Below are 72,089 nucleotides of genomic sequence, written 5' to 3' on the forward strand. Positions count from 1 at the left end.
AACAAAATCCCGGTTGCACCGTTTTTAGAGAGACTGTACATCGACTGGTAAGTGCAATAGCTGCCATGTGAACATAATTATATTTGGCAATTTACGTACTCATCTACACATGGTACTATATAGCTACACATGTAACGTATTTAAGTTACCAAAAATGGCTTTATCATGTTTATTGAGATTATGGACAATTTGTTCCTTTCCCCTTTTCGTTTCCTTTGCCTTCCCGATTTTCTATTTCATTTTTTGACAGGTGATCGTTTTTCTAGGCCCTCACACGGACATGAGAATGGCCAGAAGAACGATGCATTATGCATGAATCTGTACCTGCAAGAAGATTGTACATGCACTTGATAGATTTTATTGCCATATCAATATCATCTTGCATTATCTTCAAATCCACGTCCCTTTCTTTAACTCTTCAAATGACACGGACGATCACCTTAAACCCATCAAAGATATACCGACCAATAACTTTGGAATAAAGGCTTCAAATAAACTCGGAAGTTAACTTGAATGGGATAAAATAAACATCTTTTCACAAAATATTGGATTTTCATTGATGTTGTTCCTGGTTCAAGAGTTATATTGGGTGTCTTTATGGTGACCTCTTATAGGAAGGCTACTCTGGACAGTTAGCGGCAACTTAAAAGCAAAAAAAGATAACAGTACTTATGATTTTTGTTTGTAACATCATCATTATTGAAAATGAAATGAGTTTTTAAGGTGGTGCCAAATAGAAACAAAATGGGTTTAGTCCGTCGTTATAAAATTGTATTAAAATATGAACGACCTACCTTTCTCACCAGGCTCTTCTTCTTAAAGCGTTTTTGAGCATAATAAACATGCTATGCGTAGTATATGCTCATCTGCATGCCCATGAAAAACGCAGTAACTGCATATAAAATATTATGCAGATCACGGCCTTTTGACTTTCGATATTTTTGACCAGTCTGTTTCCAACGCAATATCTGTATACAGGTAAGCATCATGGTAATAGCGTAGCCAGGATTTTTTTCAGAGGGTGGGCAAGAGGTGGGGATGGGGGAGGGGCAAGGCAAATTTCAAGGGGGACTTTGACGAAAATTGTCAAAAATGGGCTAGGGCTTAGGTTAGGGTTACGTTTAGGGCAGTTAAGTTTAAACTTTATAGCATGAGCGGGGAATAGCATTGTAAAAAATGATCGTAAATTAACGGACGCCCGTATTTCGAAATTTCCCGTAATTTTACGGGAATAGAAAGCAAAACACCTTTTTGTGATTAGAACCACCTACCTACCTCCACCACCCATACACACATTTACATGTAATACTACAAAACATGTGTATCACTAACTCCCATTTAATCCTGCTTAAACACACTGAAAGTAAAATTTAAATTCCGTAATTTTACTTTCAGTGTGTTTAAGCAGCTATAGGATTAAAAAAGGTGTTTTGATTACGGCTGGTTCCCGTACAAATACGGGAAATTTCGAAATACGCGTGTCCATTAATTTACGGGCATTTTTTATAGTGAGGAATATACAAGTATCCACTATGTCCACCCGAAGGCTTCAAAAATAAGATCAGGATTTCAGGATTATTTTCTTTTCCTTAGGTTTAGGACTATGATTAGAATTAGGTTCAGGAAGACAAGGGTAATAATTAAGAAATGTTGATGATAAGATTAACAGAGGCTAGGTTTCACAATAACAACTTGACACACTGGCAAGTAAGTTCAGTGTTTGCCCGCTATGTTCACAACTTTCAATCGCCAACGAGCAAACGCATTTATGCAAAAAATATACATAAGTTTTATCATGAAAGTTACAAAATTGATGTGAAATCTCTAGGAGTTGAGGGTCACCTTAAGCCGGTGTCAAAAGTCGATTGCTCATTTCACTGCCTCCTGATCTGACCGCTTAAACCCACATTGAAAGAGAACCACTTGTTAGCGGCACCGTTTTAAAACACATCTCTATTCATTTCTTTATTGGAAATATCCAACAAGTGAAAAGAACGATTTAACCTAGCAAATAAAGATTGGAGAATATCTTCTTAAAGATAAGCGATTATCTTCTTATGAATGGAGGATGCTTCTTGTTGGAGAGAAATTGATAGGCGCTTTGCCTTTGAGCAACCACGCGTGTACATGTGGTTAACACTCCATATATTGCCAATAATAATACGCAATATTGTATGGATTTTTTCCTTCAAAATAATGATCTATACGGACCATCCATGTTAACTAGCAATCTGAATATTATGATGCTTCTTATTACGATTTAATGTTTGATTTACGATTTGTTTTGTTACATCATCAAAATATTTGAAAAGAATATTTTATTCGCTTTTAATTTGTCACAAAAACTGACAGCAGCAAACATTTTGCTGTGACGTAATTTATCTGATTGACTAAGGTAGCAACAAAAACTCACTCACTTGATGAATAGCTAATCAGTCTGTATTGCAAACTTTAAAACAAGAGAATAAAATTGATCAAGTAGTTTTTGGATTTAAACCAAAATGACATCTTGTGAACCTGGTATATTAGTCTCGTTCCCCGCCGGTTTGTGCTCCTTCGACAAGTCGGTTGGAAACGATGCTACGCAGAATTTGAACGCCGAAATATCATCTGCAAATGCCCTGACCATGGACACCATCGATCTTTGGTTTGTACTTAGGCTAAAAATAATGCCATGTCTCATAGTCTCAATGCCCTTTGAGACACATAGCATTTGTTTTGAGCCTTATCAAAAAAGGGGAAAATTCTCAAACTAGCATGACTAATTTTATTTAGACCTCAAAAGAATATCACACAAAACAATGTTTTTCAATTAATGATACTTTTCACTTAGTTTAATAACCATAACAACATAAAGGACTGAATAAAATGCCAACGATTATTTTGTATTCTTGGAACAACAGTAACCAAATTACAAAGCAACAACATATATTGTGCATTACATTTAAATTTAAACAAGAACAAAAATAATACACACGAATTTGAAAATGCCTATAGATACCAATAATTTAATAGTGGAATATTTAGTACTGGGGCACGTCTCAACACAAGTACATGAAATGCGTGTATGAAGCTGCATTCCAAGTAGGCCTACATGTCAATGCAAAATTATGAAACATGATCTTCATTCATGGCGTTGTCTTTTTTAAAGGTAGTTCTTGTTAATGCGGATTTACTCGACGGAAACCATCCACGATGGGTTATTCTGTAAAGCTGAACTGTTACGACGAGCGATTGGTATTTGACCAATAAGGTCCCAACGCAACAAGCACCGTACCTCATTGGCTAAAATCCAATCGCTATCGCTCGGCGATGTAGTATAAATTCAGCTTAAAGGTAACATTGCATATATCATGTATACACTAATTATTACTTTTTCAAATGAAAGAAACTAACGGTAATTCCAGGCTCAGCTATTATTATCATAATTACTGTTCATGGAACAAAGCTTGAAAATTCAATTCAAACACATGATGGGATTCTAAAACATATGCATCAAATTCAAGATGTCCGAAATTTTGGACTGAAAGTATAACCAATATTTTTTACTGGTAATTTGTCCAATGAACATATGACTTTAAAAATATTGACTTTTAAGATCTAGACGTCGGAATTCGTGGCTGGGAAAAAATATGGAATTTTGTTCCCGTCCAGAGTATAGGTGTACACTTACTTTTTGGAATAGCCCGTTAAATGTTCAAAATGCTATTATATGATCTTAATTAGACCTATGATAATTTCGTGATTAAATTGTATCATGTACTAATGATGATGATAATGTGCAAAGAAGGTTAAAGGATTTAACTTCGTATCAAACAATGAAAATTATAATTTTTGGAAGGATTATTTTGTTTAAAAAAACCCATTTCTGTTAAGGTATGTATTCGGCCATGGTACGCGGATTAAGAGTCTTTGGAACGTGCAAGGGAATCCAAAATTCCAAGTTCCACTATTCATGGAAAAAGCTTGGAGACCCATCATAGATATGAAAAACACGAATTTCTTACCAATTAACAAAGATATAAATGACAGTTTTTCCCGATTTCGGACGGAGAATAACCAAATTTGACTGGTAATTTCACTGTTTTGAATATTGTGCTTATAAAATTTAGATTTCATGTGATAGGCCTTTATGATTGGGGAAAATATTGAATTGCTTACTTTTCATTGGAAGTGCGTTACTTCTGGAATAGCATCCTCTTTGGTTTTAAAACGTAATTTGTCTTAAAACAAAACTAAACAAGTTGTTTAACAACTTGTTTAAAAGTTCAAGTAACATTTGTTTTAATTTTTAAACAAGTTAATGTTTAATTTTACTTTTGAACAAGGTAATCAGCGGTTGTTTAAAATCCTGCAAGTTGTTAAAACTTGTTTAGAACATACCGTACAACCTTGTTTAAGACAACATGTTATAACAAAAAACTGAACAATGTTGTTAAAACAACACTTTAAACAACGTCTTTTTAAACAGCAAAATTTTAAACAGTGTTTAACAGTGTACATTTCAAGCACCATCTGAAATTTGACTGTACTAGTACATACATTTTATTTGTGTTTCCCCAAGTACAAAATAATGTATTCAACCATAGATTTTAAATACAATCTATGATTCGACATAGCAAATATTATGCGCATTCAAGTTTATTTCTGTGTGTTTGTGTAACTGCATTTTGTCACAAATTCGCAGTCACTACACTCTCAAAATGACACTAAACTCATCAACTTTGATAAGATTGTCTTGGGTTCTTTTCAAAAATGACCCCAAAAATGAAATTTGAATAGTTTGTCTTGTCAGATGGAGACTTAACCATTAACAGAATCTTGTCAAAATGAAATGGGTAATCTTTTCAAATAATGTTGGAGATCTTGTCAATTTGAATAATACTTATTAAAATAAACCGGAAGCTATTCATTTTGATAAGATTGTCGGTTCAAAGTGATAATATAGGCCTACCTAATCAAAATGAATAGTTATTGGATCAAAATAATTGAGTAGGGATTCTATTAAAATATTATACGAAATTATAGTGCACCAATAGACCATGATATTCGATCCAAATTTCATATTCAATATTCAACTTCAAATGCTGAATTGACACTGCAAATAGTGCAATATGTCTTTCAAAACTTTATGGCATGTACATGAACTAATTTTCAGAATCAGACACATAATCTGAAAATACATGTACGTACATACGTATACATTTTTGTAAATGCTTTTTTTGCTATATATTCAATATACGATACAGTTATCTTTGAGTTACGGGTCAACATTATATACATATAATAAACCTCATTTTGCATTAATTGTTTCACGTAATAACATCAAAATCTGTAAAATGGTTTCCTTAATTCTCCAAACCAAATGTTAACAAATTTAAATGGCATTTTGCTTTGGCATCGCTGGTACGGTATCGAGGACGCATGGAAAAAGTTTTGAAAAACTTTTTAAAACTACTCACAAGGATCCACAACATGCTCATCTATCAAGGCACAGTTCTTTAACTTTACACATTCACTGGTACTGAATGATCTTTGAAAATATGGGTACAAAAACTCAGAGAGAAACGTGAGGTCAAATTTTGCACTCTGATTGTTTAATTGAGGTTATTGAATTATGCCATAGAGATGAGGCCATTGTGGTCCATGAGTGACCTGCTGGGCTATCATTCTTTTCTTTAAAAATGATCGAATAAACTTTAAATTGACACACTTATACACACAAATTACGGTAGTTCCCTTTACCAAGGCAAGACATTAAAATTTTCATATTTTTACACAAATTCAATCATCAATTGGTTTACAAGAAATCTCAATTTGATGAGGATAAAGTGTGGATGAGGTTGAATGAGGTAGCCAATATTGCTATATCTTATACTTTAAAATCGCATTTATTGACTCGACATTATGACCTCTGTTGCAATTGTATCTCAATAACTACTTTTGCAATGTGCAAAATAATCACAATAATAGAGTCTACGTGTTACGTTGGTCTCATCAGAGTTCGAATGATGTGAAATCAAAAATATTGCACTGTACAAGTTGCTGTAGTTTTGTTTGAATGTTAAGTCATTTTATTTTCATTCTGCGTTGCAAATTAATGGAATACATTTTCATCGTACAAAGACCTCACGTGCTCAATCAGAATTTTCCCATCATGATGCAAAACAATTTTTGATTGTCCTCCATCGTGCCCGTACCAAATTCAATGCAATCTAAACTTTGAAATTAAAAACAACAACAAAAGTTTTCCTCCCACCCGTACAAGAGAAAGTATCAACTCTTTTAAAATAAACAATGCTATTATGCTAAAGAGGAAGTTCCTCTGGGTAAACCAAACCTGCCTGGTTATCAAATTAATCAGTGACAAGGTTATCTCTGAATTTGACAGCTGCTAATTGATGTTTCAATGTTATTGCATCAATTAGCAGCTGTAAAATTCAGAGATAACCTTTTCACTTATTAATTTGATAACCAGGCAGGTTTGGTTTACCCCAGAAGACTGCTGTCAGGCTTCTTCTTTAAAATGTTTTGCGTCAAGTTTAAAAATGTAGTTTGAAATTACTTAAACGTTTTATACACTTTAAATAACCCTTTGCCGACATTTTAACGTTTTCTGTCAAACGTGTTTGCTTTTTAAACATGATAAACCTTATAAGCCGCGTAGGTCTATACCGTTATTATTAAACGAAAAGCCGTTTTCAAATATCTATGCAATGTCTTCATCATATAAAAGGCGTATATAAATTGAAAAGCCCCATGCCATCAGTTGCAATAATTCTGATGCATCAACATTGCATTGTGTATTTGTTATAATATACATGATGAATTACACGTATCATTATAAAACAATCAAATGATTTCTAATAATGATTTTAAAAATCAGTAAGTTGATTATTACAGCATTTTGATGCGCAGGAGTCGCTACGGGTTGTTCATACCATGCATGGCTCTAGTGAGTTGGGGCCTTTTTTTTCAAAACACATATCTCAATGGATTACACGTCTGTATGTTTTCTCCAGCAAATAGTCCCTTTATAATTGTACATGATGTTAACACACCTCCTAATAAAGAACATAATGACCACATTGCAATCAGATTTTGGTTTAGATGTTACATCTGCATGAGCAAAATGTATAGAGATACAAATAACATGTACAGTTACTCCATGGCCACAGGTTAACACCAGGAATACAGTTGCTCCACGCGGCAACAGGTTACAGGAAGACATCACCATGCTTGTAAACTTTCCATTAATTGTTTACAACATTAAAATAACTATTGAGTTTGCATGTTTGAGACGAGTCTTTAGAAGAGCCATACATTGCTCTCCTCAAAGTCTGTATAGCCGTAGCCTATAGTGTCAGAACAATGGGCGACTGTCTCTTGGGGTCGTGCGGACCGGGGGTGCGATAGGATTCCATTACCTTCCCTCGTCGGAGTACCGACGAGCGACGTTTCGCCATCACGTCCACGCTAAGATCTACATATCGTTCATAATCTTCACAAACTAAACAAAAACAAAGTTATCATGCATCTATAAGAACTTGAGTTTGATGCTGATGATGTGTCCCAATCTGCTGCTGATGATGATGTTGATGCTGATGATCACCATTCTGCTGTTGCTGACCATTGGATGACGACGACGACGATGAGGATGATTTCTTTCTATCCCCACTCGTAGTTTTCTCTCTTTCGGTCAGTTTCTTCATCTTCATTCGTCTATTTTGAAACCATATTTTGACTTGTCGTTCGCTGAGGTTTAGTGCCGTTGATAGTTTGGCGCGTCGGTCGCGTGTCAGGTACATATTGAGTTGGAATTCTTTTTCTAGTTCATAGATTTGTAGTTTGGAGTATGGTCGACGTTTTGTACGTCTTGGTGTTGTTGTGAAAGTTGCTAGTAAACTACACGATGAAGCACCACCTGTATAATAGCAAATGAAACAGAAAAAGAGACAAAATGTGATGAGCAATTTGAATGATAACGATTTAAAAAACAGAGAATGTCAAAATGCAACAGTGTAATGGTGCAACCAAGTGCACCAAAGAGGCCACGGGCAGGACAAGATATGCGCCTCGGCGTTCAACTTCTTAAAAATGATATGCCACCTGTTTATTGATATGCCTTTTCCCTTTTCCTCAGGGAGAACCCCTTATACACCATGGCCCCTCTCTACATATCTATCCAGTGAAAGTATTACTAATATTGTAGTTTCGCCACTGCATCGGTTGCAGATTAGGCCCGTGCTCCATGTCCATGCGGCCGCGGTTTTCGGTGAAGATTTCGGCGCTTGATTGTTTATAAATAGCTCTATATAGTTATCAACAATGATGAGAAAAAATTGCAATACACTTCCATTTTTGTGCAGCAACTGGTAGTACTACAATAAAATGTTTGCATCTCCTGCAAATTCATCGAGACCACTTTATTGCTACTTATTTGCTAGTGATGCCACCGCGGTGGCATCACCGCCACCATTGGCGTCTGCAACATGCCTATACATTTGCACATTTCGCGGCCAGTCAAGTTCTTCATGGATAATGATGGATTCGTATAAACATTATAATAATCAGACGTACCATTATTAAAAACCGTAAAGTAAATTAATCTGAAATCTTACAAAAAGTCCCGTGAAGATATGCATGAACTCTTTGCGATGGTTCGTTACAATAGCGGCGATACATTTTGCATTTGCATGCCTTGCAAAAATATGGAGAATAAAAAAACGTATAAATACTGCAAATAGTACGTTCAAAATATCGAGTATAACATGTAAAAAAGGTGTGGCACTTGACGCATTTGACAAATAAAGGTGCAACACTAAACGCATTTGCGTACGTAGATGGAAAGAGGCCGGCAAATAGCAGTCTTCGTGAACGCAAGATAGCAATCACGTTAGAATTTCATCATTTTTCGCACGCTGAACTAAATAAATGTATTGTGTTTTGAGTCTTTTACGTTAAAATATATCGGGAAATCAAGGTATGAATATATAGGCATCTTCATGATTTTCAATCAAACCCAACGCAACTTTCAAATGAGATATTCGGGAACACGCCGCAGTCACAGCGCCAACTTACTTCCATGACCATGCGGGGAATACTGCGGAAGGTTCTATCGACACAATTGCATGGCGTAGCGATTGTCATTCCAATCATGTACGCGGAGCATTTAGTTTTAACTAGAAAATAATCATTATCGAGTCTGTAACAATTCACTAAATTTCAAATATATCAAATTTTAATAATAAATGAACGGAATTTCTAAACAATTTCGTTTCATCAATTTGGGATAAGCATAACTGCACTTTCAAATCTGCCGTACTTTCAAATTTCAACACTTATGTTTGTGATCGACAAAATGGCGATATGATCGATACAGTTTCACGCACTACCGGTATGTTCTTAATGTCACCACGAATCAATGATTCATGATTGAAACTTTACTATATCATAACTTGCAAACATTAAATGATCTCAACTAAAAAAAACTAACTACACACATTTAACATTTAGAGCTTAAGTGGTTTTATTCATCTTCATGAAGAAATTGAATAAGAGATATGCCATAAAAAGAAACAATTCTATTCTAGTGTTGCGCAGCATCGATATCACAAAGTCGAAACGCCGCGCTGACAAAAAAATGTGAGAGTGCAAATCGAAGGCCCAAGGGACATTAACGAAATCTTCGTATTCTTATATATTCATGAAGGAATATCGAATTTATTTTCCGAGTACATGTTATAATGATCTAATAAAACAATTCTGGTTATACCTTTATGGTCACATCAATTTATTCTCATATATGGTAATCATCGGCTGAAAAGGTTATGCCCTATAAACATGTTGTTCACATGCCGAAAATGCCCATCTCTAGCTTAGCTTTCCTGAAGAGTTGGGCCATGCAAATTCCTCATATGACGGGGGTTCGCCACACCTCCCGAGTCTATTTGCCTTTGCTAGTTCCCAACTTCCCATATACACTTGGGTAGAAGGAGACAAAGGGAGTAGAACTCCATTAAAATTCCTTGCCTTAGAGCACACGGTTTATATGGCACTGACCGCCGGGGTTCGAACCGGTTCACTGTCAAAGGAATCATTTTATCCATGATATGAAGATTGCAAAAACTCAACAAAAAGTATTGCTAAAAGCAAGGAGATGGGAGGAGAAGTTTTTATACACCGCGCACAAAAAGTAACCGAACACTTCAAACAAAAGAAATATCTTGAAGACACTTCACTTCAGGTACCATAATAAAGTAATCATTAAGATGAATAATTTTGTTCTGCATGTTTTGATACCTCGTTTGGCACGATGCGACTGTTTTTCCCCAAGTTCTAACGAACTAAATGGAAAAAGCGAGCATTTCAAAAGTGACACATTTCTTGGGCGTTTTGTGCACAATAAAGTACTAACCTGTTTTACTGTTGTAAGAATCTCATCTCAATAATGCACACAAGTGACCAAGTTACGATCTTCTTTGGTTAAATCCAAAAGTATATCACTCATGGCGCAAGCATCTGACTTTTGCAGAGCAGAAATGAACAATGGTATAAAATAAATGCTCTTGTCGCTTTTTATATACCTTTGTTACACGCGTCTTGGTTTATATATTAACAATTTAATTTCCAAATTAATGTTATAAATTGTTATTTATCTAGTTTATCTAGTATAAGAGACATTGATAAGCTGTAATAAAATGGATATCACCATATCAAATAACTTGGGGTGTTTTGTATTTTTCTGCGCTTCGACAACTTGAATGGCAGACTCCTTGTTCAGCAAGTAAATAAAACCGTAAATAAAAATCATTCCTACACTCAAATAGTTTTATGGGAATTTTGAAGGCTTAGCATCCTCCAATAGTTAGCCGACTTTTATTGACAACAATAAATGCTAGGGCACGCGTCTAAAAGGTATTATTGTACAAACTCTTCTTTAATGCAACATTGATAATACCAATAATGATATTTAAACCGATTGGTCGTATAAAGTTACCGCTGCGCTCTCTATAAATACAGTGTGGTTCGATATTTTGGAATAAGTAAAAGATATCGATATGTTTCAATAAGGTAATAAAAGTCACGGTAGTAAAATATAGTATGACTATTTAATATCATGTTTATATAAACATTTTAATATGATCTAGTATTATTAGGGAAAACAAACACGACATAAAATAAGCACTTTATAATCACTTCACTGGTGGTGAAAGAAACGTAAAATATATTAAGCACCTCATCAAATTGATTATATATTTTAGGTGTTCATGGTTGCCCATCCGTGATGCCTTCTACCAAGTAGCAATCCTACATCTTCTCTATCATGTAATAATATTTTAGTGTTCAAAATTAGAAGACAAGCGTAATTTTCTCAGGGAAAAAGGGTCATAATCATAAGAATTGCGACGCTTAATTTTTTGAAGTCAAATCAAAAACTATTTTGGATCTGTTACTGTTAGAAATTAAAACAAATAATGTGCATTAAAACCTGAAAATCAGTCGGCTTTAAAAATATCCAAATTTGATACCTGGTTACGGATAGATTTTGAGAAAGCTACAAACAAAACCACGTCTTCAATAAACAATAACGCACACCAATTACATTCAGGCCAACCAGGTATATAGCGCGTGACATTCCATAAAAACACCTGTGCGACAGCAGGGTTGGGCATGATTTAGTGGTTCATCCTCATGTATATTATACCCATGAATCCAACCAACAAGTTTATTCAGATTCAGAAAAGTGACATGAATAATAAACGTTATACAACTTCTTTTCAGTTTCCTAAAAGTGATATAATGCAACAAGCAACAAAATTATTCATGTTGGCTTCTTATACGCGTACAAAACTATAATACCAGTTTAAGCCCTGAAAAGCAAACTTGATCTACACCGAATACCCTTTTTATAGATTGAACCACCCTTATCTTTGCACTTCAAATTATTTTGACCATTTTGTGAGAGGAATATATGATATTACTTGTGATTAACCTTGTCCCAGCACATCCCTTTTTAAAGGGATTTTTATTAAGATAATGGTTTCTAAGATACAACCATGGTAAGGGCTACAGTCTTAACAAACTAAAGATGGCCATATATTGGGATAGCAGTGGAAAACCTTATATGAAATTGAGTTTTTGTCAAAGTTAGTATTTTCGGATATACAAACTTTATAACATAAATCATGGTATTTTTGCATTGATAGTATAAAACCGACTTTTATATTATTTATCTTTGACACTTTCGTGACAAAGAGAGAAGGCCACGTAATAATAGAGGAGAGGGTAGAAGGAGAGCAACAAAATAAACGGAAAGCAAGAGACAGCTAAATGCATGCCGGATGCCGAGAGAGCCCAATTTACTGCACGGCAATCACCCACTGTAGATTTCAAGCAAAGATTCTTTGTTGCAAGGTGCGCTTTCCACTGCCCGGTACTCCGATGCAAATAACATTAGTTTTTCATGATGGCGATAATCGCTATATTTTTATGATGTTGGTGTGAGGGTGTGGCGTTCCGGCGTGGAGAGGGATGCGTGATCATCGCGATGGGAGAAATGGACGAATTTAGGAAGATATCTGTTCAAGTCATAATATTAGTAATAGTAATTCGTAGTTATTGTATTAATACACATAATGCATGTACACAATGTAGAAAATGTATCTTTTTAAACCTCATTATTTTGTCTTAAAATACACAGAAATCCTTCCTGAAAGTTGTTACTAATATTTTATTTCATAATTTATAGCAAAGAAGAACGAAATAAAAATTTGACCAAAATCGTACATCATGGCGTTAATGTTTCAAATTGAAATGTTATATCAATCTTGGACATAGAAAGCGCGCCGATCGTTTTTTTTTTTTTTTTAACTCTTGCGTATTATTCATGTTATTTTACTGGCGCGGCCCATGGCATGATTTAAGTTTAGAACCTTTAGCGTAGCTGCATGTAGTCGCATTCAGTGATGTATCGTTCGAGTCTGGTCGCATTACTCAGTCGTAATTTACGCAATTCAAGGGAAGGTACGAGCGAGCGATGTCTTGACGTAACTTGTTGAACCACACCACCTGGAATGATCATGGACTAGCTCATAATTAATATTCACTTTGGTCATGATTTGCGTATCATGTTTTGCATGGACGGTGTGCACGATCGTATATTGAGAGCTGGAATCGGCCATGCGATATTCATGTCTACGTTTATTGAGAGTTTTTACAACTTTCACCTGCAAAAATCTGCAGTCATAAAATTCATCTCATTTTATTACAATCCCATATTTATCATCAAATTTTGAATTTAGTTGGAGACATGTCCAGCCTTGTTCCTTTGTTTGGTAAATCTATTTCATTTATAACAATCAGGAATTTCCACCTTAGGTACCAACTCAAAAAAATAAAACATACATAAATCATCAAAATGAGAATACAAATCATTTGAATTTTGAAGCAAGGAATTCAGAAATTAATTATAAGTGTAAGAATAGGCCTAACATTATTTTATGCACTGTAACGCGGTCATGTCGCACAAAAAGGATAGTTCTTTTTCAGTGTTCCTTTAAATAAAACTGATTAAAGATACATTTTGGGTGGTGGCTGGGGGTGGGGTGATCTGGCGCGTGTCCATGTACGCCTTCCAATGTGTACTCCAAGATGTACGGTACTTAGATGTCGGAATAAATAAACTGATTTAAAATTTGAAAAACTCATTTTGTTTTCCATACATGCCGTTTCGACAAAACAAGTTTTTCTTAGAATTTCGCTATTGAAACTTTTAAATCTGAATTCTGAATTTTGAATTCCAGATGAATCTCTTCTATAATGTCTTAATGTCTTAAAACAGTCTTAATGAAATAACAGAAATGCACACATAAAAGACCCCCTTTCTTTCATGGTCTGACTATACGTAATTTTCAAGCATTTTTAACCGAGTTTTGACCATTCGCAATTCTGACTTTACCACGTTTCAATGATAAATGGCAAACGTTCCGCCTAATTAATACCTAATTAATTTCAACTTCAATCTCAACAAGAATAAACATGTTTTGTGATCATTTCTGAACAAGATTCACAGATGTTTCGCAACTTTTGTGCAGCAGTATTCCAAATGGGCAATAAGACCAGTGCCGGGTGTTGTTTGTGCGCGTGTTGCTATCTACTGAAGATAGTAACAAATTAGCACTGTCGCCGCTCGCTTAATTAAATACTCCTCATTGCTTTTGTGGCAACTGGGATAATTGCGTTTTGAATCGACATATATATATGAAATGCAGTTAATCATTAGATTTTATATAATATCTTGCCTCACGTCGATGTTAATGACATTACATTGAACACATCGCACGCGGGATGCTTGAGTAAAATTGTACTTTCTGTGTTTTACACGAATACTATATAGCCAGTTATTAGAGCTGGTCTAGTCTGTTCATTTCTTAAACAAAGCTTTAAAACTTTTATAAGTACTATCAGTGAATGAACTTAAAAATAACATTCCTTTAAATACTGGGTCAGTGGTTCTTTTTTGGAGACAACAAATGTGTAAAACATTGTAAAAGTTTTGATATTCGAATCCAAAAAGGGACCAAAAGAAACCAATAAAATATTGCTTGGAATTAGTATGGTTTGGGTATTTCTGAAAAGGGCTCGTACAACGTCTCAGATCTCTATGCAAAATCACTGTATATGTGAACAATGTACGTCATAGATTGTTGAGATATTGTTTTGTTGACTTAAAAGAACATGACTGTACATTTACTTTTGTTAAAAAGTAGGACCCAATACATCAGATCATCAGAGTTTTTGCCGCAAAGTTTTCTGATAAAAGTAGGTTGCTTAGGCTTCAAATCATATAATTCATATTGGCATTAATTGAACCCGCAACCGTAAATGAACCATAACGATTTACACGAAAACACAAAAATAAAGGCATAATAATACCGAAAAATGATTGTTTTCACGCTAACACGCACAAAGATGTCTGCATATAGCGAGTTGACGTCGGCATGAGGGAGGCAGTTTTTACCAGTAGAAATTCTCCATAATAAACGGGTTCAGTGTCCGCGTATGTTTATGAATTGATGTAAGGGAAAGTTATATGCGACTTGTTAATACCAGTAATAAAATTTTATTTTATATCTCTCCTAATTAATTGGGTTCAACTTTAATTTTGCGTAAATTAACTAAACTAGGCCTACTTTTGAACTATTTGTATATGACGTTTTGTAAATATTCAAAATTAGAAATCTTTTGAAGCGACTACAGACTGTTCTTAACTTGAACAAATAATTTTCATATATTGCATGCACAATCATGTACACAAGCCTGTATTGTTACACGAATTCATAATTGTCCCTGTTTGCGGGCTTGATTTATCTCGTGCACATCATTTATCATATATATGTCGCATGATGACAATTGTCACACCGATTCATGATATTATTTTCACAAGTCATGCCATGCCAGGGGGGAAAACAAGCATTTTTCATCCTTTCAAATTCAAGTGGACCTAGAACTATACATTGTATTAAAGTTGAATTTGCCATCACTCAAATTGACATGATTTGTGCCGCATTTACCACTAAACAACAGCTTTAAGAAAAAATACTTATTGATCCTATAGCCTGGATCCCGCCTCCCTCTAAGATACCTTAATCCACCCCTCTGGCTATTTCATCCAGGGTTCGATCCGTGATCTCACCAAAATGCAGTCACGCAAACTTAAGACTCAAATTGAAAACAATCTTATCTCCCATGTTTAAAAAGAATACAAATTTGTTGCCAATAAAACATTATTTGCCATGACGACGTATCCACCACACTTTAAAGTCATATTTTGTTGCAAATTCTTAAATAATTACCCTCTATTTATCACATGTCATAACCTATTGTATTTATTCCAGTTCACAACAAGCTAAATTCCCTTTGTCTTTTCCGTAAACAATACATCGAGGTTAGAGTCACTGTTATTCTTTTCTATTTATTTCGCTGTTTCTTTCTTGTTATTTTTTTCCGTCGAACTTTTTGCCTTTGGCGAGCGTTGCCAAACTTACTAGACCGTCAAATTATGGAAGATATTTTTGACACTGTTTTCTGGCTTTGAATAAGTTGTATTAGTAAAGATATGGGACGACTTTGTGACCCCAAACAACTTAATCCTACCTGAAAAAGTGCGCAGTTTTCTATAGTTTTGTACTTGGTTATACACCTGCACGGTATGCATGCATGTCTAGCATTTTAGACAATCAAAAATATCTGAATATCATATCATAATTCATAATGCACTTCTATATATTTTTAAATCATATCTTTAGTAATATCTCAGTCACACTGTCTTGCACAAGTTTCCAAATTCCATGGGATCTGCTAAAAAGGTAAAATACCTTTAAACCTGAGATCGAGCTGTATGATTGAACTTTATTATTTCAGTTAAAACCATGGAACATGTACAATGTAAGCATGTACAATCAAGTCATCATGATCTTTCTGTTTTTAAATGGTCTATGTCATGATAGTGGTGTAGCAGTGGTTAATTTTTAAGAGAGGATGTGGTCCTCCATGTATATGTGATACCTGTCCAAGTATGTTGAGGCCTGAGCTGCCCCAACACGGGAAGAGTGTTTTTTTGTCCCCGTATGCTAACTTTTATAGACACTTTAAGGTGGCTTTATAGGCTACGGTGTCATCACAGATATAATTGGAAGTGGTGTCATGCACAGAATTTATTCAAAATGATATAGGATATGTGTATTGATGAGAAAACCTTACCCTTTTGAAGAATGTTAGTTGAAGAAAAACGCTATTGATATAAAAATTATTAAGGTACACATGTAGCCTACCAATATATTATGATCTACCAATGACCATGCAATATGTATGTAACATCCAAGTTCCATCATTGATCATGATAATCAACACATTTTACGTCGTGTGCTTGCGTCTCCAGATTCCCCCAATTCCTCCATTATACATCCCATGACAGCAATCCAAGATGCATCATTGGCCATGTCTTTTCGCCAACGCATAGGGCGCTGGTACCTAATTCTGAGATGGGGTTTGTGTACACTAAAGATTAGCTAAGATTATAGCCTTCTTCTATTGGTATGAATTATTTTTTTTACTTCTCGTGGTGGAAATGTTTTTGATGTCTGCTAATTCGATTTGCAAGGAAAAGAAAGTATGTTTTGCCGTTTCAACGAACGAAAACGATTGAGTATTGCCAAAGTTATGTTTGAATTAATTATGACTTAAAAAGTTATCATAGGTTAGGCCTACACATATAAACATAAACTTGTTCAGCAATCAGCATATCAAAAAATGACATGGTCAAAGCGGGGGAATGATCACGAGGTCATATCAGTGGACTACTGGGCATAGCATGATGTTTGGTTGCCTGTGAGTGCATAATTGATATGTTGATAACAGATCTAATAATGTTGTGGAATCAAAATCTTCATTATATGGACCACATTGAAGTCAAAGTAATTATCTATCATATCCTGTATCGTTTTATGGATAAAATTGACTCAATTGAACAATATATCCCATATTTTGACATGCACTTATAGAAAATAAATAAATTATTGTCTTACTTTATAAATGATAAATACTGTAAAATGACACATAACTAAAGTGAGGCCAATTTCTATCTTTTTTATTTGATTCATAAAATTACATTCAACAAAATGATTGAAGACTGAGAAAACACACAATGCAGACTACAGAATGGAGTAGGTAAGATGCCATGTCCATAGCTTTGCAGGAGTTTCGGACTAACAATCAACACATATAAAAAATACAGTTTAAAAGTGAAGATTGTAGTGAATGATCAGTCCTTTATCATGTGCTTGCCACTATCTACTTTATAGTAAACTATACATTGCGAAATAATATAAAATTATTTTAAAATAAAATGTGCATGTAAGTTGAGTTAACATAGCGAATTAACTAACAACTGCAGTGTATTTCTTGATTTTTATAATAAGCATGGGTAAAAAGCAGTAAAGACAAAAATACAGAACAATTTGGAGTAATGAATTAAAGAGTTGACAGGAGTTATAGGAGTTAATGTGTTTTGCTGTTTCAGTGTGCATGTTCTCACCATTGATGGTTTGGTGAACTGTCATGTAACATGGATGTAAGCGTGATCCTAAAAATGCCTTTCACGGTGACCCAAACTATTTACAAGACCTCTTCTGCATTGACGCTGGCCTTCCCTTTTAAAGGGAATTTTTATTAAGACAGTTCTTGTCTAGTTATGACGCGGATGGCCAATGATAAAGCTGGGCCACTTGCAATGAACTTCAAAATGCCAAAAGCTCACATTACTGTCAGGTAAATGACGATGTTACTGTTCACGTCGTATTTTTGAATATTGTATAAGTTACACCGGCAGTTGTAAACAACATCAACAACAACAAAGTGGACAACAAAAATACTTAATAAAATTAACACTAAAGTCAGCAATAAAATTAACATCACAACAACTCGGAACTACAACCTGTTTCCGAATTATTATTTTGATATTTCCACAATCTTTAAAGAATTGACGGGGCATTATATTACGGCTCTGTTGATGAAACTATTTGCAAATTTTACGATCTGTACTTTAGATTTTATGATTTCTTTATTTCTATTGAGAAGAATTCTCGTAAAAGTTTTCAGACGGCTATTTGCAATTGGTCTAAATATGATTGATGGGTTCAATCAAAAGGTCATTGTGATTTACATTTTGGATTTTAATCGCCACTAATTGTTGTGAAATTTATTTGCCCAAATAACAGTAACAATTTCCGATGTAGGAATTTTTAAACAAGCCATGTTTTTCCTCGTGTTGAACCATAGTGGTTGAACGTGATCAAAAATAAGATTCAGGTCTTACGAGAATTGATTGGTATCTTAGTAAGTATTAGTATTTTCTGAAACTTCTTCGTTTCATGGTTAAGGTTGCTCGTCCACGAGATGTTATTTGTTTGCACTTACGTACTTCTGAATTCTGCTGGGGCATGACATAACTATACCGCTTAGGCACAAATTAACCCGGGCAAATTAATTAATTAATTAAACCAACATATCGCTCTTAAATGTAAATGGTGGCTAGCCTCAGTTTTTCTTTATAAATCCACTCTAATGATTAATCTATGCACTTCAAAATAATTATTTTTACAGTGTTATTAATTAAAGAAATATGATATTGTGACCAACTTAGACTATAGTCGATTTTTGATAAAAATAAAAATATGTTATTTGATCATTATGAACGCATTCAGTTGAACTCGAAATTATACTGATTTTATTACATCAAAATAGTATTTATAAATAAATACTGGTTATGAAAAAGTTTATATAATTATATAGTGATAGTAACAGTCAAGTATACGCAGGCTTATCAAAATACAACATATTATATAGCACTTGGGAGGGCGAGTTAGCGCAGCGGTAGTTCCCTCGCTTTGCACCACTGAGGTCCCGGGTTCAAGCCCGGCGCGGCCCAAGGACTCATGTGCACTTGGTTTATCCCGATTCCATGCTCGCTCTCGCAGGTTTTCTCCGGGATCTCCGGTTTCCTCCTGTATCGCAAAAATCGGTGATTAGTTGTTTGGTTATCAAAAAAACTTCCTTCACCCAATTGAATTTGGGGAGCTGCACAGATAATTGGTGGATGTTACAATGCGGATAGGTGTGCGCCGTTCGGCAGCAACCTAGTTGATGCGATCTGATTGTGATGATTCACCATGCAGCGCGGCGAAATTACAGCGCTTTGAGTCCTCTAAGATCTGGAGAAAGGCGCTTTATAAATCCAAAATTTATTTTAAATTTATTTACTTGAATACTGAACAGTTCTGATTTTAGAATCTACCAGTTTAATAATCGCGAAAGCCCGAGTGTAAAATCACCTGGGAAGCCAACAAACAGAGGGAGTATGGTGACTAAAAGATCAGATGTGAAAATCTATCAATTTTGCACAAATTGAGTTTTAAAGAGTATGCACAATGGACTACGGAGAAGTCTATGATCAGCTTGGCCCAGCACATCCCTTTTAAAGGGATTTTTATTTGTCTCCTAAATTCTTATACATTTACATTGTAGATCTATATAAATGTATATTGTGGTGTTTTTCTTTAAAAAGAAGTCTACTTAATCCAGTCACGTACAAGATATCTCCAGGTTGCCCTACTTGTAGACCAGGTTCAGAAGTCACAAAACAAAACCTTGTTAAAGAATGCAAGGGCATGGATTTTGGTGTTTTCATACATATTTGGCAGCTGTGCCTTAAAGTTCAAAATAGTTTTGAAAACCGAAATCTTTTGACTTTGTACAATGTAAGACCAGTTAATCAGACACCGAAGAATGATACATTGGAAGTGAAACTTGATGGCATTCACGACAGGCTTTGGAACAAAACAATATTCAGTAATTGTTAAAAAGTGACAGGTCAACGGAAACAAATTAGCCATACTGGTAAATTATGAAATTACTGGTATTATTACACATTACAATACTAGCAATAGGGCCTGGTATTTCGTGTATCGTGTGACCATGCGATGACGACGTCGATTGGGATGATAACGATGGTGATAGATCCGGGGGGGGGGGGGATAAATCCTCCAATATTTTGCCAGGGGGTGGTCCATACTATCACCCCCCCCCATGTTGACACCTGAATATGCGTTTCTGCCAAATTAACCTCATATTTGCCCATTTTAGCCCCAAAAGTGCAAATATTCCTGATGATAATAATAGATCTGATGATAATGATGAAATAATCACCATCATTGTTATTATTATCATTATTTTTATTAGTAAAAATTATTATTATCATTATTTATTATCATCAGTGTTATTATTATTATCATTATGATAATAATTATTACCATTTATCGATATAATAGTTATTTATCATTACTTATCTTTATTGATTATTATTATCATTATTATATTATTATTTTAATTATCATTATTATATTATTATTTTAATATTAAATATTATTATTATTAAATACTATTGTTATTATCATCTCTATATTAGGCCGAGTAAAAATAAAAATAAAAACACGTTTATCGTCCGGATTTTCAATTAGGACGAGCGGCTTTTTTATCGAAATATTGGTGTACCATTATTGTAGGGCTGCTAAGAATACGCAATTGCGTTATTTGCGCCGCAATTTGCGTATTTTGGCTCCAATTGCATTTTTGGCAAACATTTTTTTTTTTTTTTTTGCGATTTTTAATTTTTTTTTCGCGGATTTGGAGAGTCCCTGGACATAACATCAAGTGCTACCATCATTTAAAAAAAAAAAAAATTGGAAAAAGATACAAAAAATTACAAGTTTGTATCCGAATGGGACCAATTTGTATCTTGTGTTCACTTCAAAATCTATCTAAGATATAGACTTGTGTACAAAACCAATGCATTTTTATATCATCAATAGACTATGCAGTGAACACAAGTTACAAATTGGTCCCATTTGGATACAAACTTGTAATTTTTTTGTATCTTTTTTCCAATTTTTTAAAAATCAACCACAAATGATTGCAGTACCTCACTCTAGGTCAAGGGACTCTCTAAATCCGCAAAATATTTTTTTTAAAGCGCAATTTTTTTTTTTTTTTTTTTTTTCGCTTAATTTTTTTTTTAATTTTTTAATTTTTTTTAGATGATGGTAGCACTTGATGTTAGGCCCAGGGACTCTCCAAATCCGCGGAAAAAAATTAAAAATCGCAAAATTGCGTTTTTTGGAAAATCGGGGTGCGTTTTTTGGCCTCCAAAATCGCGTATTCTTAGCAGGCCTACATTATTGGGCCCTGTATTTACTCATTTAGCGTACATAATAATATAGAATAATGCCTGAAAAAGGAAGAGACCTTTTTTTATTATTATAATTTTGTTCTTTTAGGTACAAGAAACCCCCTCTAATGATAACCGAACCTTCCATAAGTGTTTCTTTTATATTGGGCAAGGTTTAAGAAAGCATCTCAACTTCCTGGACATCTTTCGTCAAAAGTTATATTACTGTAATTTAAAAGTTATAACTGAGTGGCCTTTCTTTTCCTTGCTCTTTTTCTTCACTCTGTTTCTTTCTAGTTTTCTCTTTTACACCGGCCAGCATGTTTCTAAGCTTTTAAACTTGGCTTGAGCATTTTGATTGAGCCTGGTCCCATCAGGACCCACGTGTGTGTCCAGCCGGTCCGACTGGTAAACAAATAAACTTGTAGGCTATTTAGGCCTAACATTAGATAATAATATAAGACAAACAACCTTTAATACAAACATATAGGCCTACTATAAAGTACAAGGAAGTCATCGTGAGACAGGATGTGTAAACTATATCATTCAATATTGCATATGGATTTTCAATACAAACTATCCAATATCTCAGATAGGATAAATGCTAAACCCACAGGCATTTTTGGTTGCCATATTTTACACTTCGTCATTCATCCCCCATTCATCATATGATTTAGATGGCGTTGAACGTTTGACTTGTAGGCTATATGATGAGGACAATAATGTAAACCGTTTCCATGAATTCCATCATCACGCACTTTTTGACCAAGATAGAATACTCTGTATTTCTATATATTTTATCCAACTGAACACATTCCAATATGTTCTGCTCCCCCCCCCCCTACTTTAGCCAGTTTGGCTACGGTCCTCTTTCTGTCATTTTCCTTTTTTGGGTTTGTGTGATGTAGGGATGATGTATAGCATATAGTTTACTGGTGAATTTATTCAGAATAAAGCTCGTTCAAATTGACATATAACCTAAATCAGTATTAGTATGATTACAGAGAGACTGAAATATGATTCGGAATCGGTTGGTTTGGAACCCGTACATCTCTGATCTCCAGGACCAGGCCCCATGGTACCGTGTTTAGGTTTTACCAGCAGTCCTGCACGAAGGAAACTGTACATGTATGCATAATGTACCTGGTTATAGAGCACAGTGGTGCAGCGATTAAATGTTGACTCACAATCGGAAGATTGCGGGTTCGAACCCCGGCGATACCATCGTGTTATGCACTTGTTCAAGGCGCTTTACCTCATTTGTCTAGTCCCACCCAGGCGTAATGGGAAGCTGCTAGGGATATTAATAACAATCAAAAAGTACTGAGAGGACTCAGAGGAGCTGCATAACAGTTGCACCCTTGAACAAGAGAGAAATGACTCCGATGTATATTTCAGTGGATAGCGAAATATTGCTGTAAAGCGCTTTGAATTCACAAGTTGGGAAGGCGCTATAAAAATACCAATTTTTATTTCATTTTTTATTTCCAAACACATTTCTCTTGCATTTGATCATCTTCTACTCTTCCCTAGAAAAATCATTATAATACCAAATCTATACACACCATGGATTTCACCATATCACGTCCAAGCTCACATTGGGCGCCCCATTCCTTTTTTAAAGGAATTTTTATTATTTATATGAGCCAAGTACAAGGTTGTTGTCAAGAATCCAATCAAAGAAATACAGCTTTATGTTTTTATAGATAGATCGATGGGCACTTTCTTGAATTAAGAACATGTTCTGTGTACTATTATATCATATTGAGTGGGCCAAAGTACACAGATCAATGTGCATTTTGTTTGAAACAAATCGGACATAACGGTTTCATAATACGTAGATTTATAATTCCTTTGTTTTGTTGTTTTTACCAATAATCAATTCAGTTAATGAACTAACATAACGGATGATACGTAATATTTGCCAAGATGTTGTTAAATAACAATGCATACCTGTTCATGGTACTTAAAGTTTGCAGGAATTAACCTTCAAATTGAATTTAAGTGTTTGGGATTTGTCTATTCGCTCTAAAGCCGTTATCTAACTTTCATCTGCATAATTAATGAGCTAATTTGCGTAAGTTCTAATTAATATTAAGCAAAAATACAGTAGACGTTTACTAAAAGTCATTTAGACCTTAATTATGGAAGTAAAATTTCCTATGAACCCGAGAAATATTAATAATATTTTGAAGAACATTTATGAGAACTTTTTATCAATTTCCCTTATCATCATCGGTAAAAAGTAACGAGAAAATACAAAGAATACAGGTATTTACAAATGTACGTCGCACTGTCTCGAAAACGGGGCGTTAGATTTGTCTCAAATTTGAGATTGACGATCGGGGGATCAGACCCAAATTGAGTAAGTAAAAATGGCTATGAAAGTTTATTCGTGAAATATAGGAAAATTTTTGGAGAACTTTTATAAGAACTTTTATCCCCGGGCTTTTATCCTTATCATCATTGGTAAAAACGAGAAAGTTCAAAGAAAATTTGCGTCGCTCTGTCTCGAAAACGGGGCAAAAGAATAGATTTATATTGTTTCAAATTTGAGAATGGGGATCAGAAATCCTTAACCATTGTGATATAAAAAGCTGATGTAAAGCAAGTTCTCAGTAACTTAACTTTGCCTATCCCATCCACCTTGAGTACATAAGGTATTATCGGTATACCACAAAATGTGAGGAGGGGTTTCACCCTGTATACCAATTAACTTGATATGCCTGAAACTAATTACACAGATAATTTCATTGAATTACTAAGTATTGCATTAAATTAAGTTACGTTGTCAATAAAAGAGGAAAGTTTCTTCTAAACAAATGAATTAACTATATTATTGTCTATCTAATGACATGTTGGATGGACACCTTGTCGACCAAATGGACAACACCCTGCAATGCTGATATCACACAGCTGCATGCAACAAGTATCTATGCCATGCACTGTAAAAATGGTGTCTTGGCATCATACCGTATGTAAGACATGTCTTGGCAATAGACGTGTCTTGAACAATAGAAATAAAAGAAAATAGAACCATTAAAAACATAATCTAAGACACCGTAGACATGTCTCCCAATTGATGACAAAAGACACGTCTTAGAAACCCAAAGTATCTTAAAAGTATCATAAAAACATGACCTGTGAATAAGTGTTTTGCAAAGAGACGTTACTTGAACATATCTTGTACAGAGCATGGGCGTATAAGATTATTTAGTACATCCATGTACAGAGACATGACTTTGTGTCTAAATGGATACACGTCTCCCAATTGATGACACATATTTAATAAGTGTCTTTTGCCAAGACACCAGTTTTACAGTGTGCACACAATAATATGTCGAGAAAAGACTTCTGGTGTCCTCATCAAGAATGTATTTAGCTCGGGTCTTAAAAGAGCTGAATTTTGAATTATTTGCTTTCACAGATGTACCTTAAAATGACCAATGATATGTTTATTTTCTATTAAAGAAAAAAATCCCTATAGTATATTAAATTTATGGTGTAACAAAGGAAGCTCTAGTGTTGACGGAGACGACATAGTTTCACGTTTGTCATATTTTATCAAAGGAAATATTGGCAATTACAAGTTGAATACGGCTTCATGTCGCTTTGAGTTTGGTATATGAAACAACTGTGAGTTCATTTATCATCCAAATTGTCACCCAGAAAATACCTATAGGTCATGCAAAAATACTGGGAGTTAATATTTTATATTTCGTTGTTATTAAGGTCTAATTAGCCTTCGTTAATCCTCAACTAAAATGAAACTAGATGTCTTACGCCCATAACAAGAACCACTTTATATACCACTTTCATCTAATTAAGTCTAATTAACTTTTGTTCCTCAACTAAAATTAAACTATAGTTGTCTCACACGCCCCTGGTATAACTAGAACCACTTTATAAATACCACATTCATCTGAAATTTGCCTCACACCCATAACTAGAACCACTTTATAAATACCACTTTCACCTAATTAAGTCTAATTAACTCTTATCTTGTTCCTCAACTAAAATTAAACTAGTTGTCTCACACGCCCCTGGTATAGAACCACTTTATAAATACCATTTTCATTACAAAATTTAATGTGAAATTGTTAAGAGATAATTACATAATAATATAGGTAATTTAAAAGACAATAAAGTGCATGTAATCAATGACATGGCCGAAATATGTGATGTCCTTAAGTTACATGTACTATTACATGCAATTAAATATCAAAATAATTGTCTTATAAAATTCAGCTATCAGACGTCTTCGGCCAATTTAATGACTTTTAATGACATTATAAACAAGTCGTGAAACGACACATAAAATGGCTTCCCCGTGATGACTTCTTTCAGAATGAATAAAAGAATTTTAAGTTTCAGAAATAATTTTGAGTATGTACGCGCGAGGTGCTATTTTATGGGCATTTTTTACAACTTCATGTCAGAAAGGGTTGTGTGAAGGGTTCAATCTCTGTATACTTTATGGTTTACTATGAAAACTTACCGGTCATGTCATGAAGAGGATATGCAGAGTTGTGGAAATTGTACGCTGAACTGTAGCTATTGGACAAATACTGTTGTTGATGGTGATGGTGGGAAGGATGTGACGATTGTGCCGTTGCAGCCAGAAAACTTGGCGAAACATTTCCAAATGGATTGTACTGTCTTGCCGCCGCAGCCGCCGCTGATCGGTGATGATCCGCCGCCGCGCTACTCCATGGACTCGATACACTACCGGCAACATGGGGGCTCAGTTCTTCCAATGTTTGGGACGGTTCCGTAGGACTAGAATAATATGACGAATAATGATATGCCGATGCCGGGGTATCGGAAGTTGAGTTTGTAATTGCGCTACAAGAGTTTCTTAAAGAGTTTCTTGATGTGGAGGAAGATCCATAGAGTCCATTGACGGAAGACGCGGAGATTCCGCGGTATTCTGCGGCACAACTTTCCATACTTGTAGGCCTTGTTGGCGACCACCCTTGATCCATACCAAGCTGCATCATCGCTCTTCTAAGGTACACTTTCCACTACCAAACACAGCTCAACAAAACATATGATAAAAATTGAGATGAGTCAGAGTATCACAGACTTCAAACGCGACGGAAAACTAAGTGGATTTAAATCAGACTCGAAATACTGGGGTCAAACGGTCAAATTGAGAAAAGCAAAATTTATGATATTAACAGTATAAGCGTCAGATAGATTGTGTGGTGTGCGTCACGGCATAGCTAGGTTTTATTTTGTGTGTCATTGCCGGCGTTGCGACTGACTGACGAGCGACACCACGCTCCAGGTAGTAAATTTAACTAAAATGACATAGTCTCCATAAAAGCTTCCACGGAATATAAAACAGAAATGGCAAAGACGCCATGGAAACTCCTACAGAAATAGCTAAGTCGCCACGAGAGTGATCGCGTATGAGGGCGGTATAACAAGTCCATTTTATTTTACGCCATGGTGACTTTGTCATTTTTGTAAAAGTAGACACGGTAGTCTATTGACCCAGTCGCTTAAAACGTATTAAAATCGTAATACTGGTTGCTCATATAGTCTTCAACATTCAAGAAAATAATGTGTTATTAAAAAAATAGTCTGGCCTAGCCTGAAGATAAATAGTAACACATCATTGACAAAAATTGTTAAGAAATAGGCCTACATGTATAATCTGAAGGGACTTAATATTGATTTGACAACATTTTTCAACTTGAAAGGGACTGATACTCTTATTTGAGTATGAAGCGAACAATATATAATTATTATATTGACAATCGAATTTTATCCTCCTGTCGTTTACATTGCATACAATTAATGATATTTGCATGATATACCGGTACTTAACTATAATTATCCTTATGCTTTGTCTTCGTGATGAATCAGTTAGTGCTATAATACGCCTAATAATTATGATAGGCCTACGTTTGGAAGATGCGTGATATAGCATGACAAGACTTGTTTTATAATAAACCGAATATAAAGTAGGGCCACATGGTATGTATAATATTGAAATAGGCTTAAGGAATTGGAGCTAACTGGACAACAACGTTTGTATGGTGTTTTTGTGGAGCCATCAGACGGCCAAATTGCATTCTGAATACGATCGAAGAACAGCCTTCTGATCAAATCATTTAGATTTTTTGAAATTCGCGATATGACAAACTTTAGGCCTTTCGCCTGTGCCAAGTATTCTTCAGAAATATACCAACATTAATTAAACATCGCATCGAAGCGACAAACCAATCAGGCGAGGCCTATTATGTGGTAAGCAGTTGAAGGACTGGTGGATCAAGTCTAGCCCCCTCCCAGGGGTCATCTCAGGTCAAATTACTAAAAAGTGTCGTATGGGTATGAAACTTGGTAGGTACAATCAACATTTAAAGCCACATTTTTGGAAGGTCATTTGGGGGTCATCCGAGATCAACCACGGGTCATCTGAGGTCAAATTAGTAAAAACTGTCGTATGGACATGGAACTTGGTGGGTAGGCCCTACAGTCAACATTTAGAGCCAAATTTCTGGAAGGTCATTTTGGGGTCACCAGGGGTCTCTGAGATCTGTAAAAACTGTCATATTATATTGGCCATGAAACTTAGTGGGTACAGTCACCATCAGCCAGGTAATCGCGCGCGCCCGGCCGAGAACCGCCAAATATGGCTAACCGCGTAGTAGGCCTTAAATGATTAATATTATCATACCGCATGCAGTTACTGTATGCCGCCTAGTGTCTAGCAGATCGCTTTTACAAAGATGTACTCAAAGTACTGTCATGACTGTGCTACACGTGTCCATGCACAAAACTATGACTCATAGATTTCTGATGGTATAAAATTATAAGTTTTGTGGAGCAAGATGGGTGGGGGATGATGTCAGTGATTACGAAGTGCCCCTTTAAGATTAAACTTGACACCAAAAGACCAATATATCATATAGTGAACTTAGACTAGAGTGCTAGGCCTACCGCAATTGAACACTTAAAATGCATGCTGTGACGTGAACACTGGGTCTAGGGCCAATACATTCACATATTAGGCCTATATAGCCTAATTTTCTATAAGCATGATAGTATACATACCATACCATGATACATAATTAAAACAGGCTATATACCATATTTTGGCCTTGGAGCAAGATGATGATGGGGAATGATGATGTTGATTATGAAGTGCCCCTTATGATTAGCGATCAACTTGACACCAAAAGACCTATAAATTAATTATATACGAATCTGAGGTACCGCAATTGAACTGCATGCTGTAGATACTGGGACTAGGGCATAATATACACATTTGTATAATTTCCTATAAAGCACATGTATGTAAGATTGTGTGTGTATAGCATGCTATCTACAGTAGATAGCACTGATGAGGGTTTCTGGTGGTACGGTATACAATGGTCTTAACCTTTTTGGAGAAGCATAATAAAGCATAGGCTATAGGCCTATTCACACTAACAACAAACACCCACACATCCCACACATGTATACCTGCAGAACCCCACGTTCATCAACTATTATCTTCAATGTAGGGCATAATTAGCTTTTGATTTTGAGCGCAGAATTCAGAAAAATAGAGTTTGAGCTCACTTTACATTATTTTACACCCATGGCGACTTTGTCATTTTGGTAAAAGTAGACATGGTGACTTCCCTATTTTTGTAAAAGTAGCCACGGTAGTCTATCAATCCAGTCGCTTTGAAACGCTTGTTGAAAATCGTAATGCTGGTTGTATTCGAATCCTCAAGAATAATACTGTTTGTGCGATAAATATACATTATATTTTATCATTGCTGTTTATAATGTTGTTGGTGTTTGGTGGTGGGGTGTTTGGGGGTTTTTTTTGGGGGTGGTGTGGTGATAGTCTATCATTCATATATAAGTTCATTCATTCATCCATCCGCTCGTTCAACAATTCATTCATTCAACAATTCATTCATTCCTTCATTCATTAAAGATACACATCTTATAAGATTGTAAATCATTATTTTATAAATTCAATCTAATACTGGAACTATAAAATTTGCAACTCACTTTGCTCGTGTTGCGTCCGAAAACGGATTTCATCAGGCATCTGATCGAACGCAACGTAGCAAAGTGAGTTGCAAATTTTAGTTCCCGGTATTATTATTAGATTGAATATATAAAATAATGTTTTGAACTACTGGATGAATAATCTACACCAAGATATTGTAAATCATTTTTTTCTATTCATGTATGCAGTGCATATTTTAATAATTAGATGTCGTAAAAGCCTATCATTTTGCATATTCTCATATCTAGGCCTAATTATCTTCATTGAATTATATCCCCCAATTGTCATGATTGTTCCCATTGTTTGCGTGTACAATAGGACATTTGCATATGAGCCGATCACATTGGTCAAGTTGATCATACTTCCTGGATTCCGACCACTTCAAATAATTATCCTCTATTATTTAGTCGTAAGTTTTTATTTCAGTAGATATGAACCAAACAATATTATTGAATATTATTGATAATCGAATTATATCCCCCGCTATTGTTTATGCATATAGTACGGCATTTGCATATGAGCTGATTAGGCCTACCTTGGTCAAGTTGATCAAATTTCCTGGTTTCCGACCACTTCAAATCATGATACTCTATAGTTAAAAGCTCTTATATCAGTAGATATGAACCAAACAACATATATTATTGATAATCGAATTATATCCTCCTTTTGTTGCTATTGTTTATGCATATACAATATAAATTTTGCATAGGCCTACTGAATCACGTCACACTTTCTTGATTCTGACCACCGACCACTTTATCCTCCATAGGCTATAATAGACATTTTTCTTAAACTTCGTACCAATTAAATTTCATCGATATACTTCGAGTATCTAAAATAAAAAAGAGGGGTCACGGAGTTAGTTTTCGAGAAATAACCATTTTGAAAATGCTGTTTTTGGGAAAAATTAGTACAGGCGTCTATGGGAAAATGGCAATTTTAGACATGTTTTCGATTACAAAAAATGTATAACAAAAAATCTACCCGAACAATTTTGCTTATTTTTTGATATAATATGCGCAATGATAGGATATTTCATTAAAGCTAATAAAAAAAAGGGGTCACGGAGTTACTTTTTTCGCAATTTGAGCAGAAATGGCATATTTTTTTTTTTTTTTTTTTTTACAATCCAGCAACAAATGTTGAAAAATCATAGCATACCTCATAGCATACAATGTACATGTAGATCATGCAGCCTTTAAAACTTTATAAAATAGATACAGCTAAAATTACAAATCAAATCTCCATTTACGGAAATGGGCAGAAAGCTTGTCTTTACCCTTAGCAATAAAGTATTCTGTTTCCTATTAAATTTAACATGGGCCCTAAATCCAATAAAAGTTGGCTTTTTATTTTGAAATTTGCAAATATAAATATAATATTTTAAAATCAGGAATAAATGGGTAAGGAATTTATCACCTGGGACACCAAACATTTTATTAAATTTTGAGCAGGAAAAATCAATATCATGTTTGTTAACAATTACAGAAATAAGGTCATTCCAAATTGGTTTAACAACTTCACAGTCACAGAACACATGAACAGTTGTCTCAGACATCTTATAGAAATGGCATATTTTTTGGTTCAAAATACCAGTCGGATATCATAGCGCGTCACTCGCAAAAAACTTGTCGCAGCTCATACACCTGCAACATGACAGTGGGGTGATTTTCTTCGGTTTTATTAACCCTCTTGATTCAAAAGTTCTTTATAAATCGAAAACCAAAAGTGGTTAAGCAATGCGCCAACAAACAAAATGAGATATTTTACATAAATCTGTAATTTCAAATTGAATTGAATTTGAACTTGGTCAATGCTGCCGTTTTTTCTCGTTGTTTTGCATAGCAAAAATACTTGTAGGCCTACCTATGACAACTTTAATGACTTATTCTTCACTCCTATATGCAATTTATAAACAATGTTAATTTTTTGCAGGCTATCACTGAATAGGCCTTGAATTATTAACTTAAATATTAGCGGATCCCGTTATTTATCATGTTTAGAATGATATTAATATTACTCTAATATCATCTCATTTTGGGTATGTTTACCCAGCAAACACAAAACGTTTTCGACATCATTCGCAAAGGTTAGAAAAGGTTGTAAACGTTTAAATGTCGGGTTATTTAAAGGGTTATAAAGGGTATAAAACGTTTTCAAAACACTCAAAAACGTTATACTGCAAACATTATAACATAATGTTTTTTAGTGTTGACAAAATATTTGGCAAAAACTATTTGCAAAACATATTTTTTACAATAACACTTTGAAAACAATAATTTAGAAATATTATTGTAGTGTGTTTTCATACAAAACGTATTAAAACGTTTTCATAACCTTTATATAACCCGACGTTTAATTTACTTAAATCAAAACCCATATGTTTCAAACGTTTTAACGTTTTTTGTGTTTGCTGGGACAACTTGGTTCGATCTAAATTTTACTTATCATTCTCGTTTTATCATTAAATTATAAAGTCAGTTGCATGCGAAGTAAGTCAGATGTGAAAATAGCCATTTTTATGGACGAATTCAAACTTAACGGGATATTAAATATAACGAAAAATGTGTTAAATTAACTGAGAAAACCTATAATTATGCAGGCCTACTTCTATATGCTTTATGTTAAAGACGAAATTAAATAACCCGAAATATCAAAAGTTTAAAACCAAAGACGAAATATATTTACACATTAAGTAATGTTGATAACCCCAACATTGGACGAAATTTAAATACATTTGGACGAAATTAAATGAACATTGTATGAATATGTTTGATCAAAATATGAATATATTTGACCAAAGACGAAATTTAAGTTTACAAAATAGACACTTCAAAATTTTATGGACGAATTCAAACTTAACGGGATATTAAATATAACGAAATATGTGTTAAATTAACTGAGAAAACCTATAATTATGCCGGCCTACTTCTACATGCTTTATGTTAAAGACGAAATTAAATGACCCGAATATCAAAAGTTTAAAACCAAAGACGAAATATATTTACACATTAAGTTGATAACCCCAACATTGGACGAAATTTAAATACATTTGGACGAAATTAAATGAACATTGTATGAATATGTTTGATCAAAATATGAATATATTTGACCAAAGTAGAAAATTTAAGTTTACAAAATATAGACACTTCAAATTTTATGGACGAATTCAAACTTAACGGGATATTAAATATAACGAAATATGTGTTAAATGAACTGAGAAAACCTATACTATAATAGAAAAGGTTATACAAAGTGAGATGTGGACATTACTAAATCATTAGGAAAAAAAACCAAATGAACCTAACATAACTTGATAATGGAATATAATTTTCATTTCATGAAATTCACGATATAATACAAATTTTATGACAAATTATTAAAATTTGATATTTTTCACATTTTGGAAATATAACAGTCCTCGACGTAAATTTTATAAATTTAATGATATAGTCTTAAAGTGTATATGTAGCTGGGAGGAAAAGCCGACGATCAATTTAAAATTTTGACCTTTCATATTGAAGATATGGATTTTTTTTCCCAAAAGACCTAATTTTTTTTGGTGTTTTGGGGAAAAAATCCATATCTTCAATACGAAAGGTCAAAATTTTCAATTGATCGTCGGCTTTTCATCCCAGCTACATACACTTTGGGTAGAAATCATCAGATTTTTAAAGTTTACTTCGAGTACTGTTAAATATCAATTTTAATGATTTGCCATAAAATGTGTATTACATTGCGAATTTCAAAAATCAAAATTATTTGATATCAGAAGGCCATTCTTCGTATTCAGAATGCAATTCGATATGTCTGATGTGCTCTAAGGGGTGGTGCAATAATTATGTGTACCCCGGGGGTGAATTATAGGGGGGCAAAGATTTTTGGCAGGCCAAAAGGGGGGCAAGCATTTTTGGCAGGTCGAAAGGGGGGGTCAAGCGATTTTTGGCAGGTCGAAAGGGGGGGGCAAGCAATTTTTGGCACAGATATTTTGGGCACCGTTTCTATATTACGCCCTAAAAAGGCGTAGGAAAACGTTACGAACACGTTAAAATATGCAAAATTTCCTGCTCGCTGCGCTCGCATTATATGTTAAGACAATTTAAGGTTTTAAATTCGGGTTCCCCAAAATCTTGCATGTGTAAGGGGGGGAAGATTTTTGGCACGTCACTAGGGGGGAGGGCAAAGGTTTTTGGCACGTCGAAAGGGGGGGCAAAGGTTTTTTGGCACGGCCAAAGGGGGGGGCAAGCGATTTTTGGCAGACCATTTTGAGAATTCACCCCCCCCCCGGGGTACACATAATTATTGCACCACCCCTAATGTCCCACAATAAATACTGTCCAAACGTTCATACCCCTAAAAACGATTTTATACCCTTAAACCAGACATTTAAACGTTTTTGTAAAAGTCTGTTTGTTGGGTAGTTTTTAAAAAACTTGATGCAAACATTCTAAACAAAATACTTTTTTAAAAGTGTCGTATTTTGCACAAAAAAAAACATAAAAAGACAAACAAAAGCAAACAGAAATAAAACAAAACAAAAAACAACAAAAAGCTTGCAGTTCGCCATGACATACGAGTCATTTTCGTTTATTTGCATGCATGCAGGGTAGGTAGAGTCAAAGGCATGCTTGATTGCTTCTTTCTTTATATTATAAACAAATTTCGAGAGTATATTTTACAAAAATCTAATGTTAGACGGTAGCGCACTTTTCGGCTTTCAGTTCAAAACGACGATTGTTTGTGACAACACACAACGGTTAAAGGTCATCTCATCCAGCACCTTCGTTTCCTGTTTCATTGTTATGCAAATAGCGATCGATCAGCGTGGTGACTTTGCCTGTTTGGTAATAGTTTCCGTGGACATTTTTAAAAAGACACCATAGCGTCCTTCACGATCGATATCCGTGGTGACTTTATGATTTTAGATTTTTCTTCCGTGGAGACTTTGTCGGTTTGGTAAAAGTTTCCATGGAAAGTACCGTGGAGACTTCCTACTTTTTGCTCTCATTCCTAGCTCCACTACCACCAAAACAATCCATGGTATCATGTCACGTGACCAATCAGTCGTTATGAATGAAGTTTGAGTTGACGCTCTTGTCCAATGCACGACATTATACAAAAGCCTATCCGAAATCGCAAGCGTCCTTCCTCCAAAAAGTTTTATGATTGGACCTCTTCAGGAAAACAATAGTTGGTGATGACACTGATGAAGCGGCGGCTTTGAAGTGACCATCTCCGAGTGTTATACCGGTGAAAAGTGGCCGAATTTTATGGCCATATCAAAACAGGACCGCCGTCATTCAACGGTGGGGTTGTATAAATTTCACAATCCGCTGGATAAATCATAGACTCTACAGTCTATGGATAAATTGAAGGATTGTGCTCGATCATTTATAGATATTTTTATTTCAATACCACTCGCCTGGTTTAAATATAACCCCAGTGTGGCATTGGGTACGTGAACTTTGTATAAAGCCATGTGATTTTATTGTATAGACAAAATATTGAATATGAATGCATAAATAATATTATTCATAACTGCATTATATGACGATAGCACATTCACACGCAAGAAAGAATACACTGAATCGTGTCTATAAAATGTAGGTCAAATTCATAGGAATGTTTAGTATGAACAGGAAAGAAAAAGGCCAAGGTATACCAACTTGACGTGGGGAAACATGTAAAAATAGGGGTTTTTTTATATGAATATGTTTTTCTTTTCTATATAAATGAATAAAATATATTTTCTGTTTTTGCACGTCAATATAATCACGGTCAAAGGATTATTTCTCTGAAGTTGTTGATACCTTAAATCAAATTTCAATTATTGTTTTCCCGGTTTGATCACGGGCGCTATAAATAATTACCATTTATTGATAAACATGATCATCCATAATTATGTAATTGGCACATTAATGAGATTCCTTATAATATATAATTATAAATAATATAACCCTAACATTTAACCCAAACATTATTGTAACCACTTAATACAATTACCATAATTGGATAAAAACACATGAAACCGTGTTTTTTGTTTGTTTGTTTTTGTTTTGTTTGTTTTTGGATGGTCAAATGCAATAATAGTGGAAGAGTCGACATGGTGATATGCGACAGAATTGGTGGTGCATTGTGATGTGTTTTGTATCTGTCACAAAACTGGTTTAGAGATTTTTTTTGTTTGTTTTTCCAAAATGTTCTTCAAGTGCAGATTCTTCACAAAATTGGTGGGTTTTTTTTTAATCAAAAGTGGTGAAAATTTGCCACACCTGGACCATGCAATTTACCATAATTTTGAACCAACATATTTGTGATGCGATCAAGCAAAATCAGTCGGAACTCGGAAATATTGATTTTGAGATATAGCCAAAGAAAGGCAATGTTTCCTGTTGTTTTGGAAGCGCTTTAATTGCTCATATCTTTGGAACTGGTTGTTCAATTTCAATGGGGGTTTCTGCAAAATCCAGCTTTGCAAATCCTTTTTACTATCCTATAAGATGAAAATTTATTATTGCCGAATTCCGACTGATTTTGCTTGATCGCATCACATTTATCGACGATTAGAATATTAATTATATTTTGGTTTTCTCTTTTAATTGGTATCATCAAATTTCCTATATTTTGAGGAATGTTTTCGGGACACATTCCCGTGTCAAAATTGCCACACATTTCTAGTAATACACGATATTTGATCACACCAAAAAAGTAATAAAATAAAATGGAAGTTTCTCTTGGCCAATTTTTCAAAAATAGCTACATTGGTTGAAAATAAATCCTTAGGGAGAAGCTATATACACCTCATTTCACCTGCATGCAATGAACTGTTTTTTACCATGGGTGGGCGCTTGTAATATTTTTTTTTACAACTTTGATGACATCATCAAGCCATTGATATATCAAAGGCATACCGACATTTTTCTCTCTTATAAAACACTTCAGTTTTTGGAGTTAGGATAGAGCATTTTGAACGTTTTGAGAGTAGAAACAATAGCATTAAAGCCGCGGCAACGTGCCGTAAAGAGCAACACGAGAGATTATCGAATTTTCAGGAGCATTATTCAATAGCTTTCAATAGAAAACGGCGATAAGCTTATTGGTGACAGGCCGTTTTCAATTTGTGAAACAATGCTTTAGAAACAATAGAAAACAATGGCAAGGATCTTCTAAGCAGATTTAGAATCAAATGTTTATCTTGTTTCAATGGGTGGTTAATTGGTCTTAGCAAAACAACGAAATTGACACCATAACCCCGATTGGTTTATGGGCTGTTCTTTTATAGGTCTTTGCCGAATGATTGGCGATCAGGTGGTCGGGCCTGTGTTGGTGGGCAGACCAGGGCGGGACAGACAGTTGTGTGTAGATTGAGAAGTTGAAAGTGTGATATTGAAGGTTATTCCGAAGGATATTACGATATTTCCTTGATTTAATCGATTAATGATCATTTAATATAACTTTATATTAATTATACCTAATTTGTTTAATTAACTTAACAAATTTGCAGGCGTTCCTGGTAAGGGTATAATAAAGTATTTAGCGTATTAATGATACGATTATTTTTATTGATTGTATTTATTGAGTTTTATGTTCATGTTTATAGACATAATTATTAGTATTGCGATTCGAATGCTATTATTATAAATACAAAACAGGAAGTTTTCGTTTTGAAATATCATTCATATTCCCAAACAATATCAAACCAGATAAGATTTATTGTACATCTTTTCTTTGCAGAAACGACTTAAGGTGGTACAACACCCCCTTATAAATTTTGTGACTAATTTTGCATTTTTCTCAAAAAATGACTACACACCGGTAACAAAAGTTATTTATATTATGGGGGAAAGGAATCCAATTACTTCACTGAAATTTCAGTGACTCAAGACAAGCGGTACGTAAACTAGCGGGATACCCGCGCTTCGCGCGGGTCCCCGCTAGACATAGATACAACATTCCCCTATTTATAGTAAGATAAGAAAAGAGGTAGGGCCTACCGCTAGCGCTAGAATGTACCTCATTTCTTAACACATATAATGAACCACTTATCTTGAATCACTGAAATTTCAGTTAAGTAATTGGATTCCTTTCCCCTATAATATACATAACTTTTGCCCGGAACTTTTGTTACCAACGTGTAGTTATTTTTGAGAAAAATGCAAAATTAGTCATAAAATTTATCAGGGGGTGTAGTACCACCTTAAATGTAGGAATACGTATATTGGTAAAAATAAATCAGGCAGAGACAAACTGACACGTGCATTTCAGATATTTATGTTATTTTTACATATCGGCTATATTCCTTTCTGCCAAGCTTATGTAACCACACACGTTACGTTTTTACAATGTTCTTAAATTTATTTATAATTTAAAATAATAAAGTGTGGAAATTCTGTTATATTAAATTAAACCCATAGACATGATAGAAACAAAAACGTGTGTATAGGGAGCGGCAACTTTTAATACCTGGAAATATCGGAGAGTATCGATTTATCAGAAAAATTATTCACTAGACGGTGATGATCGGATTAGGCCTATTGGTAACAAATCGTTTTCAATTTCCGAAACAATGCTTTTGTAAACAAAAGGAAAACAATGGAAGGTGATGCTCTTAACAGGTTTAGAGTTTGGGAATTTTACGTCCGACTTTACGTGGTTTTTGTAACTTTTGACACCATAACCCCTAAAATGGTTTATAAAATTAAGAACTGCTTTTTAGTAAGCCTAAATGATATCTTTGCCAATGATCAGTCCGGTTCGACTGCCTGATCAGGAAGTACTGCCGAATCAGGCAGCATGTTGCCGAGTCAGGCAACTCTATTTCAAATATATCATCTTTTAATATATACCATTATTCCTTGGTTTAGAGTAACGAAGTTGGTAGAATATATAAAATTAGCAATGAATGTACAATTAGTAGTAATTTTTCATCAATGTTAGTTAAAATAAAGTTAATTTGCATATTTAAACCAATTTTTTAAAAAACCGTTAGAAATTGTTTTGTTATTTAAATTATTTTCCTCCAGGTGGAATTTTTTTTCGCCCAGTGAAAAATTGGCAACTTAAATGTAGTTCATGTGTATCAAACTAAAATTTCCCCCGATCTTTTATAAAATCACCATGAACAATTTCCTTTGTCTGTAAAATTCGGAAGGGTTACACCAAAGCCTGTGTTGCCTGACTCGGCAACATGCTGCCTGATTCGGCAGTACTTCCTGATCAGGCAGTCGAACCGGACTGCTGATAACTAAATTAATGATGATTGTTCATGTTGGACCCGAAGAGTCGTTGTTGGCAACTTGAAACAATTAGTGTGTTGTTTAACATAATAAGTCAAGTAGGGGCTATAGTTAAGTTTTCGGGTAATAATTACACGAAAACTTTGAAATATGCTGTATAACTCTATATAACTTCGCCAATAAAACCCCAAACCAGGTAATCAGTACGAAACTCGGGAAGCTGATCCTGACTGTGATGGTTGATTGTGGAATGGCTAGGGTACAGTGTTCATGTTCATCATGTTCATGTTCATGAAAAGTTCATGTCTATTCGGCATATACATGGATTCATAGCACAGGGGTCCTTTTATGTACAAATCTTATTGCGAAATTGGTTTTAAATTTGAAAACAAAACATAATGATGATATCATACTTTATAGGCGACGATAATAAAATTCATTGCTGATTTAGAAGTGGCGTACAATGTATGACGCTTTTTTTTCTTTTTCTTTTTTGCCCTTCTTTTTCTTTCTTTTTTTCTTTCTCTCTTTTTTCTTTTTTGTTGTCAAATTAGGTATTGAGTTGAACATCTATGAATTGCGAACCAAATATAATTATTATAGTTAATTCGCACTAATCAGTAGCATCTAGGTAAATCATTGTAAATTGTGTTAAAAGCGGTGCGCTCTGTAAATTGCGCATACCGCCGTATCACGATATAGGTCGCAATAGGTCACCGCATGATTTTGTATAGGCCCTATTACACCACGCCACTACATTCTCACATCATTTTTAGACCAAAATATACTTCGTAATGAGATATCGCACTAATTAGCGTGATACGACATGTGTTTTACCGCCTACATGAAATTCTCGCCCTGTGATTTGGCATACCGGCGTATCATGATACACCATCATGCCACCGTAATGCAGTTGCCTACTGATTTGACATAATGGTGTACCACGTGACGTAGCATTGTAGAAGAATGAGACGAATATTCGTCTCAGATAGAAAGTATAGGAAGTCATTTTTTGCATGTGAGAATTTTGTTTAAATCTAAGTCATGCAAAGACAGATAAAGGAAGATTTGGCGATCATCTCTTTTTATGACATTTTTTCAGTAGATATCCATGAAAAAGCTTATTTCCAAAAATTCAGTTGATTCCGATTTTGTGTTTGATGCATGAGTATGTGTATTACACTACTCCATAGGCCACTGTTGTAATTTTGTTCTGGTATACCAGAACGAAATTCAAATTTGACGAGTTTTGCTAAACGAATTAATCTGCAAGAATTTTTGGGTAGGCCTACATAATCATGTAGCCAGAGGTTTCCAGTGGTATAAAAATTTCAACTTTTTTTGAGAAAAGTGGGGGGATGAGGCTGTGGATCACGAAATGCCCTTTTAATGTAACAAGTCTGCTTCTTCTGCAGAGCTTTGATGTTTGTTTGTTTTTTTTGTAACGATCCAACTTAAAAATAATTTTCTCGAAATTGTGATTTTGTGGGACAGCTCACTTTGTCTCTTCACATCACAGCTCAATGTACAATCACTAGGATCCAAAACTTGCTCATCTATAGATGAGTTGACCTCAAATATTTATCAACAAAGGCAATAGACTGGTATATTGATATACTTGAGTGAAACCAGGGGGATGACACTCTATTCACGTGGTTTCTTTTCCAACGCTAAAAGATTACGAATTTTGGTGGTTTGTAAATGAAAAGTGTCCGCACTATCGATTGATTACGTAACTGTTATGAATAATTTATTAGTTTTTCAATGCAATCGCCTCGACCCATTAATACGTATTATCTGTATTTATCAAAGTACTTGGAATAGCAATCTGGTGAGTTCACTGAACTACGCCCAAATACTGATGGAGTTTTAATGGCGCTAATCCTCTCCATACACAGATGAACAAATACAATAGGAGAAGGTCAACACATATGACCTCCTATATGACATGTTATATGAGATGTACAACAACCTGAATATCATAAAGATCAGTGTTCGTTTGTGCATATGAACTGCATATTTACAATACTAAATATTACTCGTTACATATTATGTCAAATATTGGTATTATGACAACACGGTATATACATTGTATATAAAACGACTAATAGATCCTACTATCATGGCGTCAGGTCATTGGTTCATCATATCCCGTATGTTTCTTAAAATTAATTCATATTTGAGACAAATTTCTGTGCCCATTTTATAAGCGTACAGGTGGATCCGGTTTTTTTTGTCATTTTCATTTCTTTTTGATGAAAGAATTAAGGTTTTCCACTGCACGGAGGCCACTATGTGATACTAATTTAATGTTATTTGTAAATGAATGCGGATTCCCGGTTGTTGTTTTTCCACAGTGTGACAACTGTCCACCCATCCAGACAACATCATCACATAATAAAACGTCTGTATTTTTACGATGAGTAAATATTAAACTGAACTTTGCCTTGGAACATTGTGTAAGACGGTGTAAGATTTTGTGGGCGCCCTCAACATTATTATCCTCTTTGTATCCGTAAATGACATGGCATAGACTGTGTGAATTCTATGAAGACTAGGGGCCTACTTATACATGGGGTCATATATCCATGGACACAAGTAACGATAATTGACAACACGATACGCGAATGTATTTAGGGAGGCTAACCACTAATAATTAATAATCATAGGGCCTGCACTTTGGCTCGACATTTGAAAGGGGGCGTGAATTCATTTTTGGATACGCCCCTATTATAATTAGGTAATACTCGACTCACACACATTCCCTATATTAATATGTATATACATGTACCACATGTAGTCAATCTGTCTCCTTTATCTGTATTGTGCCCCTTCTTAAGCAAATACGGTAGTTAAACACGATTTCATCAAACATTATAACAATAGCTCTTTTACAGTGTGCAATCATCCCGGGCAATAATTGGGCAATAATAGAGGATGTACGTGAAATTATTGATTGGCTCCATACAAAGGAATTGAACCGGTGTCCTTCACCGTAATCATGGCACAATGCAGTGCATTCAATCAAACGTTGTCGTCAACCTATTTGATCGTATTTGTGCATTTGTTATGTGTGTGAGACGAGCTGTCGCGGTAGATTGCAATAGCTTGTAATCATGCTTTTGTTGAATGAATTTGAGTACTCCGCCATATTTACGGTATGATACGTCATAATCTAGGTGATTATTTGCATTGGATATCTTGAATACGCTGGTGAGGTTGTGTAATAATCGGATTAATGCTATAACAGTAGGTGAATACAAGTTTTGAATATATCGCGTTGCAAAGCCCCATTCAGTGATCCCAGCGAAAGTGAAAAAAAAAATCAAATTGTTACTTTTATAAAAACTTTTAATGAAAAAAATTGGCACAAAACCCAAGAAAACGGCAGTATTGACGAAGTTGAAGCCCCATTCAAATACATGTAGCTAATTTATATATACTGTCAGTATATAAATTACAGATTCACGTAAATGCATTATTTTTGTCTTAAATAGGCCTACACGGCTTAGGGCTGAACCACTAGCAGAAGACACCAAGTTGATGTTTTATGACCTTTGACATTCTTTTGTGGCGAGTGACATGGTCAGTTCAATTCACGCCGAGTGTCCTTGACAGGTTTAACTCTGCTTCGGTGGTCATGAAAGAATTCAAAAGATAACCTCTGGCCCAACAATCCCAAGCAATTGTCTGAAACTGCTCTTCGGATGATGTATCATAAGAACTCAGTCGTCAAATGATGATAGTCATATAATGACCAAAAGATTATTACTGACTATATCATTGAAGACTGAGTTCCGCAGTCTTGTACAAAATCTGAATTTTGATGATTTTTACGATCGTCCGGATGAAAAAAAATCACTGAATGGGCCGTTACTTCCCTCCTCTCCTTACACTGGCAATATGGATCAAAGAAAAATAAAGAAAAAATAAAGAAAACAAGAAGAAAAAAAAAAAGACAAAGAAAAGAAACAATAAAAGAAAAACAAATATGAAAAGTTCGAACAATATTTGGTTTATAAAATTAATGTGACCGTGATGAGGCTCGAACTCACCACCTTCCGATTTAAAGTTCGAAGCGCTAGTGTACCAAATTCTGATGCCTTACCAAGTGAGCTGTGCTCCTGAGATACGAAATAAAAAATAAAATAATACACTGTATACCTGCTTGTGTCGGTAATTGATTTGCTCAAATTCCATAATGGTACAGAGCAACAGAGCAAAAATGCCCAAAATTTAAAAGCTATATAATTTATGACCACTATACACTACACATAAAAATACTAATACAAGGGAATTTCAACGTAAGAATCCAAACAATTAAGTACCAACATGCACAGCTTTGTCCTTATATCACATTTGGGTTTTAACAAAATGTTATCAAACCTCTACTGTGATTGGCAGCTGCACAAGGCATCTCTTTGATAGCTGATCATGGCCATCCATTCAGCAAGTGGCTACTAACTGACCTTGACAGGCTTGAATGAGCACTGTCATCTGCTACAAAACCATCACACTCTAGGACCTGGTCACTCCATAATGCTACAGCTACAGGGAGCACAGTACTTTGACAATGGAGTGAAAGACTATTATTATTGATTAGGCGCGGATTTTAAAAGTACAGCTCCTATGCGTGTATAGCAAAAAATTGGAATAGAATGTTTGGAATCATGTAACTAAAGTACTAAATGCATTCTGCAAAATGCGCACTGACCAATTTATAAAGCATTTCATTAGCTTTAATTTGACATATTGTTTGACATATTTGGAATTATGGTAAATCATTAAATAAAATATTTATTAATTAATCAATTATGTCAATTAATTAAAAATTTAATGCAAATATGCATATTTTCTCTGACAGAATTGTAGGATTTGACAAGAGCCATCTTTTTTGTAAGTTTGATTCTTATAACATACCGGTATCGTATTGCGTCCCGTTATAGTTGCAGAAAAACAATACGCGTGCATGACACACATACGCACACACCCCCACACACACCCCCACCCAGAGGATCGTACCGTTTTACAATCTTATAACATTCATTGGCGCTAGTAGTAGTAAATTTCAATTTTCTTTGCTTTACCTCACTTGTTCTGCTCAAAATTAAAAGGGGACATATCTAGCTGACAGTAAAAGCTTACATTTTATGGAAATTATGTTTAACTATTTGCTTAAACAGCACAAAACAGATAAAGCAGACAAATTTACTATACATAGGCCTATACATGTATGGTATCATGCCAGGGACTGTTTAAGAATATAACATTAGATTTATGATATTTACTTCGAGGACTGTTATATATCAAAAATGTGAAAAATATCAAATTTTAATAATTTGTCATAAAATTTGTATTATATCGTGAATTTCAAACAATGAAATTTATTTGATATCAGAAAGACATTCTTCGTATTCAGAATGCAATTCGATATGTCTGATGTGCTCTCATGTCCCACAAAAATACTATCGAAACGCTCAAAACGCTCATTCCAGATCCCTTAATTTGGTTAATTTTCTTTTCTTGTTTTCTTTCTTTATTTTTCTTTGATTTATATTGCCAGGGTAAGGAGAGGGAACTAAAGGCCCATTCAGTGATTTTTTTGATTTTTTTTCATCCCGACGATCGTAAAAATCATCAAAATTCAGATTTTGGATACTAGACTGCGGAACTCAGTCTTCATTGATAGTCAGTAATTTTTATATTTTGGACATTATTATGACTATCATTTGAGGACTGAGTTCTTATGATCCGAGGAGCAGTTTCAGACAATTGCTTGGGATTATTGGGGCAGAGGTTATCTTTTGAATTCTTTCATGACCACTGAAGCATAGTCAAACCTGTCAAGGACACTCGGCGTGAATTGAAAGACCATGTCACTCGCCACAAAAGAATGTCAAAGGTCATAAAACACCACTTTTGTGTCTTCTGCTATCTAAAGGCCTATGGCTGATTTTGTACCTTTCGTCATTGTCATAGATGTGCTAACATAGCTTGCTAGTGCAGTGGTTCAGCCGAAAACCGTGTGTCTAAGACAAAAATAATGCATTTACGTGAGTCTGTAATTTATATACCGGTACTGACAGTATATAAATTAGCTACATGTATTTGAATGGGGCTTCAACTTCGTCAATACTGTCGTTTTCCTGTTTTGTTTTTTTGCCATTTGTTTTTCATCAAAAAATTTATAAACGTAACAATTTGATTTTTTTTTTTTTTTTTTCGCTGGGATCACTGAATGGGACTTTATAGTGCGGATTATTCAAAACTTGTTTTTACCTACTGCTATATAGTATTAATCCGATTATTACATAACTTTGCCAGCGTATTCAAGACATAGGTTATGTAGGGATAAACTGTACATGGGTATAGAAGCCCTGCATGCTTTTATCGATTGGCTCCAAACAAAGGATTTGAACCGGTGTCCTTCACCGTAATCACGGCGCAGTAGCCTACAGTCCATTCAATCAAATGTTGTCAGTGTGCGAGACGAACGATGTATAAATCTGGAGGTCACATCATCACTTATCATGCTTATTGTAAAAAGTTTGTCCAATGCATATACTGTGTGTATTGTTCCCGGGTATTGTCAATACAGTCAAGCAAACAGGTATTATATTTTGAAAAGGCCGCTATAGTATATTCACAGGGGTGTCTTGAATGGCCAATCATATGGGACATAATCAAATTGCAGTGACTGCTTCCTTTGTTACCACGTGTCAGTCATCTTGTGATTATTGGACCATGTAAACCTGCAAAAAACGAGCCAAAGTGCAGGCCCTATGGCCGGGTAGGGCCTACTCCTGGGCGACTCGTGTGGGCAAGGACGCTTAGGACGGTGACCAAATGAGTCTCAAATTTCACCGGGGAGGGGCACTCAAGTATGATAATGTAGGCCTATACGCATGTGTGGCCAACTTTTTAAACACCCCCTAAAACGAGTTTTACCCTACCAGCAAATTTAGGATCAATAGGCCTAAGCTAACTTAATACACTAAAGGAAGTTTTGGATGAGAAAACGGACATTTTGATGAGAAACGGCCAAAATGGTGAGAATTTAAATTTTCTCATTCTTTTGGATGAGAAACTTCCTGGTGTGTGTGTCAATCATTATTGTCTTATTAAAATCCGGGACTTTGGTTGACCTGTGCTAGACTCCAGCACATGTTAATGACGCAAAGACAGTTGTGGTAACACCATCGCAGACCTGCAAAAAAGCTCAAAAACAGATAGTAATGAAACCAGTTTTTAATTTCCTTGCTCTAGCGAGTTCACAGAGAAGGTGTTTCTAGTACAATGCAGCGTCGGACTCTAGCTGAGAGCGTAGCCTGAGTCCAAACGGACTCCAAGAAGGGCTCTCCATACACAAATGAACAAACACAAAGGAAAGTAGTCTCCTCCGTGACCAGCTTGATTTCGATGGAGCGAAACCAAATTGGCTGCAGAGGAGACGGGTAATTTTGCCATGCAAATGAGGTGAGTGCCCTCTCAAGAATAACTACTCTCTGGTGAAACCCATGCAACCACTACACTGTTCAGTAGCCTTATTGTGATGTGGCGGGAGTTTTAAAAACACGATCCCTGAACAAAATATGATCCGCGCGCATATACTGCCAGGCAAAAAACAATGGAAATTAAGATGATGCGTGCGCATATTGCCAGGCATTGACGTCAGAAGTCAACTCATGAAGTCAGTTCTATACCCCAATGCATTTGTACATTCATTGAATGAACTTTGAAGATTTGGGTCAAAACCTCAGACTCTGCAACTTCAGGTCAAATTTTGTACTATTATTGTTTAATTGAGGTTATTGGACTATGCCATTGGGATGAGGCCAAGGATACTTAATGATACTTGAGTAACCTACTTCTTTATTTAGAGAGTCTTCAAATTAATCGTGAAATTTTCAAACGCGTTTTTCAGAACTACGTTTTTCGCGAAACGTATACGCCACTATGCTAAAATCAGAGAGCAACGACAACATGGTTGAACTTGATGTTCAGACCAAGAGATATTAACATGATTAATGACTTTCATCAGCTGGGACATGGAATTCATGAGTCAATGAATTTTGAAATTTAAAAGTAATTGATCAATCAAATGATTATAATCTTTATAACTTATAAGGCTATTTTTATGTGACGCCCAACTTTCGATAAGTGTGCTGCCTAATTATATAATTAACAATCCCTATACGCTGGCACTTATGCATGAAAGAAAGTGCTGGGTACCATATGCATGATTTATAGTGTTTAATCCAGAATTATCGAATTTGTCTAAAATGAAATGTGCACGTGTACGCTTAGCACTTTATGATGTTGTTTTTTAATGTTTCACCGAGTACATTATACATGTATAACACAGGTGATACATTACATGGTGATCGATGATATACACGTGTGAACATTATAAAGGAATATCATATTCATGGGTGGGCACACTTTTTAACTCGGCAAGGCAGAAATATTATGGCTGAAAAATACGCTCCGGTGGGAGATTATATTTTTAGGACCATTAGCAAAGTGAGGTGTATGTTTCAGAGCCCCGCAGCGCCCAGAAAATGTTGATATTTTTGAAGCGAACGTAAGCCATTTCCGAACGTTTAAAGTAATAACTTGAATTTTCCATCTGATTTACGTAATTCCTCCTTATAAGGTCTGTCGCTATCCCAAATTCTTGACAAGATCATTGAAACATGTGCCCGTAGCGTAAGAAAATTTTGAACTAGGGACTTATCCCGTATAACAACATCCTTAAGATACAAAACGTCTTCTGCCGAACCACTGAGGCTGTCAACATGGTCTTCGTTTGGAGTGTAATATCAATGTGTCAAAAAACAACAACACACGCACACACCCCAGAGGATGATTTAAGGAAGCCCCATCATGCACTGCAAACGTGATATCACCAGAGTTTCAACTGCCACTTTACTTTTCAAATCCCATTGAATTCTGTGCAAAAGACGTTGTTTAAGAATTGTGCGTGTGTCATTATTAGTTGGTCGATTTCAGATCTAAAGTGATGTATCATATGCATGAAGGATAATTCACACCTTCTGTAGGTAACATAAAATGTGAAATCGACCAGCATTGTGAATGCGTTTTTATTGTAAATATATCAGTCCAAAATCAAATTCAACCATGCCCGTCAATGCAATGTGCGAGCAGTCGTGTCATGTTCACTCACACAGCTGCGCTAACCGCAAGTCAACACAGTGGTGTGGTGGGAAGTGCTTAAATCATCCTCTGCACACACCCCATTTACACGGCACCTCAAACTTTTCCTGATTTCCCCTTTTTCTTCCTCGCGTGCCGCACAAGTGTCGCTCGCGAGCGATGAGTTGCCAAATATGCCCATGCCTGCTCAAACACTATATCCACAGATAAAGTACATTAATTTGAATTGACATTGGTCATTACAGTGTTATTCCGTCTGACAGTGTGGCCTATAATATGTGTATGATAATACCTTACGTGCCAGGGGATCTTCTGAAACTAGCATTTGGGTTGCTATCTAATGAAGATATCGTTTGCACGATGGTGCTATCTTCTGAAGATAACATCTGCACAGGGTAGTATTAATATGTGTAGCATCGGTATCTCCTGAAAATAGCATATACAGGGTGTCCCAAAAAAAGAGGCCCCTCATTGCGCCCTCTTTTTCTCCTATTTCTGAAAAGTTGATTAAATATATTTTGGTATGTAAAGAACCCTTTAATCGTTAGCTTTAATAAACTAAAACAATTATTTCAATCGGCTCACAACTTTTGAAGATATGCCCTTTTGAATAAAAGTACCTGTTTTGCACTCTGTCCACGGATAGCAATCAGAATGGTTGGGATGGATCATGTTGTGGAATGGCCTGCACGATCACCAGACCTCACACCACTTGATTTTTTTTTTCTTTGTGGCAAAATCCAAGATCTTTGCAAACGTATTACTGAATGCATTTGCAAGTATCCGGCGCACAAGGATGGTACGCAACGCAATTGATGCAATGAGAACCAGGGGGTCAACCAGGTAGAGGGCAGAGCAGCACAGTAAACTCACTTCATAAGAACCAAAGACAAACCAAACAGCCTTTTAGGGCTACCTTTTATCCTAAAAATAGAAATGACTTATGTTGTATATATATATTTTTAAAAAAGCAAGAAACAACAAAGTAAGAAACATAATAAAACAAAAAAAAAGGCCAAGAAAAAATAAGTAATTGCAAGTAAAGCAAAAGAAGTCCCATTCGGCATCCATTTTACCCACAAATTAATGACATTATTAACAAAATTCACTGCCCATAAACCCACCGGTAAAGCCCATTCCATAAATAAAGTTATTTTATAAAGTTATCATTGAGGAATGTTTGATATTCATACATGATATGTGTACTCCTTTTCAATCTTTGAAGTAGCCAAACCTTCTCCATGGACGGAGTGAAAAACAGGTACATTTCTTTAAAAGAGCATATCTATTTGATTAACTTTTCAGAAATAGGAGAAAAAGAGGGCGCAATGAGGGTCCTCTTTTTGGGACACCCTGTACATAGGGGTATTATCTACATGATCTACTAAAGATAACATTTACACAATAGGATTTACTTCAGCAGATTAGAGTCACGCGGTAGCCGTGACCAGCAAGTTTTTAAAAAAAAGACTGATAAAGAAGACTAATAACAGATGCTCCCGCGAGACTATATTTACACTACACCACATTTCGCCATAAAACATTCTAGAAACGCTTGCTGTTAGAATAAGAAAAATTTTAATGCTAATTTATTGCACATTCTAGGGAAGCGTGGTTACATTTTTAAAATAACCGAGTGAGAGGGTTTTCAAGAAAATATTTTTCCTGTCAAAACTGAAGCATCCTCTGTATAAAAGAAAATATGAATATTAACTGCACATCATATATAACGATTCGTGATACCCAATTGTGGCACATTTGATGTCGTTTAAGAAGCAGAGAATTTTATTTCAATTTTATATACGCCAAAATATTTTTTAATTGAGCAAGAATAAGGATAGAAAAAACGTTGAAAATCCTATGTGAATATTACATTAGACCCGGCAAAAGATTACTGTTTCGTTTTTATGGTAATCTAATCTTTTATTTCCTGAAAAAACATTTGGGGTCTAAAATGGACTTTTTATGTAATTGCTAAAAACATCGAACGTGTATACAAGAAAATGGTAGGTTTTCCTCTATAGTATTTTACTGACCATGGAAATGTACTGAGACACAAGCACGTGTCAAAATCGATATAATGTATTGTCCATACAGACGCCCAGTTATCATGGTTATTATTGGATTTTGTATAAAACACACAGTTAACAATAATTGAGCGCTAATAATACACATAAATGTTTTTAGGCAAATAAAATTCCAAAATATGGTACGTTTTCTGCCTTTGCTTGTCACGTGGTAGGCCTATGTTGAAGTTGCGATTATATGTTCAAATAAGTTTCAAATGAATTACAAGAAGACAAGTGGACGAGTGGTCTAAGGCGCTGGGTTCATAGTGTATCCGCCGCCGTGAGTTCGAACCCCGCCTCCGCCAAACTTTAATGAAGTAAAATTAAAATTTTACTTTAAAAAAATTTCATATTGGGGAAATGTGACTGGCAGAATTTATGTATGGCGTGGAGTGGTGTGTATTTACACCTAACATTAAAACACTTGACTTCTATTGTTCGATGTTATTTTTCGCTGGGTACCAAATGTATCTAAAACCATGCTAAATGTTATTTACAGTTCCAGGTGTAATATCTTGACAACTCATTAATTCAAAAAGGGCCACCAATCCTACAGTCAATCATTGTTCGTAATAAACAAATATTTTTGCTTCCATTTCACGCGGTATTTCATAGCGAAAATTAGTGGCAAATCATAGTGATCCAGAATTTTTGGACACTGCTACAGGTCTACCTGGTTATCACCTTCACACTACTTTTTCAGATACACTTCCAAATATACCCTAGCAGTTTCTGAGATACCCTACATACAAATTCTGAGCCCCATTCGCCAAAAATTCAAGTTTTTCACAATTCTTTTGTTCTTATCGGACGACGTATCCATTTATATAATAAATGCTGTATTTCGACAGAGTAATTTACAGCAGAGGCCCGTGGCCTAATAGTTAGAGCGCGTGACTCCAGATACGCTATCCCGAGTTCGAAACCCGGTGACCAACTGATTTATTTTTTCAATGTTTTATTAAACAATTTATTGTCATTAATCAAGGATAACATAATTTTAAACATCCAGTGCTATTGTGATATTATTTTTTTTTATTAAAGCAAGTTGTTTTATTCTCAGGGAAATTGTTTATTGTATTAAGGGCCTATTTAAAAACAGAGTATAGTGTGATACAACACTATCAACAAGGATCAAAAGAAATCTGAATAACACAAGAAACTAGATCAGGTATTATACGCCGTAGAAGTGACGTCATAATCGGATTAACTACCATAGCAATAGATGAATACAATTTTTGAATATACCGCGCTGCACTGCAGCAGGTTGCACTCATCACCTGACTTCAATCACATAATAGATTGAATACAATACCGCTTTTTTTAAGAGACTAATCTTACAGGTGCAAGTGATTAGCATTTCTTTGACATCTATGGTTCAATGCATCGGTACCGCATGAACGTTGTAGTGCGGGGCGACATAGTCAAAATTGTATTCATCTATTGCTATGGTAGTTAATCCGATTAACTACGTCACTTCTACGGCGTATAGGTATGCATACTATGCAATACGACGTTACTCATTGTAGTATTCTCATTTAAGTATATTTTGCCCTACCACGGGCAAATTCAGTATCGAAGTTACGTAATGTTACTATGTCAACGGGATCACGCGCTAGAGTAATGAACCACGATCGAAATGATCACCACATAAAGTATATGGCACTCGAAGGCACACCAAAATAGCGTGATCCGGTAACCAAGAGAATTACGTAACCACTTCGATGCTGAATTCGCATGATAATAGGACAATAAAACATGATTGTGATATGTATGAATGGTTGTTGAATCGATTTAGAGACCTGACTCTCTGTCATCTTCAGCTATCGTAGAACATGACAATTGTCATACCGTCCCGGTAGGTTGATTACAAACACTCTGTAGGTGTGGAAAATTGTTCCGCTAGTATGGAAGGCCAGCAGGAAAAAATATCCAAATAACATATATCAAGCATATATAGTACGGAAGCGTCTATGTGACACAACTTGTCAAGATAATTATCTTGCCATGTCGACTTATTATCAGCATGATGTCAACATGACGATATAAAATATCTCGCCAAGACAACTGAACAAACAGGTCAACATGGCAAGATAAATTATCATGCTAAGTCGACATACCAAAATGAATGTCGTCTTCGCGAAATAAATTATTATGCCAAGTGAATTTAGCAACAAATTAATGTCTACATAGCAGGGTATTTTGTCACGTCAAGTTGACAAACAATTTAAGTCAACATATGGTAAGATAAATTATCATACCAAGGAATAGTATAATTTAAATTATTGAAAAGCATCCTCGGGATGTAGAGGAGGGGGCGACCCGAAATTAAAGGGAAAACAACCGCCGCTCAATAGGGATATCCAACTAGATTGCCCCGCAGGGCTACAAAGAACCACAAACCGCGAAATTTGGATATCCAGCAAGATTACCCCGCAGGACTCAGGAACCACAGATCTTGAAATATGGATATCCTTCAAATTAAAACCACAAACCACGAAAAACCACACACCGCGAAATGTGGATGTCCAACAAGTTTTAACTATAAATTAGCCCTCGATAACGGGCAAGGCTTGAAGGATAAGGGAAATTATAACCACGAACCGCGAAAGTTGCCTTAACAAACAATATAAGTCAACATGGTCAAATAAATTATCATACCAAGTAACAGTAATTTTTTACACCGTATAATTTAAATTATTGAAAAGCATCCTCGGGATGTAGAGGAGGGGGCAGCCCGAAATTAAAGGGAAAATTAAAACCACACATCTCAACAGACCGCCGACAACCGTCGCTCAATAGGGATATCCAACTAGATTGCCCCGCAGGGCTACAAAGAACCACAAACCGCGAAATTTGGATATCCAGCTACAATAGAAATATCCAACTAGATTGCCCCGCAGGGCTACAAAGAACCACAAACCGCGAAATGTGGATATCCAACTAGATTGCCCCGCAGGGCTATAAAGAACCACACACCACGAAATATGGATGTCCAACAAGTTTTAACTATAAATTAGCCCTCGATAGAGGGCAAGGCTTGAAGGATAAGGAAAATTATAACAACGAACCGCGAAAGACCTCCATCAACCGCCGCTCAATAGAGATATCCAACTAGATTGCCTGCAGGGCTACAAAGAACCACAAACGGCGAAATTTGGATATCCAACTAGATTGCCCCGCAGGGCTACAAAGAACCACACACCGCGAAATATGGATATCCAACAAGGTTAAACAATAAATTAGCCCCGATAGAGGCCAGGGCTTGAAGAATAAAGGAATACCACGAACCGCGAAAGACCGCCAACAACCGCCGCTCAATAGAGATATCCAACTAGATTGCCTACAGGGCTACAAAGAACCACAAACGGCGAAATTTGGATACCAACTAGATTGTCCCAGGGCTACATTATAGAACCACGTATATTTTAGTTATAGGTCTAGCTACATATACTCGTATTTTTATTGTCATAAATCAAGAATAATATTATTCAAACTTCGTAACTGGATGACTTTTCAAGCTTGGAGCTACTCGGCTTCATTCATAAAAAGAAAGGAAATCTACCAAAAAACGTTGACAACGTAAAGAAAGCAGCAAGTTTAAAAAGCCCCACCTCGGCTCACTTTTTGAAACTTGGTCCCATTTTGAACATCAACAGCAAAATCGGCGTTTTTATTTTATTTATTTTTTAAACAGAATACAGCGTTTCCAACAAGTTATGACGTTTTAATAATAGCATGACTGGCATTATATGCCTACTTGTTATTCATTTAATTCAATCATTAATCATGAAATTAATATTATAAAACAAAACATAATAGATGTTGGCTTACCATACAAGAGCAAGATTATAACCTTTCTGGTCTTACAAATTAATATCGCATCGGCACATTAAAGATACATAACACATCTGGAAATGTTTGAAGTTGATAATATTATGATAAAGTTTAAATCAGTCCCAGGAAATCAGTACGTTTTACAAATGGGACCAAGTTTCAAAAAGTGAGCCGAGGTGGGGCTTTTTAAACTTGCTGCTTTCTTTACGTTGTCAACGTTTTTTGGTAGATAGCATTTACACAGGGTGTTATCCTCTGAAGATATCATATACAGGGTGCTATCTACTAAAAATGACATTTTAGGGGTGCTATCTCCTGCAGACAGCATTTTCATTACACAGGTGCTATCTTCTGAAGATAGCATTTGCACAGGGGTGCTATATTTTAAGGATTGCATTTAAACAGGCGTGTTATCATCTAAAAATAGCAGTACTAAAGATAGCATTTAGGAATGCTATCTTCTGAAGATAACATATGAACACAGGGGCGCTATCTCCTGAAGAAAGCAAGGGGTGTTACATATGAAGATACATACACGAGGGGTGCTATCTACTAAAGATAGCATTTTGCATTTGCACAAGGTGCTATCTTCTGAAGAGAGTATTTAATTAAACAGGTGCTATCTTTAGAAGATAGCATTTGCACATGTGTGCTAGCATTATCTTCTGATGATACGTACAGGGGAACTTTCTACTATGCTAAATATGGTATTTAGGGGTGCTATCTTCTTAAGATAGCATTTACACAGGGGCGATATCTCCTGAAGATAGTATTTAAAGAGGGTGCTATCTTTCGAAGATAGCATTTGCATATTATGTGTGCTATCTGAAGATAGTCAGCCTAGATGCTCTCTACTAAAGAAAGCAGTTTAGGGTGCTATCTTATGAAGATAGCGATAGGGTGCTATCTTCAGAAGATAACACATACACCATGTACACAGGGGTGCTATCTCCTAAAGATTTTAATTACTGAAGATATATAGCATTTGCACAGGATGCTATCTGTTGATGATATAATTTGCACAGGGGTGCTATCTTATGAAGATAGCATATACAGAGGAGTGCTATTTTCTACTGAAGATAGCATGTACATAGGGGTGCTATCTACTAATTATATCATTTACATAGGCCATATTCGATTTTTGATAAATAATGTTATTAATCATGATAAACGCATTCAGGCGTACTCGAAATTATATTGATGTTTATTACAATCAAATTATTCCATAGTAAATGGTGATAACTTCATTATAAGGCCCTTCGCAATTGATGTTCAGTTTACTATTGCCCTCCCGCGTCCAAACTTGAGAAATGCAAAATATTTAATTATTTGATTTTTATTTGACATTTTCTTTGTTAAATGACATTTTAATAGCATTAATTTGCTACTTTCTTACTTTGATCATCTTAATTATGATGCTGAAAAAAAAAAAAAAAACACCCCTGCGTTATTATTAATGATAAAATCAACCATAATTGCAATATAATAAAATCTGCAATATAATTAAATCTGCAGTGCCAAAATGTACTGGTGATATAATTTGGGCTGTAACCACTCGTTTAAAAATAAAGAAAATAATAATTAATAATTAAAAGTTACCTCATGCCTTTTTTTTTTTTTTAAACATTAAACCAAGAATGAATTCTGAAGGGCCTAACCAAAATTAATTAGTGGTAGGCCATTATTATTTTGTGCAAATTTTCGCGCGCTCCGCGATCCTAAGCCATATGCAACAACCCCTAGCTATACGCCACTGCTATTTCTCCCCACCCTGTAGGCATGTTAGAAATTTGTGAAATATAAAATGAATGTAACGGCTTTTCAAATATTGTATATCGTTATTAGACGAAATTATGTAGTCTGTATAATTATTATTAGACACAACATATTCTAATACAACAATAGTTTCTTTCGGCTTAAAGGGACCATTGAAAGAAAATATGATTTGGTATCAAAATAAAGCCCATAAAATATAGAATCAATATCTAAAACAATTGAAGAACTAACTATTTTAGAAATAAAAATACAATGAAAACAACGTACTCGATTTACCCCCTTCCGACGCTACATCGCGCGTCATTTATCAAAAGTAGAAAATTGGGCGCTTTCCTAATGACGTCATTGTGGTTACGCGTTTTGTGTTGCGTTGACATTTTTGCCGGGATAATTTGACAACAGAGATCGCGATCTAAATATCAGATGCAATAATCATGGTAATACAACCACTTATAATTATTTAAAGGTTAAGTAAAAACAAAATTCCATTTGATTGTCCACATGTTATCAAAAGGAGGAAGTGGAGGGCCTTTTTATTTATCATTTATTAGTTATTTTTACAATGCAAATGCCAATGGATCATTTAGGCCTATGTATTATTCCCGGACATTACTAGTTGTGTAATTTGTAGAGGAGGATGATAGGATCGAGGCTCTTGTTATTTGATGGTTCTCTGAGAGGATGATTAAAACAAAGCCTCTAAATTGAAATGCTTATTGGACAGAAGCAAATCTAAACTATTGACTATTATTAACTTTTAAAACATTTAAAAAAAGAAGTTTTCCCTAATAATAAAGAAAATAGCATTACACATTTCAGACTCCCTCAATTGCAATGCCATGCGAAAGGAAGCGGGCGGGACGATCAATTGTTTTTTTTTTATCATCATTTGTTTGTTTGTTTACCCAGGTTGGTCCGTGAGGAACACATGCTAATCCATGGAAAACCATGGACCGTTCCAAGCTGATACAAATGTACAAGCCTGGATAGCCAGTGTAGGCTAATATATGCATGCTGGCCTAGATAGCTTTGATAAACAAAGCAAGAAATGGAAGAAAATAGCTAGGAAAAAGAGAAAAGAGAGAAGGCCACTCCCAAACACAATTGTACAATTTTACTCTTAGCCCTTACTTCGTGAGAAAGGAAACTGGAATTCCAATCTCAGGCCCCGATGCAAAGGCTGCATTGCAGCTTCCTATTTTACTTATTCATAAATTCAACCCCCCGGTCAACATAACCATGATTCCCATGACTTTATGTAGGCCCTACATGGCATATATAAAACCATAAAACTAATTATGAGTAGGCCTATGCCTATAGGCCTATGATATAGTGAAGATGTTGAGGAGAATATCGCCAAGATTTGTCGCAACACATAAATTGCAGATGATGTGCCGGCGCGAGCACCTCCCATGGGTATTATTATTACCTACCTTAAAAAATATTCAAGAGATGATTATTTTTTCCAAAACCTGACAATTGGTATAAAAAAGCTTTTTCTTCCATAAGTTAACTTTCAAAAGTGCTTATTTTCATACCCCAAACAATGCAAAGTAGGCCTAGGCACTTTTATTTTGCAAATTTATTCCCCTATAGGCCTACCAATTGTTATACGGGAGACTTGCCAATATTATTTGAGCCGTTGTCACTGGGGCAGTAGCTGAACGGCAGATGAAGAAGTTGGTTCAGAAGAACATGACATGCAAGCTGTTCTTGAAATAAATTACGAGGAGCGCCTATAAACATACATAGGCCTTCAAAAAGCCTATATGCTACAAACATCAAATGGGAAATATTATAGGACTACACTTATTTTAATCCATGGATGGTTAGGACCGGGGTAGGCCTAGGCTATGCGAAATTGATGTCAGTCATTTCTAAAAACAAAATATCCAGCCAGGCGCGCTGTATTTTACGAGATTTACCCAATCAACATAAACTTTGTAACTGTAGGCCTACCTTTGATAAAACGCTCGGACACTTTGCACTTTCAAGTATCAGTGGGAGTTGAGATTGGATTAGGCCTATAAGCATTTCCATAACGTAAACTAAAGGCTGACGGTAAATCGGGCGGTAAATATTGTTCATATGATTGTTTGGAGTGGCCTTTATAGGGCCTATGTTCCTCTCGTGGTTCTTTATCTTCAAATTTGTTTGTCATTTTTCATAGGCTTTTAAAATAAATAAAAATAAATTTCGGCTTTTATATAATAACGCCTTTTCCCAGACCTCGGAGGGTTCAAAGCGCTGTAATTTCGCTGCCATGGTACTTATCACAATCAGATCGCATCATCTAGGCTGGATGCTGCCGAACCTGTCGCAAATCTAGCCGCACTTGGATTGTAACATCCACCAATTATCTTTTCAGCTCCCCAAATTTCATTGGGTGAAGGAAGTTTTGATAATCAAACAACTAATCACCGATTTTTGAGAAGCAGGAGGAAACTGGAGATCCCGAAGAAAACCTGTGGGGTCGAGATAAACCAAGTTCACATGAGTCTTTGGGCCGCGCGCCAGGGGCTTGAAGTTGAACCCAGGACCTCAGTATAAGTGGTGCAAGGCGAGGAAACAACCGCGCCAACTTTCTCTCCCGAGCCTGTCTTTTGTTTTGAACCTGGTCACATAAGTGTGTCTCTACACGGAGCGTCCGTTAAAAGAAACAAGCAACACACTTTAATCACTCGCAATTCAGCTTCCAAACTGCGGAGTCAGGATCGGCTTGCGTTTTTAGGCCCGGCGGTTGTAAATCTAGGCCGCACGCCCGGGAGGTAGGCTAATTAGGCCTGAAGAAATTTTAAGTCGCCAGAGGAAATATAAGTAAAGAGTAATTGCTATATCAGAATGCCTCAAAACAAATGATACTCTCTTGCAAAAACCGAGCAGCTAGCACTGGCAGCTTTGACTTTGTCAATATGTAGGTCTAACTTATGTTTCCCCATTGTTGGCCAATTTTGTAGCTAGACTTTATATATAGGCCTATCATAGTAGGCCTACCAGCCTAGTGTCCGTCTCAAGGTGGGCATCTTGCAACTGTCATTGTAGCTTTATTATAATATCCTTTTTAATATACTTGTATAGGCCTAAAAGGCACAGAAAAGTTAATGTTTTGGTTCTCGTTCCCTCCCTCCTGAATTTCTGGGATTTGTCAGATTTTTTTTTTATAGATTTTTCAATTATTTTAGACTTTGGAATGATTGATGAATTTTTCATACATAGGCCTATAAATAAGTTTATTAGAGAACAAGAACCACTTCCAAGTCTTTTTGTGGTAGGGCCTACTCTAGGGGGTTTATCCCTCAGAATCTCACATTTGAAAAAAAAAGTGCGTCATCGTTTCCTCGAGCACTGTTGGAAAAGACCGAAAACTGCAGACAATGCTGATTTTACACTGAAAAAAAAACACCTCCCTCCCTCATCAATTCATGAAAATCCTCTGGACGAGAACCAAAATATTAATTTTATACGGCCTAACCTAGGCCGCACGCCCGGGAGGTAGGCTAATTTGGCCTAAAGAAATTAAGTCGCATGTCATGGGCTAACCCGAAACATCATTGCCTTCTCTTTCATATCCTCACCAGATATTTAAGAGGAAATATAAGTAAAGAGTATTCCCAGCAAACACAAAAACGTTTTAAAAACATTTTAAATAAGTTATATTTTGGTACAAACGTTTTAATAACATTAAAATGTCGGGTTATATAAAGGTCATGATAACGTTTTAAAAAAATATTATTGTAAACTCTTTTTGCAAACATGGTTGCCAAATATTCTGTCAATTCTTAAATAACATTATGTTAAAATATTTGAACCCAGCAAACACAGAAATGTTCTTAAAATATTTTTTTCAAAACATTTTAATAACATTTAAATGTCGGGTTATATAAAGGTCATGAAAACGTTTTTAAAACGTTATTGAAAATATTTTGGACAAACATTTTTCGCAAAATATTTTTTCAACCCGAAAATAACATTTCGTTTAGAATGTTTTGTGTCAAGTTTTCAAGAACGTTTTTGGAATGTTATTAAAAGTTTTTATACCCTTTATATAACCCGACATTTAAACGTTTTCTGTAAAACATTTTTGTTTGCTGAGCAGTAGATTATCAAACAATGTTTTTTAAGGTTACGAAACGTTTTATACTCTTAATATACCCTTTATATAACCCGACATTTAAACGTTTTCTGACAACATTTTACAACCTTTTGCGAATGATGTCGAAAACGTTTTGTGTTTGCTGGGTTGCTATATCAGAATGCCTCAGTCAAAACAAATGATACTCTCTTGCAAACGCCGAGCAGCTATCACTGACAGCTTTGACTTTGTCAATATGAAGGCCTAGGCGCAGGCCTAACTTATGTTTCCCCGTTGTTGGCCAATTTTGTAGGCCTAGCTAGAATTTAAATATAGGCCTATCATAGAAGTCATTGTAGGTTTGTAATTTATATTATAATATCCTTTTTTAATATACTTTTTAGGCCTAAAAGGCACATAAAAGTTCATTGCTGTAAACACGTTCATGCGTTGGTTTCGGACCAAGTCTGGACTATGCAGTGTTGCCATGCAGCGGAAAGGATAACCACTTTGACGTCACAGGGGTTGCCATGTGTCTCAGCACATATGAATTGGGCGGAACGACGCGACATTGGGCGCTTTGTCTTTATTTGCTTATTTGGGGGGTAAAATAAAGGAAAATTGCGTTTATCATTTTAGAAATGGATTCTATATGTTATTAGCTTTATTTTGATACCAAATATGTTTTTCTTTCAATGGTCCCTTTAAGGGTGGTCTTAACTTAACCCTGGAATTATGGAAACTTTCGGGCTTCATAACTGCTAAATTATTAGTCTAAAGAATATAAAAGTATACATTTTTAGACTGGAAATGACTTGCTGAATTCATCTGTGAGGTCCAATTTGGGCCAAAATGCTCATTTTTGGAGAAAATCCCAAAAAACGGGGTTTGTGGCCCAAAGTTTTTCGTCAACGTGCAACGTAACAAAAAATTGTTTGGCCAAAATTTTTTTTTATTAATTTTAAAAACTAGATAAAAATATCTAGGGACCATTTTTTATTTTTTTTTTTGAATTTTGACCAACTTTGAGAAATTTGCACCAAAATGGTCAAAAATGCAAAATTTTCAAAAAAAATCATAAAAAGCCTGATTTTCGCCCAAATTTCAAATATTTTTGGTGAAGTTGGTCAAAATTCCAAAAATGAAAAAACTGTCCCTAGATATTTTATCTAGTTTTTAAAAATTAATAAAAATTTCCCGTTTTTTGGGATTTTCTCCAAAAATGAGCATTTTGGCCCAAATTGGACCTCACAGATGAATTCATCAAGTCATTTCCATTCTAAAAATGTATACCGGTACTTTTATATTCTTTAGACTAATAATTTAGCAGTTATGAGGCCCGAAATTTTTCATAATTCCAGGGTTCAGACCAACCTTAAATAATAATTATTTAATCTTAAACAGTTTAACTTTTAAGATTAAACAGTTATACTTAAATAAATAAATGTCAAATGTTGTATTTGGAGAGGAATCACGAGAAAGTGGTTTTAAAAAACTCCCCGGTTTGGCCTGCAGGTCGTGTCGCTTGCTCGCTCCCGGCCCTCTCGCGCTCGCTTACCAGCCTTCCTCATCAACCGAACCTTAACCGATACAGCTGATACAGCCAATATTCCAGAACTAGTACCTCTAGCTCTATAGAGATGTTAACCTTTCCATAATTATGTTATGTGATTTGAGACGATAAAGACTAGAACTTAGTATATGAATGAAAAAAATAGTGCGATTAAAATCCTCACAAAAAATGATGCCTGCAGGAAATCAAATGATTTTTACGCCCTTGCATGAAAAGTCAACAAACTTGTATGGGTGGGGATGGGGAAGTAAAAACGCTAAAAGTTAAATATTAAACTTATTTTAAGTTGAAAAAGAAAGCTTAATATTAAGAACTAATCAAATATTATATTTCTGTATACGGAGATTATACAATAATAATATACCAACTAGAATAACGAATTATTCATTTTTAAAACTCCGGCGAGTAGGCGAATTTTCGCATCCACCTTTAAAATTTAACACGTGTATGCCGTTAAAAGCACAGAGCATTTTATGATAGGCTTGCAAAGTCGTAAAAACTATGTAAATAAAACGCATCCGTATGTGAACAGAAATAATAACTGAAATCTCTGCATTTCTGTCCTCCATAAATAGTTTCCATCTGAAAATTATATTTTTTATCAATAATATTTCATAAAATGTAATAAAGTGATTGGATATATTTTAGTTCGTACATAAGAGTAAATTATTACATATAATTTTACCTTTTATTTTGCAACATACCACCTTTTGCTTTCCGTAACTACGTTGTATTCTGTAATAAGATAAGTTTATAAAGTCATTAATTTTATTTTATGCTAAATTTGATTGGGAATTAATAGGACCATTGGTCGTGAAAATGTTCGAGTGATACATTCACACATAGTTATTTGTTAAATTAAATAGTTTAATACAAACAAGACAAATATGCTTTCAAAAAGTCAACGAAGAGTGATGTTTAAAATTTAAACTGATGACGTAATGGCATTTTGATTGGTTTTAAATGTGGTAATTGTTTTTGGAATCAATTGTGAATCGTGTCGTAATCAATTGTGAATCGTGTCGTAATCTTACAAAGGAATGAAGAGCAATAGAATGAGGGGGAATGGTTTCTCATCATCATAAGTCGGCTGTGGAGCAGGCGACTACAAGCTTTCTCCAACTATGATCTTGGGCAAGGGAAATTTTTTTTAGGAGGTGCTGGATTTTTAGGAGGTGCCGTCCCGGTTTCCTCTTCCCATGTGGTGGAATATAAAGGGCATTCTTTCACAGGCTCGTCGTCTTCAAGACGCAGTATGGCCGAGAAATTTAAGTTGATGAATCTTGACTCTGGCAACTGGTGGAGGGCCTGTTGGTCAGATTGTAGATGGTTTCATTTGGAATCCGATCCACACGCTTGATGTTTAAAGTGACTCTGTAGCAAAGACATATTAATCTTGTTTCCCATGATTTCTGCGACCATCAAAATTCACTTTGGGGGTGGTGTAGGGTTTTGCGAAGCCCAAACGATTTTGTTTCTTGTTTTTGAAAGCGATGTAAAATGTATAGGCTATATAAAATGCACTCATAAAAATTGCTTGTTTGGTAGATGGTTGAAGTTATCTGTTGCCTCTCAACTTATGCCAATGAATATAGTTTTAAGTAATGCTAGCTCAATGGTTAGCAGTACTTAATCGGTTACAACTGAATTGGTTACTGAAATCCATACAACATTGAGTGTGCATATTATGTATAGTGTAGTAAACTTCAACAAATTTCCATATGAAGTTTTTTGTTCTGATAACGAAATATCATGGAGAAGTCAACTTTTGACAAATTCAAAATAATGTGGGTTAACATAATTTTGTTTTAGTTGCTAGAGCTGCTTTAGGATTTATAAGTTTTTCCAACTTTTAAAAATATTAGTATTGTCAACAAGAGAAAAATTGTGTTTGTTTGAGTTAATCGTGTCAAGTCGAGTCAACACAAAATATTGAGACAAAAACATCACGATATTTATACCACATTATGTTAATTATTATGTTATTACTTTTGACAAATTATGTTATTACTTTTGACAAATTCAAAATAATGTGGGTTAACATAATTGTGAGCTTGTGTTGTCAGTTGGTTTGTTAGATGGTTGACGCTATCTACTGAAGACAGCATTAACGTTAACACAGCTGCGTTATTTGTTCTACTGAGGAAAGCATTTACACAGGGATGGGGATGTTATCTGACGAAATATCCCAATTACAAAGGGATGTAATTGGCTGAAAATAGCCTTTACATCATGCACATAAGGTACCGTGTTTGCAATGCTTTTAAACAGCATTAAACCAAAAATATATGATAAATCTGCACAAAGAATAGATTCCTATTTAAATGTTAGTTTTCACTGATCACATTGTCCCATTTTAATTTCGAGCCAAACAAATGAGCGCCTATACAATTAGTGTACTAGTTCGCCGATCCTACATGTATTATTATTGAGGGGAGCTTCATGCAGCTGGGACGTATAAGCATGATAAGACGTAAGATGAATGGCGATATGCACACAGTTTATACGTCGCTCATTCAATGCACAGTGGACAACACGTGTTTAGCCGTCACTCGATCGGTGCACTCAGAATAAAACCTGAGTTTTGCTGTATTAAAGCACTTCAGGCTTAGTCTTTTACATGGTATTTTAGTACACCATTTGACATTACAACCATGAAAAAGGTATATAGAAATTCGACTGAGATTGAGGGCGCCGTGGTGGAGCGAATCACATAATGGGTTTAACACAGAAGTTGTATACTTACTTATGAAGGAATTTTCAAATTCTTTAAAAAGAGTGAGCTCTCTGCTGATCAAGCTACTGAAGATAGCAATTTACAAAGATTATGACTGTGTTTTTTTATGAAGACAACGTCTATTCAAGGAGTGTTATCTACTGAAGATATAATTTACTAACATAAAACTAGTATTTTAACAAACATGATATCTACTATGAAATACCTATTGCATGTAGCATTTTAACACAAAATGCTATTTAGGCCTACTGAAGATAGCAGCACAACATGCTATCTACTGAGGATAGCATTGTAACAAATGCTATCTACTGAAGATAGCATTTAACACGAAATGATATAGACTGAAAATAGTACAAAATGTCATCTGCTGATGATAGCATTGTAACACGGGTTGCTGTCTACTATAGATAGCAATTTAACAAAAAATCCTATCTACTGAAGAAAGCATTTTAGCACAAAATGCTATCTACTAAAGATAGCATTGTATATAACACAAAATACTATCTACTGAAGATAGAATTTTAAAACAGAATGATCTATTGAAGATAAGATTATAGCTTTGTAACACATGACGCTATATCAAAGATAGCATTTTAGCACAGAATGCTAGGTAATGAAGATAACATTAATTGTAAAACCTAATAATATTTACAGAAGATAACATTGTCACACTGGATGTTATCTACTGAAGATAGCATTGTAACACAGGATGCACAGAATGCTATCTACTGAAGATAACATTGTAACACAGAATGCTATCTTTAGGCCTACTGACGATTGTAGTGTTACACAGAATGCTATACTGAAGATAGCATTGCTACTAAAGATTACATTGACATTGTAACACAGAATGCTATCTACTGAAAATAGCATGTACACATGATGCTATCTACTGAAAATAGCATTGTAACACAGGGTGCTATCTACTGAAGATAGCATTGTAACATGATGCTATCTACTAGCATTCGGGGATTACATGTGTCACGGAGGGCGCTATTATACCTCAGGCAGCATTTTCACCGAGTGGTATTTTACAGGGCTGTCAACTTTTTGGAATTGCTTGGCGTGAGACAGAAGCATACCGGGATTTTCCGACAACAATGTTCATTTTGACCTGTGATTATTTGAGCCACCGCCCTCGAGAATCTGAAAAGCGGGTGGGGGGGGGTAGGGACAACAAATTATTTGGATGATGCGTGAGATTTTACTCATTTTCCAGCTTTTTGCGTGAGATTTACTACCAAGGCGTGAGATTATACTACCTTGGCGTGAGACCGTGAGAAAGTGACCCAATGCGTGAGACTCATGGCCAATGCGTGAGAGTTGACAGCCCTGATTTTATTGAAGATATCATTTACGCAGGGATGCTATTTACTGTAAACGATCACATTATTCATAAAAGGGCTATTATTATAGTACGTACACATGGTTTTTGACGATACTTCCACATGGTTTAATTTACTAAAAGCAATATTTGTACTGACTATGTCATTTGCACAGGCCCAGCAAACATTAAAAATATTTTCGACATCATTCGCAAAAGGTTAGAAAAGGTTGCCAGAAAACGTCGGGTTATATAATGGGTATATAAAGGGTATAAAACGTTTTTATAACATTCAAAAACATTTTTTAATAATTTACTGCAAACATTCTAACATCATTATGTTTAAATAATGATATGTAGAATGTTTGGAGTAAGTGTTGACAAAATATTTGGCAAAAAATGTTTCCAGAAAATATTTTTCAATAACATTTTGAAATTGTAGCGTGTTTTCATACATAACGTTTTCATATAACCCGACATTTAATGACGTTTTAAAAAACGTTTTTACCAAAACCAAAAACATTTCCTTAATATAACATTTTAAAAACGTTTTGTGTTTGCTGGGGGATGATATCTAACAACACAACAAAATGTCCCAAATCAGTGCAACAGGTCGTTAACAACATGACCATGAGAATAATAAAAATTCCTTTAAAAGGAATAGGGCGGGCAAATGAAAAATTGTCAATAGAAATGAAAGAATGAGTAAGTCAAGTTCACAATTAAAAACAGGAAAATATGACACAACATCGATTTCCAATGGGGGAATAACACAAAACGTATATATAAACAAAGTTAAAAGAGTTTTTAACTTTATACGTTTATACGTTTGTTATTCCCCATTGGAGGTTGTCATCATTTTTCCTTGATTTTAATCTTATCTATTGCTTATCCTTTGTTCTCTGCTGGTCAGTTGGAACAGATTTTCCCTGTTTTTATATTAACCCTTCACATCATAACAGAAGACATTTTATGTTAACATTTTATATAAAACATTGTTACAAAACTTTTGTAAATAATAATTATTTAAAACATTTTCGTAATCATACCTAGAGGGGTTTTTTTATCATCAGATAGAAAGACTTCTGCTCATCTTCTCTGGTGAGACAACAGGGCTGGAGTAGGCCTATATTTCCATATCAAAGTTTAAAAATCTGTCATATCAATTTCCTCAATATGTTGTTTGATGAGGGGAAAAGGTTGATTTTACAATATTTCGATATTATTTTTTTTAACTTTGTAACTTTATTATGATTAACATAACTGTATTTCAAAGCGTCAAACTATATCATTATTTTGTCCCAACAAAAATAATCCAGGGAATAAAATATTCATTCATATGTTTATTTATTTTATTCAACCTGGGCCATTTCTACTGGTGCACATGCATTCTAATAATTTGTCTATAATACCTTATACAAGCATCAGCAAGCACTATTTGTCACAGGATTTGAAAAGTATATAGCCTATGTACACACTGAAGTGACTGAACACAATGCACATAAAAGCTGTATTTAAGTACATGCCGAAGCTATCTGTATAAAATTGTCTCGAGACAACAGGAAAGCACAACAACGCAAAGAATAAACTCCGCATTGCCCCCACGATCATGAGGACCATTTAATACACATAAGCTTATTTATAATAATTTCACAATCTCATAGAAATTAAGACTATATTGAGATAATAACAGATTTCATATCAATTAAACAAATTATATACATTGAGATAATTAATTGCAGCAAGCATTTGGAATTATTGATTATCTTCATATAAATCAATAAATACACAAATTATTGGAAAAATGTGTACAAGTCAACCATACAGGCTGGACAAACAAAAGTTGACTTCTGAATCACATTTAACCAAATTTCATCTTAAGCAAATCTTAAGCATATCTTAAACATACATCTTTGGATCAAACAGAGGATTGGATTGGAAAACAGCATTTTTAACCGCAATTAAATAATTAGAAATCTCCAAAAGAATAAACAATGCCAACACTAGCAAACGAACATTTGTATTCAGCAAGATCTGTTATCAATGCTGAAACCATTTACTGATATATAATATATTAAATCCACTGTTATTTACAACCAAGTAAATAAAGATACTCCAAATAAGCAACAAAGCATTTATAACCCTGGTATAAAAACGCAGTAGAAAGGGAGAAAAGCATGAAGGCAACCAATAGCCCACTATAAAACGCAGTAGAAAGTGGAGACAATCTACTGACGAGATTCTTCAGGTTTTGAAGAAACTCCACCACCCTCAATAAAAACGCAGTAGAAAGTGGAGACAATCTACTGACGAGATTCTTCAGGTTTTGAAGAAACTCCACCACCCTCTACAAAAAACGCAGTAGAAAGTGGAGACAATCTACTGACGAGATTATTCAGGTTTTGAAGAAACTCCATACAAAGCAATCAATAGCCCAATAAAACCAACAAATACCATAAAACGCAGTAGAAAGTGGAGACAATCTACTGACGAGATTCTTCAGGTTTTGAAGAAACTCCATACAAAGCTTTCAATAGCCCAATAAAACCATTCAATACCATAAAACGCAGTAGAAAGTGGAGACAATCTACTGACGAGATTCTTCAGGTTTTGAAGAAACTCCATTCAAAGCAATCAATAGCCCAATAAAACCAACAAATACCATAAAACGCAGTAGAAAGTGGAGACAATCTACTGACGAGATTCTTCAGGTTTTGATGAAACTCCATACAAAGCATTCGATAGCTCAATAAAACCAATCAATACCATAAAACGCAGTAGAAAGTGGAGACAATCTACTGACGAGATTCTTCAGGTTTTGAAGAAACTCCACCACCCTCTATAAAAACGCAGTAGAAAGTGGAGACAATCTACTGACGAGATTCTTCAGGTTTTGAAGAAACTCCATACAAAGCTTTCAATAGCCCAATAAAACCATTCAATACCATAAAACGCAGTAGAAAGTGGAGACAATCAACTGACGAGATTCTTCAGGTTTTGAAGAAACTCCATTCAAAGCAATCAATAGCCCAATAAAACCAACAAATACCATAAAACGCAGTAGAAAGTGGAGACAATCTACTGACGAGATTCTTCAGGTTTTAATGAAACTCCATACAAAGCATTCGATAGCTCAATGAAACCAATCAATACCATAAAACGCAGTAGAAAGTGGAGACAATCTACTGACGAGATTCTTCAGGTTTTGAAGAAACTCCACCACCCTCTATAAAAACGCAGTAGAAAGTGGAGACAATCTACTGACGAGATTCTTCAGGTTTTGAAGAAACTCCACCACCCTCTATAAAAACGCAGTAGAAAGTGGAGACAATCTACTGACGAGATTCTTCAGGTTTTGAAGAAACTCCATACAAAGCATTCAATAGCCCAATAAAACCAATCAATACCATAAAACGCAGTAGAAAGTGGAGACAATCTACTGACGAGATTCTTCAGGTTTCGAAGAAACTCCACCATCCTCTATAAAAACGCAGTAGAAAGTGGAGACAATCTACTGACGAGATTCTTCAGGTTTTGAAGAAACTCCACCACCCTCTGTAAAAACGCAGTAGAAAGTGGAGACAATCTACTGACGAGATTCTTCAGGTTTTGAAGAAACTCCATACAAAGCATTCATTCCCCTTCTATAAAACGCAGTAGTGGAGACAATCTACTAATGATATTCTTCAAGATTTGAAGAAATTCCATACAAAGCCTCTATTTTTTAAGCATAAAGCAGCATAATTGGACAAACCATTTTATTGGAGTATCTTTAACCATATTTAGTTAACTGATTCACCCTTCCAGCTTTTGGGAGGGTGGGTGGGATTTTTTGGTCCATCAAGATCGAAGGAACAATTGCAAGTGCATCACGAGGAGAACTATGGACATAACAAAGGAATGAAAAAAAGACGGGAGACCTGAATGGCTGCACACCACTAAAGTGACAGCTGACTGGACAGAAAAACTGAGCTTGTTGCTATAACAACACTAACAACAACCCTAAATTAAAACTGAATTGACCAGGAGACCAAAAAAACTTTAAGTGTACTTGAGAATGCTCAAGTGGGAATAAGAGGATAAGAGGATAAGCCTCTACACCTAGATGCACATGCCAGCCTAATGTCCCCTGCTGCTGAGACAATCTAGTTTTTAAAAGATTTGCAACTTTAAAAAACGGAATTATATATATGACCTTCTCGATGCTATTAATTTAGCCCAACGATTAGGTAAACTAGCAAAACTGGTGAACTGGTACTGTTCAAATAAAAACATCTGCAAATCTTGCTGCAATTTCCAAATAGTATTTCTATTACTTAAATAATTATTTTTGTTATTTCTTTTAATACAAACACATTACTGCCTATGACGACTTTATCGTATTGCTTACATATCAAAATCAAGTAATAATTACAAAACTCGCCGTAAACTATCACCTCTGTTGGTGTTTGGGATATAACCGGCACGAATATTTTCTCAACACTGCGGCATGTGAGAAAGTAGGTCAATAGTCAGAGAAAACAGGGCGGGTGCGGCACGCCGCACCCGCCCAAAAAGGACACATGTACGGTCCACCTGCACCCGACTTTACTCGGATTATGAAGCACAAGTAGTGCGTTTCACGAGCGCATCATTTATACTTGATTGATGTTGATTGACATTTGGTAAAATTATTTAAAACAAACAAAGAAAACAAAACAAACAACAAGGTTTTTTTTCAAAAAGGACTAGTTTGAGTTAACGATGTTTTCTCTTTTCACATGTTTTTAAATTGCTGAAATTGTCGATATGGTTGTGAAGCTATGCAATCAAATGTTTTGTCATTTTAGAGGGGTGTGAACGTATGAAATGGCTATTGTTTGTATTGATGGTACATTATCACGGTCATTGCTATACTCGAAACACTGTAGGCACTTGCGGGCGTTGATGTTCGGGTTGATGCGTTACTAATATAATACGCATGAATTACTAAAATTATCAAACTTCACAATGCTCGTTATAGGATGACGATTATATTTATATATGATACCTTTTTCAATAGGTTTCTTAAGAGGCAAGACAATTTAATTTAAGTTTTGTTTTATGCAACAATATAAATTAAGGCTATTTGTCGTGCTTGATTATTTTCTGGAACTAAGCCCTGACCGCACAAAGATGGTTAATAAATTCAGGTGTTGCGTCCAAATGGTAAGACTAACAATGGGGTATTAGCTCGTAATGCATTCACGTGTAACGTTATTAGTCATAACCTAAATACGAGTAAATCAAGCTGGATGGACTTATAGACTTTATAAATAAATAGGGCAACATTGAAGATTGACTGACCGGGGCAGGCAAAAGAACAAAGGATATTGTTAATTCAAGAAACGAACAATTATTCAAGGTCAGTTCCCTGGGGAAAATGGCAAAACGTTATTGTCAAGGTCGGGCGACGAAAAAAAGAAAACCCTGTTGTACGGGCCCGACCGACCCAGATTTTGAACAAATTGGGAAAACAAAATTTCCTGTACAAATGAATACCGACCCAAATTTCGGAAATTTCAGGAACAATTTTTGTTTTGATTTTCTCAAATTGTAAATTATTTACAGATTTTGGTGATTTCTTGGGTCATTGCCAAAAAAAAAAAAAAAGAAAAAAAAAGGCCGACCGACCGACCCTATACTTCAAAGTTCTGTCCGCCCGTAGAACAGGGTTTCCTTTTTTTGTCGCCTTATGGTTACAATTTCTTGATTTGTGTTAGACTAAAATAAAACTTTGTCAGTATGGAACAGATTATTGATGACACCATTACACAAACTTCGCATATATTTAGACTTCACATTTTTACGGTTTAAATACTGAAAATAAGCCTTCAAATAACATTACCTTAAAAGTATAGCAATTAAAGGTTAAAATTATGATAATAATTATGACAATGTACTGAAGACAGCAGTGTACACGGGGTGCTATCTACTGAAGATAGCATTGCAACACAAGACGTGTTAATACTGAAGATATAGCATTGCAATACCGGATGCTATCTACTGAAGATAGCATTGTAACACACCATCTACTAAAGATAACATTTTAACAATTTTAACAGAAAATGCCACACAGGAATCTGTCTACTGGAGATAGTATCTTAACACAAAATGCTATCTACTGAAGATAGCACTGTGTAACACGGGATGCTATTTATGTAGATAGCAATTTAACACATAATGTTATCTACTGAATATAGCATTTTAAACCAAAATGCTATCTACTGAAGATAGTATTTAACACAAAATGCTACCTACTGAAGATAGTATTTTTTAACACAAAATGATATTTACTGAAGATAGCATTGTAACACAAAATGCTATCTACTGAAGATAGCATTTTAACGAAAATGCTATCTACTGATGATAGCATTTTGACACTAAATGCTATCAATTGAAGATAGTACTTTAACACTATCTACTGAAGATATCATTTTAACACAAAATGCTATCTACTGAAGAT

General features: G+C 35.2%; 1 protein-coding gene across 1 annotated transcript; it reads right to left on the bottom strand.

Annotated features, from left to right (window-relative positions):
- Window positions 1-3,230: 3,230 nt before the first annotated feature.
- On the bottom strand, window positions 3,231-27,061 carry LOC140142821 (uncharacterized). Its single transcript, XM_072164829.1, has 2 exons — window positions 26,283-27,061; window positions 3,231-7,924 (listed from the first exon to the last, which is right to left on the bottom strand). Exons 1-2 carry the CDS (start codon window positions 26,782-26,784, stop codon window positions 7,530-7,532), a joined length of 897 nt encoding a protein of 298 aa, XP_072020930.1. The 5' UTR covers window positions 26,785-27,061; the 3' UTR covers window positions 3,231-7,529.
- Between the last annotated feature and the right edge of the window lie 45,028 nt (window positions 27,062-72,089).

This window comes from Amphiura filiformis, chromosome 20, assembly GCF_039555335.1.
Source record: "Amphiura filiformis chromosome 20, Afil_fr2py, whole genome shotgun sequence".
NCBI classification, from domain to species: domain Eukaryota; kingdom Metazoa; phylum Echinodermata; class Ophiuroidea; order Amphilepidida; family Amphiuridae; genus Amphiura; species Amphiura filiformis.

Excerpts from the sequence above, each read along its gene's own strand:
- LOC140142821 (XM_072164829.1), bottom strand. The coding sequence starts at position 26,784 with ATGATGCAGCTTGGTATGGATCAAGGGTGGTCGCCAACAAGGCCTACA. Across the intron at positions 7,925-26,282 it reads TCCTCTTCATGACATGACCG|GTGGTGCTTCATCGTGTAGT; the intron begins GTAAGTTTTCAT and ends GCTATTATACAG.